This window comes from Marmota monax, unplaced genomic scaffold (genome assembly GCF_021218885.2).
Source record: "Marmota monax isolate L192 unplaced genomic scaffold, Marmota_monax_Labrador192_F-V1.1 WCK01_AAM20220418_F8-fsc00145, whole genome shotgun sequence".
NCBI classification, from domain to species: domain Eukaryota; kingdom Metazoa; phylum Chordata; class Mammalia; order Rodentia; family Sciuridae; genus Marmota; species Marmota monax.
In genome coordinates this window covers 3815328-3887416 of record NW_026695201.1, presented here as the reverse complement: position 1 = coordinate 3887416, position 72089 = coordinate 3815328, and the positions used below count along the sequence as shown (strand labels likewise).

General features: G+C 42.9%; 1 protein-coding gene across 1 annotated transcript; it reads left to right on the top strand.

Moving 5' to 3' along the window:
* The first annotated feature begins 30985 nt into the window (after positions 1-30985).
* Positions 30986-69959, top strand: Slamf1 (signaling lymphocytic activation molecule family member 1). Its single transcript, XM_046429057.2, has 7 exons — positions 30986-31337; positions 39258-39596; positions 41851-42138; positions 52774-52872; positions 57289-57362; positions 64750-64830; positions 66554-69959. Exons 1-7 carry the CDS (start codon positions 31262-31264, stop codon positions 66602-66604), a joined length of 1008 nt encoding a protein of 335 aa, XP_046285013.1. The 5' UTR covers positions 30986-31261; the 3' UTR covers positions 66605-69959.
* Positions 69960-72089: the final 2130 nt, after the last annotated feature.

Here is a 72089-nt window from a genome sequence, read left to right as displayed (position 1 = left end):
AATTTTAATGTGGAATCATTAAAATTAGTCAATTCATATTTTGAACATGTGCATGCATTTGTATCTTGTTCTTACCAGAGGAGTGCAAATGCTGCAAAAATCTAATTTAAGGCTGGACATGGTGGCCTATGAATCCCAGCAACTCGGCAAGAGTAGCACAAGTTCAAGGCCAACCTAGGCAACTTACGGAGATCCTGTTTCCAAAAGCAGGGGGGCGGAATAGGGAGGTAGCTTAGTAGTAGAGCACCCCTGGGCTCAATTCTTATTATGGCAAAATAAACAAGCAAACAAACCCTAACTTAACTGTAGTTTTCTACTTTTTGTTTTGTACCAGGGATTGAACACAGGGACACTTAACCACTTGTTGCGAGGTATCCAGCACCTCAGCAGTGTAATTTTTCCTGTTCAGGCGGGCATAAGCCACCTGAGAAAGTAAAATCTGAAATAATTAGTGAAGAAATAAAAGACAAAGTCAGAAATAGTTTTAAATGCAGAGCGCCTGATAGGTCCAGCTCACACAGGAACTGGAGCTGAACAACTAAAAAATGGCTCTTGTGGTTTATGTCAGGGGGGACATCCAAGGCAGGGGTAAGGTTCCAGGAGTGGAGTCTTGCTTCATGATGTCTTGCAGTCAACAGGTTGATTGGTTGATTGGCTTCTTGGCAGGGTACATCCATCTCTGAGAGGCTACAGCAGGTCACCCCATCTCTGAAGCTTGAGGGATCTTTTTGAGCAGAGCTATTAAGTTCAGGGCGATCTTAATAACAGGATTGCTGCTATAAGTTCCTAAATGCCAGATCTACCCTCCACCAATGGCTCCAATACTGAAAGATCCTCATGCATAGTCCCCAGATCGCTCTTGACAACCACTGAGTCACATCCCCAGCCCTTTTTGTTTTATTTTGAGACAGGGTCTTGCTGAGTTGTTTAAGTCTTCATTAAGTCGATGAGTCTGGCTTTGAACTTGAGATTCTCCTGTCATAGCCTCCCAAGTCACTTGGATTAACACACCCAGCTTTTAGTTTACTTCTTGATGGCAGACACATTCCCCCAACAATCAAGGGAAGCTGGTGACTTTTATTTCGAACTCTCTTTAAGTTTCGTTGACTATTGCAGGTCCACTAGGATGCTGTGCTCAGGGAAAAACATGAATGCTATACTATGAGTGGGACAACAGTTGGGGACATGCATATTTCATATATCTCCTCTTAATGGATTTCACTTAAAAACACAGTTGAAAGGCACAAATATTTAGAATCTCCAGATGGTGTCAGCAGAGCACCTGCTCAAGCACAGTACCCCTCTGAGCATGTGGCTGTGTGTGGCTGCATGGGTTGCACACCCACAAGCCTGGATTTGCCTCAAAGTCTAAAGGACACCAGTGCTTTAGGCCAAGACCACTCCCTTCTTTAGAAGTTTTGATGCAAGGATCAAGCCTGATTGTCTGCGTTCCCAGTTCCTCAGATGTTTCCATATATCAAAACGTAGTGGGTTAGAGTACAGGGGTCACTCAGTGGTACAGTACATGCCTGGCAAATGTGAGGTCTTGGGCTCTATCCTAAGCACTACAAACAAAAACAAGAAAACCTAAGTGGGTGAGCAGGTTCACTCTTAGTGAACTCGAGCCACTTGTCCTTATGCAAAGAGGATAATACTCCAGCATCTGCCCCCAATTCTTAACCATGAACTGCCTCACTGAAGGCTTAGGACAAACTGCTTCACGCTGTTCCTCTGCTTGTTCTGACAAGCTCCGCAGCACTGCCCTCTGCTGGCTCCCCTGGAGAACATTCGTGTCATTTTAAAACCTTGGATTAGATGGATGCTTCTCAAACTTTAACTTACCAAAAAAAATCACCTAATGATCTTGTTAAAATGCAAAATCTGCATCAGCAGGTCTGGGATGGAGCTTGAGATTCTGCGTTCTTACAAGAATCCAGGAGATACTGCTGTCTGTGGGTCACTTTTTGAACTGCAAAGCACAAGATGTCTCTAAGCATCCCTACTGTTCTGACCTTTAGCTTCATGGTTTAATCCTCTTCATGGATTGTGGTTCTTTCTTCCACTCTCTGCCCTGCTCTGCTCCTGGCCACCACAACATCCTTCTCAGGTTAAAATATTCAGTTGTCCCTCCCAGGTCCTAAGGTCCTGGATGCACCAGTTATGCCCCTTGGAACTATCTTGTCCCAACAGTTGGCATAGAGTGAGTTTCATATCTTTGCTTTTCACAAATGAATGGTTTGGATTGGGCCCTGGTGATGGGACCGGGTAGGGGCACACATTAATTAGACAGGACCCCTCAGATCAAGGAGTTGTTATTCATCTTCCACAGTGACCAAGTGCCCACCCATGTGAGTGGCTAAAGTCCTGGGCTGGGAACTGCTTAGTGAGAAGATTCATAGAGTCTCTTGATGTGATAGGCTCTATTCTGCTGGGTCAGGCTTTACCTGATGTGTCCTGTATGAAAGAGGGCTGGGTATGGGGAGTGGGGTGAAGTTTTCCAGACTTCTCCACTGAGGGATCTGGACTTCAAATGGCCTTGGTGAGATTCATTCTACACAACTGCGAGTGAGGCCATCAAAGTAGCCTTAGAAAGGTTCTACCACTCATCCTCACTTCTTGTCCAAGAACAAAAGGAACAACCTCCAACGGTGCTCTTGGGCTATGTTCAGTCCCCCTGGGAAATGAAACTGACCAAATTATATGGTTAGGCTGTACGCATGTGTGAATAAGTAACAATAAGTCATGCTATTATATAAGGCACCCATAAAAAGGGAACCAAAAAAGTGGTACCCCCTGCACCTGGAGGGGTGTGTTCTCCCCTTCCCCCATCTCCCTTCCATTCCCCCTCCTCCCTCCTCCTCCAATCCCCCTCCCCTTCTTCCCTCCACTTCCCCTCCCCCATCTCCCCTCCACTCCCCATCCCCCATCCCCCTCCCCCATCTCCCCTCTACTCCCCCTCCCCCATCTCCCCTCCACTCCCCCTCCCCCATCTCCCCTCCACTCCCCCTCCCCCATCTCTAACTTCAGAACACTGCCTGGCGGGGGAGGGGACAGATTCGCCCACCTGCACCAGCTGGCAAATGGTAACCCTGGGCCCTTATTCTCATCACCAGCTGCTCTTCCCTTCCCCCTGTGCTCCGATGGGGCAGGCTATAGTCCCTTCCCTCTAACCCCAGCCACTGGTCTTTTCTCCTCTCTCCTCCATTGTCTTTTCTCCCACCCGATTTCTGTCTCCTTCATCTTCTATCATCTTCCTAGCTCTCACTTTTCCATTCCCCTGTGGCACCCCATCCCGTTGATATGTGTCTTTAACCACTTCTGCTTTTCCCCAGGCCTCGGTTCTGCTTCTGCTGTCACATCTGCCCGTGGGGGTCTGCACAGACCCTGGTGAAGGGTGCCTCGGTTTGGTTTGGTTTTCCTCCCTTAGTGAAATAAGAAATATGCTTTCCTCTGCAAGTGCCTCCCGGTCCGGTGACCTTTGTGTCCCAGAGCCCGGCTTGGACAGAGGCTTCCTAAGCAGCCGACAACACAAGAAACACGTTGGTTGGTTCTTGCAGCAGGTGGTGGTAATAGGAGTCCGGGAGGGACTTTTCCTAATGCCTCATATTTAAAGCTAAGATGAAGCGACTTCACGTTCTAAAGAGAGCTGCAGATTCATTGGGGACAGCATCACCTCTAGGGCTTAGTGAGAGGTGACTGGACTGGTTCTACTGCCCCATTGCTTCCCTGCTCCATCTCATGCTTTATAAACAGAGGACTAGGGAGAGAGGAGAGGAAGGGAAATAGAATCAAAGTCAGTCACTGGAGTTGCAAAAGTTCTGGGACTTCTCCCTTCCCTCCCCATGGATGTGGTCCTTCTCCCATCAATGCCACAGGAAAGGGTCCTCCAAGAGCACCATTTGAGAGGTGCCAGGTATGCCAAGGAACAGGAGACTCAATACCTCTTTTCCTGGTTGGGTAGTGGATCTGTGAATCCATCAATCTTTCGTAAGGTAGAAATATGACACTGGACCAATATGGGAGACAGCCCGCACACCCGTAGTTTAGCAGGGCAAGGGCGTAGGAGTTTTCACAGTGGACACTGCATATGGTACTCAGGCTCCAGGTGTTTTGTCACTCTGGCTACTGGGCAGGGGGGCAAGTCCCAGTCTAAAGAGGCTGTATGATAAGTCACCTGTGGGAGGTGAGTGGGAGGAAGGTCAGAAGAGGCCAAGCCAGAGATCTCCCCGCAAAGCCCCACCCTTACGGAAGTCCCTAAAGTGCTCTGACCTGTGTACCACAAATTTGCTGAGACTTAGATGTCTGTCAGAGAAACCATCCACAGGGGACCACGATTAGCTAGAGAAACAGAGACAACCACCTGCAGAAGAGTTTGACCCTTGCCCCTCACCCTGTATCGTTTGAGAAGCTGTAACTAGATGAGGTAAGACAGAAGGAGAAAAATCAAACCACATGCTCTTCCCTATACAGATCTTTAGACTATGAGACAAGTGACAGGAAGAGGCACACGGGGAGTTTTACCTTGAACTGTACTGTTAAATTACTGGAAGTGGTAAAAAGGAAACCAAAGGATTTGTCTAAAACATCCTGAAGTGTTGGAGGGCAGCTTTGACGGGTCCTCACGTGAATGGGGGGAAAAAATTTTTTTCTTTGTCTTTAGTTCCCAATGAACCAAGTTCAGACTGTCCATAAAACTTATTTATTGAGCAACTGCTATGAGTCAAACACTTTTCTAGATTTAACACTGAGATAGCACACTTCTTGCCATCCCATGCTAAGATGACCATCAGATAACCATAAGGAAAGCTACGGATTTAATGTCCGTCATGACAAGAGCTCTGTGTGTCAATATGACAACCACCGCACAGAACTATTGAGCACCGAGAGAAAGTAAAGCAGAAGGATCTCGGACCTAGTTTTGAGGATTGGACAGAGCTTTGCCTTGGGAATCAGAGATTGAAAACTGAGAGGCAGTAGATGGTTCAGAGAACTGTGTGTGGAAAAACCTTCAAGGAAAAGGAAACAGGAAGATACGGGAGGTGCCCTGGAAATAGTAGTAAATATTTCTTAGCATAATAACTCTGAGATTGTGGTGAAACCGCCAGTTACTGTGGCCAGTCCTTGCTTCCCGAATGCTGAAGCATAGATAGAACCAAAGAAGCACCACAGGAGGCCAGTGGAGAGTGGAAAGTGAAAGGCTTCATTAAAGGATGGCAGAAAAGACTCCCCTGCCCCACAGGAAGAAGGGGACCTGAAAGCTGGAATCCATAGGAAGGTCTTCTTTTGTTCTTCTACATCCCTGTCCTTTATTTGGCTCTTGTCCCTCTATCCTGCCTGTGGTGGGCGATGCAGGTGGCAAGGTCAGAGTGTAAGGGTAAAAGAAATTGAAGTTAAAGGGTAAAAGACCGGGTGTTGTAAAAGTTTCTAAGCCACAAGGTCTGAGTTAAAATGTAAAGGATTAGGTATTGTTAGGTTTCTATGCTACCTGCAAAACCTGAAATCCCTGTAGCTGTTAGGACAATACTGGAATTGCCCAGTAAATATTCCCACTGACTCCCTGGTTGTCCAGTAACTAGGGACTCTGTGAAACTGATCACGTAGTCTTCTAGGCCCTAAAACCAATCAGTTTGAATGTGTACCCCGTTTAGAAATGACCTATCACTCCAGCCTGACCTGTTCCCGCCAATGAATGAACTAATCATGTTTAGGAGTTGTTGTTTGATTTTCCCGCGGTGTATAATGATTTGTTAAAGGAAACTGTGATGTATGTAAAATCCCCGCCCTCCCAAAAAAAGTGTACTTAAGCAGTGCTCAGCCCCTGCTCGGGGCTCTGGGCTGCTTTCCCTTCTTGAGTGGGCACTGAGCCCCAGCATGCTGGTTCAATAAATCCCCTTCTGCCAATTGCATGAGTGGTCACTTGGTGGTCTCTTTCTCCGACATTTCGCGGGACCCCTACAAGAGTGTGGAAGACACTGGGCAGATGGGGCAGGGAGGAGCAGTGTGGGTAGAAAGGACCTAGGGTGATTTGATGGGCATCTCCCTGTCTTTCTGGGAACTGTTTCATTAACAGTTCTTTGGGATGAGCCGAGGCCTTGGGAACATTAAATTTTCAGTCTCCCAGGTGCTGTTCTGGTTTCCCCAGGGTTAAACCAGACTCCATTTTTTATGGACTCCAATTTCTTTATTAGATTCCATATTAGACCTGATTTACCTAACTACACTAACTACCTATCTTTAAATCTAGCTTCAGTAGCTTCACAAGTCAGACTCATAGCAATGAGAGAAATCGCTCTTCCTAATGTGACTGAGGCCTGTTTATTTCTTAGGAGAACTAGTGAGAAGATTAGCTGCAAAATCTCACTAGCAGAGAAACACCTAGAATGGAGGAGACCTAAGATTCTCCCTAATCCTTTAGACTAGAGTTGACCATTCCCCACTCTAAAATCAGCTTTGAAGGAGCAAAGAATTTCAATTAGCCTCTGGCCAAAGCAGAGGCATTTGCATCTGAAAAGATGAGGCAGGATCCAAAGGAGCAGAAATTCTGTTTCCTGTGTCAACTGGTTGTATGCAAAATGCATAAAATTGAAGGCCCTCATTCAGAAAAAGGAGGAAGCCTGTCCAACCACTGACCAACTTTTAGCACATATACCTGCATATGTGCTATAAACTTATACCACATGCACATAAAATTTAAATACAAGTGTACATATCTGTGTCTTGGCTATACACATATGTGCACTTGTATTTAAATATATATATATATATATATATATATATATATATATATATATATATACACACACACACATACACATACATGGGAGAGAAAACAGGTTCAAAGTATTGTGGCTCAAATGGATTAAACCAAAGAAGGATTTGGGGAAAAAAAAAACAACTTAAGAGTCAACATTTCCTCAGAGCCTCTTTTATCATTGTCATTCTTAATTCAAATATGCATGATAACTTGATCATACCTTTGTAACTGATGCTCAGATCAAGAAACGGAATACTTAAAACTTTTAATAAATGTGAGGAGATTTTATTATGACACTTTTCTCAGACAAAAAGAGAAAGCATATAAGTTGCTAGATGTCTCCTCATTCCACCTGACTGCCAGGCACACGTGTTACATACATACACACATTTATCTTCTATATCTGAGTGCAAAGATGTCTCCTCTTGCTTGGTTGAATCATTCCCTGGGTGCCAGAAACACTTAGTCTGCAACCAAATAAATGTTCATCTTTCTTTTTTTTTTTCCCTCAAATTAATAAGCTCTGATATTTAGGTGGACACATTGCCACTCATCTAAAAGCTGTGTTTCCCTCATTCTTGCAACCCAGTTTTAGCCAATGCTATAAAAATGGAAACCACATGGGGCCTTCTGGAAAGGAAGGAGAAGTATTTTTCTCAAAATGGTCACACAACTACCATGGCTTGGAAGTCAAGGGCGGGAACCTAAGGATGGTAGAACCTAGAGCTATTCCAGACATGCTAGAGCCTGAGAGGTGCCTGAGGAATCCCCATGTAAACTTGAAATTACTCATCTTTTTGTCGTTGTTGTTGTTTTCTTTTGTTAAGGATCATTTAACCACTGAGCCACATCCCTGCCACCCCCAACCAGCACCGGCAGCTGACCCTAAGATGGCTCCTGTGAATTTGCAGGGACATAAAATAAAACACAGACAGAATTTGCCTTTACACAAGCTTCAGGATGGCTTCCCCAGCTCTTGGCCTCAGGTTCCCCAAAAGGGAGAGCAAGAGAAAGTCAGGAGAGGCTGATGGGAGGGTGGGGGCAGAGGGAGAGGGAGAGGGAAAGGAGAGGGAGAGATCAGAAGTGAGCTTTTATTGGGGGAAAACTGTTCTTAGAAAGTTCTATCCATAAAAGGGCAAAAGGGGTAGAACTACAAGGGAACAGGTGAGTGAAACTCAACCCTAGGATTACACCCACAAAGAAGACCTCCTTACTATAGGAGGGATCTCTGCTCAAGCTATAGGAATGCAGTGGTTGGTCAGAGCCCGCGGCATCAGGACTGGAAGGTGTGCTCATTCAGTGTGGCTCCCCACACATCCCCAGCCCTTTTTTAAATGTTTTATTTTGAGATGGGGTCTTGCTAAGTTTTTAGAGCCTCCTTAAATTGCTGAGGTTGGTTGAACTCCCAATCCTCCTGCCTCAGCCACCTGAGTCCCTGGGATTAAGACATATCTTCTTTTAATTGGGAGAATAATAAACATTTATCTTATTTAAACCATTCTTTTTCAGGTCTGCACAGTTCCCCCAGTCCTAATCCTAACTGATTCTCCATGTGTCTCCTCTATTAGTTTATTTCCTTATAGGAACCATTTCAAACTTTTAGCCAAATCCCTGTAGATTAAGGCAATGCCACGAATACAATCTTCTCTGAATTCAGGTCTCCAGAATATGGTTATTTTTCTTGGGATTCTACTATATATTGCAGATTAATCTCTCTTACAAACAGAAATAAATCCTAAATAAAATAGTGCTAAGTTGGATTCATTAACATTATAAAATATGCCATAAAATTTATCCCAAGAGTGTAAAGATGGTCTATCATAAGATATTATTTGTTCTTGTACTATCATAAGATATTCTTTAGGTAACTAACCACATTAACATTAAAAGGAAAGATCGCAATCACTTTAATAATTGAAGAAAATGTAAACAATTTATATCAGAGCAAAGTGTTAGAATACCATTGAAATTAAAATAACTGTCATCTCTTAACCAACGACTAAGAAAATACCTTTTAAAAATAGAGTAGTGTTGGGGTATAGCTCAGTGGTAAAGCACCTGCCTCACATATATGAGATCCTGGATTAGATCCCCAGCATTACAAAATAAGTAAAGAAATGACTAGGGAATTTAAACAGTACACTAGAAATTATTTAACATCGAAAGTGCAGTAATGGGGAAAGAGAAGAACACTATATATATATATATATATATATATATATATATATATATATATATATGTATATATATATATATATATATATATATATATATATATATATATGTATATATATATATATATATATATATATATATATATATATATAGAGAGAGAGAGAGAGAGAGAGAGAGAGAGAGAGAGAACAAATAGAAAAATGGCAAACACAGTCTACCTTGTCAGGAATTACATTAAATATAAATGGATTAAACATTTCAATTAAAAGGCAGAGATTGACAAAATGGATTCTTAAAAAATGATTCATCCATATGCTATTTACAAAAAAATAGTTTATATTCAAATACACCAATAGATTGATAGTAAAGGATGGAAAAAGATAAACTATGTAAGAAGTAATCAAAAGAAACCTGAGGTGTTGGCACTACGATTAGTTAAACTAGTATTAAAGATAAAAATTGTTCTAAAGACAAGGAAAGTCATTTTATAATGACAAAAGGATAAATTCATCAAGAACATATAGCAATCACTAAAGTTTATACCCAAGGATTTGTAACATACCTTAAAGATCCAGTATTTTCTCAGAGTTTGCCTTTTATCCTTATCCATTTTTTTATTCAAATGTCATTATCATCCAGGAACAAAACTCAAAAATACATGGAGCAAAAAAGAGAATTTAAGGAAGAAATAGACAATTCAATAATAATTAGAGAATATTAATTTGAATATTATTGAAATTAAATGCTCTGTACTCTAATTTTAATAATGGATTAAACAACTGACATAAGATCATGAAAAAAATTGAATAATACTATAATTCAACTAAATAGACATCTATAGAATACTCTACCCAACAACACAAAACATTATTCTCAAATATACATGAAACATTCACTCAGAAGAGACTAGATGTTTGGCTGTAAAACAAGTCTCAATAAAATGATTAAAATCACAAAATATTAAAAGTATGTTTCTGAAAACAATGGAGTAAAATTATTCATAAAACTCCCAGATTGGTGAATTTAGCAATATATTCCTAATTAATTAATGAGTTGAAAAATAAAACACAAAAGAAATTGGAAAATACTTGGAGATTAATGAAAAACATACAATATGTCAAAAAGCTCAACAGATGGAGTAAAAGCACTGCCTAGAGGAAAATTTATATCTGTGAGTGCCTATACTAAAAGAGAAGAGCTGGGTGTGGTGGTGCCTGCGTATCAACTATTTGGGAGGCTGAGGCAGGAAGATTGCAAGTTTGAGGCCAGTCTCAGCGACTTAGCAAGGCCCTAAGCAGCTTAGTGAAACCCTGACTCAAAATAAAAAGTACAAAGGGTTGGGGATGTAACTCAGTGGTAAAGCACCCTGAGTTCAATTCCCAGTACAAAAAAAAAGAAAAAGAAAGAAAAGAAATAAGTAGAGAGACTATATTCTTCAAGTATGTCCATGTCATAAAGGAGAAAAAATTGACTATGGAAATGTTCCACATTAAATTGTGGAGAGCCACCTGTGGGCTATGTGTGGACCACACCAGTGTTGTAACCCTTGAATAGGAAAATCTGGTATTTGGAAACTTCCTGTGGCAATCCCAGTGGGTAAGATCTCCCGGACACATGAATAGAAAACTATTCAGCTCTGCCCCGTCCCCCACAGCACGGGAGATGGTGACCTGCTGTAGCCACACAGCCTCTCAGAGATGGGTGTAACCTGCCAAGATGCCAATCATCCTGCAAGACATCATGAAGCAAGACCCACCCCTGAAACCTTATCCCTGCCTTTGATGTACCCCCTTAAATAAACCATGGGAGCTATTTTCTAGTTGTTCAACTCCAGTTCTTGTGTGGGCTGGACCTAGCAGGCACTCCAAGCTCCCTTGAAGCTATAATTCTGACTCTCCTTCTTATTTTTCACTAATTATTTCAGATTTTAATTTTGTCCACTGGCTTAGGACCCTCCAGGAGAGGGACTGAAGACCTATAAAGACCTATGACAAGTTGAAGTAATGCTTATTTACATGACAACTAAATGATACCAGACTGGTTTTTGTACTAGAGGAGAAAACATGGCTATAAAGGACATTATTGACTTGAGCATGGTGGCACATTCCTGTAATCCCAGCTCCTCAGGAGGCTGAGGCAGGAGGATGGTGAGTTCAAAGCCAGCTTCTGCTACATAGTGAGGCCCCAAGCAACTCAGCAAAAGCCTGTCTCTAAATAAGATATTAAAAAGGGCTGGGGATGTGACTCAGTGGTTAAGTGCCTCTTTCAAACTCTGTTACCAAGAAAAATTAAAAAATAACAGAGGACATTATTGGGTCAGCTGACAAAATTGGAGCATGAACAGTGAATTAGATAAAACTATCGTCATTAATGTAAAATAGTGTAAATAATGGTGGTTATGCTATAGTTGTGTAAGACTTCTCATTCCTCACACTGAAGTTAGTGATAAAGGGCCATGATATATGCAACTTACCCTCAAATAATTCTGGAAAAATCGTGTGTGTGTATGTGTGTGTGTGTGTGTGTGTGTGTCTGTATGTGCACACAGAGAGAAAGAGTTGATATTAAACCTATAAAATAGAGCTGGATGTGATTGTGCAAGCCTATAACCCCAGCAACTTGGGAAACAGAGACAGAAGGATCGCAAATTCAAGGCTAGCTTCAGCAATTCACTGAGACCCTGTCTTAAAATTAAAAGGACTGGGGGTGTAGCCCAATGGTACAGCATCCCTGGATTCAATCCCCAGGACCAACAAAAATAAAAATAAAAATGGGTCAAAGCCAGGCATGGTGGTGCGTGCCTGTGATCCCTGCAGGTCCGGAGGTTGAAGCAGGAACATCAGTCAGCCTCAGCATCTTGGTGAGGCCCTCAAGAAAGGTAGCAATACCCTGTCTTGAAATAAAGTGGCTCAGTGGTTAAGCACCCCTGAGTTCAATCCCTGGTACCAAAAAAGGGTGGGGGGGACATTAAAAAACAGCTATTCACAGCCACAGACAATTTGCAAATTTGTGGGATGGTTATTAGCTTTGTACTATTTCATGTAACTCCCTGAGTTTAACATTTATTTATGTATTTATTTTTTAGTTGTTGATGGACCTTTTATTTATTTTATTTTATATGCAGTGCTGAGAATCGAACCCAGTGCCTCACACATGCTAGGCTCTACCACTGAGCCACAACCCCAGCCCCTAATTTTGACATTTTAAAATAGAAAGTTAAAAGGACAAATTACCAGGGCATGGTAGCACATGCCTGTAATCCCAGTGACTCTGGAGGCTGAGACAGGAGGATTGAGAGTTCAAGGCCAGCCTTAGCAAATTTGTGAGACCCTGTCTCAAAATTAGAAGAGGGGAGCCCTGGGGATGTAGCGCAGTGGTAAAGATCCCCTTGGTAAGATCCCCAGTACCAAAAGGAAAAGAGAAAATTAATGAACCATATGCTGTGCTTGTTTCTCACTGGTGATCCTTAAAGTTGCTGAAGGCCTGTTTTGTATATACCCTACTACCCTCTTCCCCTATATAGGCTCCTCTTCTCTTAGATCTACAGCTCTTAGTATATAACTATTTTCAACCTTGAACACCCACTGAATCATCTACCAGGAGAAGACATAGTATTTTTTTTCTTGATCCAATCAATGGGAGGTGAAAGCATCCATGGACAACGTCGGGCAGTAAGTTGGCCGTTGCTCTGCCCCACCTCTCTTCCTTTCTGCATCAGCCTCACTATCTCTATGGACATATGTGAGATCAGGAAAAGGGGGGTGACCAAAAGAGGCAGATTTAAAAAGAGCGCCAAACGAGGCTTTATTTGAGACTCACTCCCAGGCGAAAATCAATCAGACCAACAGAGTGGACAGGCGAAGAGTCTGAAGAGAAACCACATGGGAGCTCGACCGGACTGGAATTTAATGGGGCTTAGGCAGGAAGGGAAGGGCTTGGGACAGGAAAAGGTGTTTTTAGAGTCCCTTGTCCCACTGGAGTTAGATGGGGGAGCTAAACTCCAGGATTGACCAGGGGGTCCTGCTGATTGACAGGTGTTAGTCAGGAGATCCTGCTGATTGACAGGCATTTCTGAAGGCACCTGATTGCATGGGCTGCTTTGTCCTAAGTCACCGCCACCACCGACCTGACATCCTGGTCTTTTTGATGGTATAGGGCAGCGAATTTCATCTGGCTACTTCCTGTTGGCTTAGGAGCACTCCGGGGAAGGGGGTGGCTCGGGTGTTGGGTTTGGTGAGGAGGTGCCTGTAGGGATGTAGGAGCATCTGGCTGTAGGTCACTCTGGTGATTTCACTCCTGCACTTTCAGGTGAACCTGGGGAGGCAGGGAGCAATGATTAATAGAAGTCCTATGACTAATATAGGAGTGAGAAGGGAGTCAGCCACGCAATGAGGGTTGAGTTTGGCTAGCCTGGCCAAGGGTCTTTTGATTGTTGCTGTTTAAGCCCTTCACCCAATCGATGGAGGGTGTCAACACTCTCTTCAACCAGTCCAGTTTCATTGATATAGTAGCATCATTCTTCTTTCAGGAATAGACAAGTTCCTCCTTTGTCTGCTGTCAGGAGATCTAGGGCACCATGGTTCTGTAATGAAACTTGGGCAAGAGATGTTATTTGCCTTTGTAGGGAAGCTAGAGAGGTGGCCGATGCCTCTACTGCTTCCTGAAATTGTTGTTCAAGCTTCTGAGTAGTGGTTACTGCATAACCAAGTCCTCCTGCCCCGAGTCCAGAGGCAGCAAGGGAGGAGGCCGGGGAGAGTCCAACTACTACTGGTAGAAAGATGGCCCTTCTTGTCCTGGAAAGGGAGGTAGTAACAAGCCATGTTAATTCAACCTCACTGCACAGAGTTAGTTGAGGGACCAAGGTGGAAGGAACAGAAAGCAAAGGGCATGTTGAGGCTTAGATTTTTGTTAGAGTACCATTGCACCAGAAAAAGGACCCCGGCAGAGCAAAGAATGGGGAAGAAGTTCAAACAATCGATCAGGGTGCTGAACCAGAGGAAGTGTAGCAGCAAGGAAATTCCCTGATGAGTTACAAAATAAAAAAAAAGAAAGAAAAGTACTTCCTCAATGGGAATCACAATTAACAGAGTACAATCCAAACCTGTGCAGAAGAAACAGTCTGAAATGTTATTCACTTTGGACAAATTGAGAAGCTGAAGGCCCTGATGTATTAGGGCCATCTATGAGAAAGGGTCAGCTCTAGGATGGGCAACTGCATCCAGCTGGTGTTGGAGTTCCTTCTCTTGCTCCTGGATGGTTTTGTGAATTTAAGGGAACAGATCTGTATATAAGTTCTCCATGTTCTTATAGAGGCTGAGGGGTGTTTGGCAAAACCCCACGAATAAAATTTACCATCAACACCAGAAGCCTATTTCGGGTCCCGTGGGTCCCAAATAGTTAATTTGGTGTATGCTTGATTCTCTTAGCCAGGCTTATCTAGGAAGAGTTTCTTGCATGAATTATAAGGGCTCCCACCATAAGTGTCAGGCCAGTGCTTACAGGATTCCTCAGTTTGGTCTGCTAGGAAGCATAGCATTGCTGCACATAAATGGGACGAGGTGGCCTGGTTGAATCCAGCAATATGAAGGGTGACCGCCAGATTGCAGCCAGGGGAAGGGCAATCGCCTTGACCCATAAACTGAGAACAGGTGGTGACATCCTGCTGCCGTGTTGCTTGGATGTAGAAGTGCCATCTATGGGTTGAGATAGAAACTTGAGAGAGATTAATGATTAGTAATAGAAGGAGAGTTTGGCGAGAAATCTTGAGTTTGGTGGGCCCCAGCATGGTGGAAGTCCAGGACTGGACATTTGGAACAGGTGTTTCCTAAGGTGGGAGACATGGTACCAGGAGGAGTGGCCCAAGAGCTTGGCTGCCGTTGGGGTAGTAAGTATGACTGTGTGGGGTCCTGTCCAGTGAGGTTCCAATGATTGAGGATGCAGCTGTTGAAGTAAGACTGCGTCACCTGGTTGAAGAGGGTCCGGTTCATTTCCTGGTTGTGCTGGGATAGAGGTAATGGATGGCGCAGGAAGACACCAGTCTGTGAGTTCCCTTAGGAGTTTGTGTAGAAGTATGAGATGGGCAGGTGGGACACAAGGGGAGGAGGAGTGATTGGAAAGCTTTGGTTGTTTAAGAAAGGACGCCCATAGCGTTGCTCAAAGGGGCTAAGGCCTGAAGGGGATTCTAGGGGTTGCCCAAATTTAGGTGAGGGCCAATGGCAGGAGATTGGGCCAGAACAGCCTGAGTTCAATAGCAAGTTTAGAAGATGATCCTTGAGAATGCTGTTAGCTCTGTCAACCTTGCCCGAGGATTGGGGTCAGTAGGGGATGTGGAGCCTCCAAGTGATGTTGAGGCCTTTGGAGACTAGTTGAACAACCTGAGAAGAGAAGGCTGGACCATTGTCTGAGTGGATAGAGGTGGGAAGTCCAAACCTGGGAATGATCTGCTCAATGAGGATGGAGGCAACGGTGTCAGCAGTAAGAGAGTGCTATCCCCCAAGTCACAAGCAGTTAGATCCTGTGCCAAGGCTTGCCAAAGAGGTAGGGACTGTCCCTGTAGCCTTGGGGTAGGACTATCTATGTCAGCTGTTGAGACCTAAAGAATGTAGGGTCTTCCCATGTGAAGGCAAAGAGGTAGTAAGAGTTATGATGGAGAAGCACTGTAAAGAAGGCATCTTTAAGATGCAGGACAGTAAAGTGAGTGGTCAAAGGGGAGATATGGGAAAAAAGAGTGTAAGGGCTGGGAACCACCAGGTGGATGGGAATAACTGCCTCCTTTATTAGGCGGAGGTCCTGGACTAAGTGATAGGCACCTGAGGGTTTGCGTACCAGTGATATGGGAGTGTTGCAGGGGAAGTCAGTAAGGATTAGGAGTCCCTGGGCAAGTAACCTGTCTATGATGGGTTTAAGTCCCTCCCTATGCGTTTTGGAGATGGAAAATTGGGAACAAGAAGGAAATTTAGTTTGGGGTTTCAGCTGGATACGGACTGGCTTGTGGTGGGAGGCTATGACCACTTTGGAGAAAGACCTGGTTTGTGGTTGTGCTGGGATAGAGGTAACTAGGTCAGGGGGCAATGGGACAGTGGTTACTGTAAGGTTATTAGAGAGAGTAAGGATTAGAGCAGAAGATGGGTGGTAGTATCTGCCATGCGACCAGTGCTGGCTTCATGAAAGAAGGTCGGTTCATAAGTAATTGCTAGGGAGTTTTAAATTAAAGAGACAAGACCTCATTACCTTTAATACCAGCTCCGAGATGGCTTCTCCTAGCTCCCACGTCCAGCCACCTAATGCGGTGGCGAGGATTACAGAAGAGACTAGCAAGAGAGAGAGAACATGCCAGGGAGTGGGCTTTTATTGGGGAACAAAAACTTCCTGGGAAAATCCCATCCAAGGGGGACAGCATCCCAAGGTCAGGGGCGATGATTGGGTCTTCAGGGCAGTGGCCAGGCACGCCTCTGCACGGACAAGCCCCGGACCTGGAGAAGGGTGGGGAAGGCTCTAACATAGCTGTGTCTAAGCGCCTCTCACTCAGCCAGGGAGGTAACTCAAATCACGTGCGAGGATGGCCTCCCACAGTAGTATTCTTGGGGTGTAGTTAAAGAACATTTCTGCCTAGGAGAGGAACCGGACAGGATGGAATGACCAGAAAAAGAGTGTGAATGGGAGTCCCTCCAGGGCACAGGCCAGCTTAGCAGTTCGGTTTGGGGAGGAAGGTTTGCCATCAATCCTCATAACTGAGGCCTGGGAAGGAAACAGAGGCCCAGAGTGGGCAGGCAAGACCGAACAGGTAGCTCCTGTGTCCACAAGGAAAGTTATGGACTTACCCGCTACCTGGAGCGTTACCCTGGGCTTGGCAAGGGTGATGGGGGTCCTGAGTTCGGGCTTCTTCAGTCTTATGTGAACCCCAATAGTTCAAGTGAAGGGACTAGCTGACCATACCCCTGCATGGAGGCACCAAAGAAGGGCCAGCCATGGGGAAGTCGCTCTTCCAATGTCCCGTCTGCTAACAGGTTGGGCACAGCCTGGAAGGAGGCCGTGGGTTTGGACATTGACGAGCCCCAGTGACCTTCACATCCACATTTGAAGCAAGCCCCTGGAGGAGAGGAATGGTGGATCCCTGGGAAGCTCTTGTTTGAGCTGTAGGCCTCAGGGCTGCTGCCAAGGCCTGGGTTTGCAGGGTTACCTTTGTCTGTAATTGAGCCTGCCTGGCTAGTTCAGCTGACTCCTCTTGGGCGTTATAAACTTTAAAGGCCATTTTCATCAGGTCTTGGATAGGGATCTGAGGGCCCTCCTTAGCTCATTTGAGCTTTTTCTAATATCATGGGTCGATTGAGTAATGAAATGGGTTGCTAACACTGTAGCCCTGGTGGGAGACTCAGGATCCAGCTTAGTGTATTTGGTGAGGGCCTCTTTAAGGTAGTTGAGAAATAAGGCTGGATTTTCATCTGGATCCTGGGTGATTTCTCTCAGCTTATTAAAGTTAACCCCCTTATTGGAAACTGCCTGCATGCCTGCTATAAGGTATTGGACCATGGGAGCACAATGATGGCGACCTTGTTGGCCATCTTGATAGTCCCAGTTGGGTTCGGTTAAGGGAACGGCTGCTTCACCTGTGGGGAGAGTCATATCTGTTAAACAAACTTGATCAGCATGATCTCATGTGGCCTGCTGGATGCAGCCTCGCTCATGGGGGGTAAGGGTGGAGGAGAGAACGACATAGACGTCATGCCAGGTAAAATCCTAAGTCTGGGAGAGATACCGGAATTCCTTAATATAAGTAGAAGAGTCAGCAGAGAAGGACCCAAGGTGCTTTTCAATCTGGGAAAGATCGTGAAGTGAAAATGGAACGTGTATTCGGACAATCCCTTTGGCACCAGCCACTTCCCTGAGAAGACAAAGGGACTTTGGGTTATCTGATAAGAGGAATGGATAAGGTCCAAGCAGAAGTTGAGGCATCCCAGCAACCCACTCAGGGGCCCAAACAGATGTGGGAGGGGGCTCACAGGAGGACTGGGATGTCCCCCCACAGTTCCTAGAGCCTTAAATGGAACAGTCAGGGTCTATGGCACATGTGTGACTTACTGATAGACCCCACGGATGGAAAGAGACTGGAAGGTCAGGGGAAACGAGAGAACTTACCCCACTCCTGTGGGCCCGGATGAAGGGAGAGGGAAAGAGCAGCTTAGGAATTGCCCGGTTCATTTGAAGCAGGAAGGGATGGACTTAATCCCCTGAGGGAGAAGCCCGAAAATCCCTCCCGGGTTTCGGCACCAGATGTGAGATCAGGCAACAGGTGGCAACCAAAGGAGGCAGATTTTAAAAGACCACCAAATGAGACTTATTTGAGACTCACTCCCAGGTGGAACTCGATCAGACCAACAGAGTGGACAGGAGGAGGGTCTGAGGAGAAACCGCATGGGAGCTCAACCCAACTGGAATTTTACGGGGCTTAGGCAGAAAGGGAAGGGCTTGGGACAGGAAAGGTGTTTTCAGAGTCCCTTGTCCCGCTGGAGTTGGTTGGGGGAGCTGGCTGAACTCCAGGATTGGCCAGGGGGTCCTGCTGATTGACAGGCATTTCCTTAGGGGCCTGATTGATGTTTCTTTCACATGCAGGCTGTTTTGTCCTAAGTCACTGCCACTGCCACCACCGACCTGACAATATATATATATATATATATATATATATATATATATATATATATACACCATAGTAACCATTTCTAAGTGTATCCTAATCCCCACAAAACAGCACAAGGCTCATTTTACAATATAGTTTGATGATCTTGTGCTCATGCTTAAAATTTTGAAGAACAGGTGCATACACACACACACACACACTATAACAATATATTTGTTGTTATATAAGATTGAACCCAGGGACACTTAACCACTAAACCACTTCCCCAACCTTTTTTATATTTTATTTGAGACAGGGTCTCACTAAATTGCTTAGGGCCTTGCTAAATTGCTGAGGCTGGCTTTGAACTCGAAATCCTGCTGCTCAGTCTCCTGAGCCACTGGGATTAGAAGCCTGCACCATGGCATCCAGCAGGACAGGACTTTTAGAGAGACTAAGGCTACTAGTTACCCTTACATGACTTGATTTCTGTACATTTTTCCTGTCTCATTTCTAGTTTGGCTCCTCCCTTTCCCAAATGCTGTAACTTTCCTGTATTTGCAATTCCCCCAGAACTCACCCAGTGCCTTTGTTCACATTTTGCACTTCCTGGAATCCCCTGCTCCTTCCTAATTGACCCAACAAACTCTTACTCATTTGTTAAGACTCACAACAAACATTGCTCTTCCAAAGCTCTAGAAACCCTTCTTAGGAGTAGGATACTCTCCTTTCCCCCTACATGTGATAAAAATGATACATAGACGACTTAGAAACCAGCAGGAGGGAAAGTCCACAAATTTTGCATTTCCCTATATTTTCTTAAATCTTGAAAGACCAAGAGAGGGAAGTGGCTTGCCCAAGGCCATTTGACTAGTCACCAGCACAGCTGAGCCTGGAGATCAAAGACAATTTCTCCTTCCTTTGCTGAGGTCTACTGGTTACGCCCCTGGGCCTTAGCCCACTGTGGATCTGATGTTTTTGAGAGGTCTCTTGGTGTCTCTCAAACCCCAGATCATTGAATTCTGCAGGATGTTCTAGGATGGCAATATTGGAGGGCTTTGGGCTCTTAGAGTACACTCGAATGAGCATTTTGGTCTCCAGGTATAAACCTATTACTTGGAACTGCATGGGAAAACTCTGGAAGCTGTGTTTATCATAAGGGGAAAAGTATAACCTTTGGAGTCAGTCTTAAGTCTGAGTTCCAAACCTACCATTTATCAGTGTTAGATTCAAGGAAAAGTAAACTTTCTAATCTTTAGTTTCCTTATGTAAAAAAAACAATAGATAAGGGCTGGGGTTGTGACTCAGAGGTAGAGTGCTCGCCTAGCATGCATGAGGCATTGGTTTCGATCCTCAGCACCACATTAAAATAAAGATATTGTGTCCACCTATAACTAAAAAATAAATATTAAAAACACAGTAGATAATCCTTTTTATGGAGATTAAGCAAGGTAGGTGCCACGGCACATGTGTGTGATCCCAGTGACTTGGGAGGCTGAGGCAAGAGGATCACAAGTTTGAGGCCAATCTCAGCAACTTAGCAAGACCCTGCCTCAAAATTTTAAAAGGGCTGGAGATAGAACACCTCTGGGCTCAATCCCTAGTACTGGATTTTAATTTGACTGGCTCAACACAGGGTCACTTAAAATTTCCTCCAATTGTAAAATAAGATGCAATTGATTACATGATTTCTGTGTCCCAGATCATACCCTTTTTTAATTTTCCCAGTCATATCTGTAGACTCAACATAAAGCCTGCCCTTGGGTTTGACTTAAATGACAGAAACTTTTCTTTCAGAGGAAGTGGAGAGGGCAGGCAGGTACCTGGGGAAATGCAAATTTGGTGGCTGAACAGGACTTCCCTGAGTCTGATGACTTCCAAGATGCGATGTAATTCCAGTGATGATGTAGAGAGAAAAGACCAGCCCAGGCTCAAAGAGTGGCTGCAATCTGTATATTCATTCCAAAAACACTTTAGAGTTTACTGTACATCAGGCATTGTTAGACTGGGGAAACATGAAGATAAATAGAACATAATGAAACTTAATCAGAAGATAGGTACACTGACTTAAGCCCAAGAGATCCGGTTTCTGGTTTTGGCTTTGCAAAAACTGGTCCTGTGGCAAGTCCCTCAGAGGTGTTAGCCTCTAAGCCCTACATGTTCTCAGGGTGAGATAAGAAAGTTGAAAACGTGTTGGAAAAGTAAATCAGTGGACAATAAAAAAGAAAGAAAGTTGAAAAAGTGGAATTTTTTTGCGGGGGGTGGGGTGGGGTTGCTGGTCATGGAGCCCTGGGGTGCTTTACCATAGAACTACATCCCCGGCCCTTTTTATTTTTTATTTTGAGACAGGTTCTCACTAAGTTGCTCAGGCTGGCCTTGCATTTGTGATCCTCCTGCGTCAGCTTCCAAAGTCACTGGGATCACAGGTGTGTGTGCCCCTGTGCCCAAATGTATCCCTAAATTTCTATCTCAAAGCCAATCAATGCCCGTGTAGAGGGAAGGAATTAAGACTGAGCAAAGGAGAGTTAAACTTTGGATGTAGTTGCAGCAAAGTCCTCAGCTGACTTCATGAGGTGCTCTGGGGCTGGGGTGACCCTTCAGAGCTGTTGCAAATGGAGACAAGGGGACTGGACTTCTCATAGCCTTACTACTTTATAGATAAAATAATTGAATTTCACCAACACTGTTGACTTACTTACCTGAGATCACGACAGTGGTACATGCAATCCCTGTGATACAAATTGATATGTTTTCATACTCGTTTGGCTATATTTACCTCTGCAACTAAAACTCCATTGGTATAAAAATTTCATAAGCATAAGGCCAAACTTGAACCCTCAGATGCTTCGACAGGCAGTATGAGTTGCTACACACATTAATCATCCAAGAAAGAATTAGAGCCTGGCGAGGTGGCTCACACCTGTAATCCCAGCAGTTTAGGAGGTTGAGACAGGAAGATTATGAATTCAAAGCCAGCCCCAGCAATTTAGCAAGCCCTAAGTGATTCAGTGAAACCCTGTTTCTAAATAAAATACAAAGCCGGGGGGCAGGGAGGCTTTGGGGATGTGGTTCAGTGATTAAGTGTCCCTGGGTTCAATCCCTTGTATGAAAGAAAGGAAGACGAAAGAAAGAAAAGAAAAGAAAGAAAGAAAGAAGGAAGGAAGGAAGGAAGGAAGGAAGGAAGGAAGGAAGGAAGGAAGGAAAGAAAGAAAGAAGAGAAAGAAAAGAATTAAGCTGTATCTAAGTTCCCAATTACAGATTTATGAAAATAGACAGTGGAAGTATCATGCCCTGTGGGACCTCAGTGTATAACTCAGGATCAGAAGAGCAGGGGTATACTTAGGGCAAGCCCAGGATGAGTCTTTATAGAAGATTGGCAACAAAGCAGCAATTACAGATCTGGGTCAGTGTCCAGTAATGACCTAAAGGGATCCAAGTGCTGACAGGGAAGAAAGAGAAGGAGGGAGTGAAAGAGGAAGCCTAAGGTCAAGGCCAGGAAAGTTCCTAAGAAGACAGGAAAGACCAAAAGAAGGCAGGAGTCAAAAGATGGGCTGTGGAGGTAGCAGGACACTTTCCTAGTATGTGCAAAGCCCTGGGTTCAATCCCCAGTACCACACACACAGACTCACATACACAGAGTCGAAAAAAAATCCCTAATAGATAAATAGATTAGGATATGAGGCATAGATTCCAGGAGGGATGTGATAGAATAAATGCACAGAGCTATAGCTGTTCTCTTTCCTGTTCTTTTCTTATCTGTCCTTCCTGCTCCTAGATACTAAAGACTCTGATAAGAGCTTAATAAGTGGTGTGTATCACGGGCCAGAATGGCAGGAAGTGGCAGAGTGTTTAACCAAGTTCTACCTCTGTTATTTATTTTCCATATGACGTTAGGCAAATTATTTAACTTTTTAAGCCTCAATTTTCCTCTGTGTAAATTGGGGGAAATAATAATATGGTCATAGCTGATGCAGAGTTCTGAGAAAGATAAGCTGTGTGACTGTAAAGTCATCGTACCCTTCTCCCATGACCTAGCACAGCTATGTGAGCAGACTATAAACTATGGACCCCCACTTTTACAGTGCATTCTTATATTTCCAGTTCATTAAACAATGTAGGAAGCATCACAATTGCTTCTCTTTTTCCTAGCCCTGGGTCCCATAGTACAGCTTTATTCTGGGAGTCTCCCTCAGGAACAAAAGTAGATCTTCTTGGATGCGAGAGGAATGACTCTACAGAAATCCCTACTGGAGGTTTTGGCTGGAGGAAAAGTCAAGAGTGTGGGTCTCATGACACCATTTAAGTATGCATGTATGTAGGTGTGTATGTATGCGTGCACGTGTTTTGGCACTGGGGACGGAACCCAGGGCACTCTGCCACTGAACCACCTCCCCAACACTTTTTATTTTTTATTTTGAAACAAGGTCTCACTAAATTGCTGAGGCTGGCCTTGAACTTGCAATACTCCTGTCTCAGCCTCCCTGATTGTTGAGATTACAAGCATGCAGAGCATGCAGCAATTAATACCCCAGAGGTATTTATTATTAATATCCTGGGGCCCAAAGAAGACCAGGGCTTAACATTTTAGTGGCAAAGTCCACTAGGTTCTGTCATCATAACTGGTAGCAGCGAGTCATCCTTCTGAAAGACAATATAACAGAAATAGAGGCCCATTTAGTTAGTTAGTTTGCTACTGGGGTGCAGGGGTGCTTCACCTCTGAGTTAATCTCCAGCTCTTTTTATTTCTGCTTTTTTTTTTTGACACAGTGTCCCAAGTTGCTAAGGCTGGCCTCCAACTTGTGATCCTCCTGCCTTAACCTCCCAAGTCCCTGGAATTCCAGACGTGTGCCATCATGCCCCACTTTTTTATACTATGTTAAATTTTTTTTTAAAGCACAAATGTGTGTGCATACCATTGATTTTAGTTACAAATGTGTTTCTAGACTGCCATAGCCCATTGGTAAAAAATACTTCACTTAAACACACCTTGGTAATGGGTACTGTTTCCACAGTCTTTAACCCCCCTTTAACCATCCCCGGCACTAGCATCTTGACGATAATTATTATTTGGGATTAGCTATCAGATGTTTACTTATCATGATACCCAGAGACATTTATTGATGATGAAATTTCATAATACAGCAAAAATATAAATTGAAACAGTCACTCCCAACCCCAAAGAATGAGAATCCTGTAGATGTTTTATACAGTTTAAATAAGCAATCTGTGCAATTGTTACACAGTGGTATTGACTTTAAATCTCTCCACTCGTGGATTTCTGTGAAAATGAATCAGGTGAAGCTAAGGGTTCAATGCATATTTTCATTTTGCTTTACATTTTCAGTTATAATTCATAATTTATTTTGCTGTTCTGATTATATACTGATTTTTTAAAGAAAATGATAGTCAATGCTAAAATTTTTCGATTTGTTTATAACAGGAATTTTAAATACTCTTGCATAAAATCCATCTCCCCGTCTCCTATTCTTAACAACCCTTAACGTGCTTCTGACTTTAATTTATGTTGCAAAATTACTGTTGTGCCTCTTATAGAGAAGCCCAGGAATGATGTTCATTTGTGGGTGCCTGGAACATTCTATTCCATGTCTCAGAGGATGGCTCCTGACCTTTCCTTTTTTAAAATATTTTTTTAGTTGTGTCTGGGCACAATGCCTTTACTTTATTTTTATGGGGTGCTGAGGATCGAACCCAGTGCCTCACAAGTGCTAGGCAAGTGCTCTACCACTGAGCTACAACTCCAGCCCCTGCTCTTGATCTTGACCACAGGTAATGTTTCCTGTGCATACCCAGCTGCACTTGCATGGGATTCATTATTCAATCACTCATGCCCACTTCCAAGAATCGATGAGATTAATAGACAAGTGTAAAATAGCTACCAAGTGCCAGGCACTGCACCAAACATCTTGTATTGATGTTATTTAGATATGAGATATCTAGATAGATAGATAGATAGATAGATAGATAGATAGATAGATAGATAGATAAGATAGATATATGTATAGATAGATATACATGTCTATGTATCTATATATGGAGAGAGAGAGAGAGAGAGAGAGAGAGAGATTTATTATGAGAAACTGGCTCATGTGATTATGGCAACCAATCTAGGAAAGCAGTGGTATGATTCCAGTTTAGATCTGAAGGCCTGAGAACCACACTAGCTGGTGTTGGAAATCTATCTAAGTACAAGAGAAGGTGAGTTGAGATTTCCCAATTCCAACAAGCACCCAGGAAGGAAAGGCAATTTCCTTCCTCCTCTACCTTTTGTTCTATTCAGGTTCTTGACAGATTGGATTACTCCCTACCCATCTTGGGAAAGACCGTCCACGCTTCCGAGTCCACTAATTCCAATGCTAATCTCATCTAGAAACACTGTCACAGATGCATTCAGAAGTAATGTTTAATCTGGGCAGCCCCTGGTGCCATCAAGTTGATATAAAATTAAACATCAGTTGGTAATTAGACGTGATACTCCCATGGAGTATAGCATTAAAGGATTTTTAGAGTCATTGTGTTTTAAGCCAAGTATTTTATACATAAACCATTACATTTAAGCAGTGTCTTTTCATGGTTAGTGTTGGGGCAGGCCAGTGGAGTGGGTTCCCACTACTGGGCTTCATCTGCAGTTATTCCCAACAATTCCTCTCTCCCCAGTGTTTCCAGTTGGAATTTGTCACTGAAGCTTTGTAGCCTATATCTAGATTCCCCAAATTTTGCTGGAGTATTCAAACTCTTCCCTTTTTGCCTGGACTCACTTCAGGTCAGAGAACAGTGTGGGAGGCCCTGTTGTGGACTGCATCAATGATCAGTGAACATCTCAGAGTGGAACTGATTGACTTCATTAAGCATGCAGCCCCCACGTGCCTATTTTCCTTCCCTGAGAGAAGGAACTGGATGATTTGGAATCAATATTTTTTCAGACAGAAAAGAACAAGTTCTATTCCTTGCTAGCATTTTCCAGAAGAGTGCTCAGTGTTCTTGTTAGACCCATCTGGGGCTGCCAAGGAAAAGGAGTGAACCTCATGTGGAGGGAAGAACAAGATTGACAGTGGCTGTCCATGTTTTTTCTAGGGTACTTTGAAAATTATTGTCATATCTCCCACTTTAAGAAGGTGGATGGGGGGGGGGGGAAGGGGTCCAGTTTTAGGTTCATACTAAAGGCCTGGGGCTGATGACTCAAAAGCCACTGTCCCTGGTTCCTAAAATCTGTTCCTTCCTAGAAGGAGTAAAATGATGTGGGAATTTCCCCTCTCTCTAGCAACTTATGCCAGTAAAAACAGGCCAGCAAATTTCATGGCTGAGGGATATGAGAAAGCACACTAATCCTAGCAAGAATACTTCTAAAAATGCCAGGGAGTCTGTGAAGTGGTGACTCTCTTTCAGTCATTTCCCCCTTAAGGGACCTGAAGTGTTCAGAGTTAAGTCCAGGCAGGACCTAGGAGCGGAGAATCCCCACATAGAGCCTCTGGGGTCTGGAAGGAGGGCAGAAGCATCAGTGAAAATGAAAGGAGCCTGGACAGGAAGTGTTCAGATGACCGATGTCCACGGATCCCTCAGTCCCCAGAATTCAATGCTCTGAACTGAATCTGAGCCCTGGAGGAGCTCCTGCCGTAAGAAACCTGGTTGGGCCTTGCAGTGTGCAAACTCAGCTCCACGGATGGATAAGGGCTAGTGTTTCCGGCCCTCCTCCTTGGCCCTGGGCCTTTCAGTACGTCCCTCTGCCCAGGAAGGTGTCTGGTGAGCATAATCACAAGGGTAAGAGAACTGGGTTAGAACAACCACCCGGTCTAGTTTCATCCCCCACTTTCCCTTCAACTCCCACAGACCCAGCCCCACAACAGGGCTGTTTGGTCCACTGATCAGCTCAGCGCCCATGTCAGACATCTGCCCTCGTGGGCTTCCTCATCTCGCCCAGCAGGACAGACCCCAGGGTGTTTTTCCCAGTGCTTTCCCCAGGCCAGTTTTAGACTCTACAAGTAGATCACCTAGGAGATGTTTAGAGTTTGGGGAAATTTTGTATTTTCATTTTGTTTTTATGGGTTTTTTTTTCTTTACTTATCCAGATAAATGTGCTCATCATGAGACCCATGTGGCCAGGTGGTCCGTCCTGCCCCTCAGTGACTACCCTGTAGGTCTGTCTGGCTTTTATCACAGGGACCCCTGGTCAGAGGCGATGACAAAGACAAGGCTTTGGCTGGAAAACCCATATGTTTGGGATCAGTCTGGCCCCAAACACCATCAGGAAGGTCACTCTGCCACTCCTAGCCAAAAGTGTCGGGAAAGAGAGAGTGGCAGCAAGTCTTAGGGAGACATTAAGCCCTTGCATTTAAGAGCAGGGTATGACCTCATTGCAAAGCCCAACTGAGGACGTTTGGGGAAGGCAGTTTTCCATGGAAATATGACTGTCCTCAATCTTGGGTGGGCTCTGCGTCACCAAAGGGAAGGAGGTGGTGCTGTGTCACGAATGATGGAGGCCAGGGAGGGAGGGCACATGGTGCTCAGCCAGGAGTCTCCTGCTGCCCATGCCTTGGTTGTGCCCGAAGAAATGTTCTAATGATAATGGCCGTTGACCAGTATGAGTTTTAAGGTTGGCTGAGGTTTTTGCTCATATAATGGAAATGCTATAGTGAATAGATAGGGCACAGACTGGAGTCACACAATCCAGGTTTTGGACCCAGTCCTTCTTCCTCCTCCTCCTCCTCCTCCTCCTCCTCCTCCTCCTCCTCCTCCTCCTCTTCCTCCTCTTCCTCTTCCTCTTCCTCCTTTTTTCTTTTTCTTTCTTTCTTGTCTCTGAGCATTGGACAACTTCTATAACAGCCTCAATCTGTAAAAAGGTGAAAATTATGACTACTCATTACTACTAGGAAGATTAACAAACTAATAGATGTGGAAACTCCAGATAATTAACTGGGGAGCTCAATCAGTGGGAAATCCTTCCTCCGTACCCTCTTGAGTGTTCATGGGGGAAAAAAAAAAACGAGTTCATTTTAGTCAAAGAAAAGGAGTCCTTGACCTAGAGTCAGGATTCCCGACTTTGGTACCACACCTTACAACACCACGAGCTCTGCCTGCTTCCTGGGGCTGCTGTGAGGACCAAATGGGGCCCACAATGTGAGGGTTTCTGAAAAGTGCCTTTCTTAAGATACGAGGCCTTTTCACCAGTGACTCTTCTGTTGTTGATTTGTCTAGCTGAAGGAAACAAGTATTTGGTATAGTAAGTGCACTAACTGCCCACCTGGGGTTAGTCACCTTACCTTAGTCCTATATTAGCTTCCTGTAGCTGCTATAAAAATAAAATTACTGCAGTCTTGGTAACTTAACAGCAGCAGTTCATGCTCTCACGGTTCTGTAGGCCAGAAGTACAAAGCAAGGCATCGGGAGGGCCAGGATGCCTCCAAAGACTCTAGGGGAGTATCCTTCTCTGCTTCTTCCAGTCTCTGGTGTTCTGAGGTGTTCCTTGGAGTGTAGCTACAGACCCAGCCTCTGCCTCTGCCTCCACATGTGGTCTTCTTGTGTCTCTGTCCCTTTTCTCTCTCTTCTAAAAACACTCTCACTGAATTTTGGCCCCACCCTAACCAACTGACAGGATCTCATCTCCATCCTTACCTTAATTACATCTGAAAGACCCTCATTCCAAATAAGCTCCCAGTCAAAGGTTCCAGGTGGACAAGAATTTGAGAGGGGAGACCGTTTAACTCACTACAGGGCCTCAGTCCCTATAGTAAAAACTTCTCTGGCCTCCCTCAGTGTACCAACTTCCTTAGCTTTAGGTCACACTGAACGGTAAATCCCTCAGACTAAGGCCTAGAACTAGCCCGATGTGGGTCTGCAAAGAGGATCCTGGGGAATGGGGTGGAGTGGCCACATCGTAAGGCTACAGAAGGGTTAATTCTAGAAATGAGAAGAAGGGCAAAATACTCATGAATGTAAGTGCCCGTTTTGGAAAGAAAGGGGCTTGACCCTTTCTTACACTAGCGCCTGCATTCTAGTAGTTGTGTGATTCAAGGAGACAACATCAGTCTTTGAGTTAGACCCTGATCACTGTTTATAAAATGGAATTAATAATAAGATCTCCACCCAAAGTGTTTCAAGGATTAGATGATTTGTGGGTGTGTATGTGTGCGTGTTGAGGGAGGCAAGGTTTCTGGGACTGAATCCAGAGGTGCTTTATCACTGAGCTCCATTCCCAGTACTTTTTATTTTTTATTTTGAGACAGGATCTCACTAAGTTGCCGAGGCTGACCTCAAACTTGTGATCCTCCTGCCTCAACCTCCCGAGCCGCTGGGATTACAGGTGTGCACCACCATGCCTAGCTAGATCATATTATCTTGAAAGACCACAGCATGGTCTTGTCTCATTGAATGGTCTTTTAAAAAGCCAAAATATATGTGTCTTTTTTTAAGAGAGAGAGAGAGAGAGAGAGAGAGAGTTTTTTATTTTTTAGTTTTCGGTGGATACAACATCTTTATTTTTGTTATTTTTATGTGGTGCTGAGGATCGAACCCAGGGCCCTGCGCATGCCAGGCGAGCGCACTACCGCTTGGGCCACATCCCCAGCCCATATATGTGTCTTTTAAAAAGCCAAAATATATGTGTATTAACATCATAGGGGGTCACTCTGTCTCAATTGAGTGGTTGTATGTTTTTTATCAAAGTTTTATGAGATAATATGTAGGAGAATGAGATCCCATATTATTTAGTTGTATTCCAGCTGATATTTTATAAATATACGGAGAGTATGCCACTCACTCCATCACTTGTATTCTCAGTTGTGATAGTAGTGTGCTGGTAAAGAGTTAATAACCAGCTCTCTGAAAAATAATGTCTGCACATATATACACACACATTTACGTATATGAAGGATACATAATCCACAATTTACAAAATACGATTTGTTATATTTTATTAAAATGTACAACATCCTCTATTGTAAATTCCATATAGCCAACTGATCCTCACAGAGTTCCTGTATTTCTATGGGCTAAACTAGTATCCATGACCAACCTGTGGTTACAACTGATGAATGCAGTTTCAACGTGAATGTTGGCCAATGTCCTATAAATTAAAGAAACGTGAAGCAACAAAGACATAGGTGGGGGCATCACTTCCTCATCAGTGATGCTAGTGACTTTTTGCTGCATCAGATGGAAGTTTTTGAACACTGGAAAAATATTTCCTTCATTTTTAAAATGCCGTTCACTTCACAATGTAATGGGCCACACTTATAAGGTTAATCGGCATCATGATGTTTTCCCTTTTGCTTTCGTATCTCGAGACAACCAACAAAACACTAAATTAAAGCCCCGATTTACAGTGCTTGTCAATTTCCATGATATTAATTTCCTTCATGGCTGATTATGATGTCATTTAATGCGGAGTTGGTAAGAGAGGTGCAATAGCGACCACGATCTAGTGCTTTATTTCCATCATACAGAGTTCAAGGGGCATCAATGATATCAAGAGCATAGAGAACAATGATTAGGAAGTAATGAATTTTTGAGGTTTGATTCTCTGTTTTAAGTATATTTAAATAAATATAATTTAATTGTACATTTATGAAATTCGTGTGTGTGTATATATATATGTGTGTGTGTGTGTGTGTGTGTGTGTGTGTAAGATACTGGGTATCAAAACCTGTGCATGCTAGACAAGCCCTCTTACCACTGAATCACATCCCTGGCCTGAAGTTTGTTTTCATAAGTGTGTATAATTTAATAATGGCCATGTTTGTCAACCAGCTCACAAGATTCTTGAATATTTAACAACTGTCTCTCATGAGTTGGTTTGTACCAGGTCCAACACATTATAGTTGGGTACTAGGGAAGGAGGAGTGGCAGAAATGAAAGAAAAAGAGCCAATTCACCTCCTTCCACAGCTCCGACTACCCTGCTACCCTGGGCAAGCCAATAGAAATATGCCTGTGGCCTGTTAATATGGACTCTGCTTTCAGAGTCTCTTTGTGAACACCCACAATAGTACTTTTCAGTGTTCCATTCTGATGGCTGGTCTTTCTTCTGCCGATTCCATCCCTTTCTCCTCAAAAGGGAAAAACCTCCTCAAAGCCCACCAGCATGAGGCTTGCTCAGTTCCACCACGCTGTGCCCACAGGGAAATCTGCTTTCTGCCAGTGATCCACCCTCGCTCTCTGTGACTGAGGTCCCAGGACCCCACTGCAAGTTTAGGTATTCCCCCAAATCACGGAGGAAAACATCACCTCGTCAAAGTTCAGTCACGTAAGTTCAGGTTTGAACTATCAAATCTGTGGGGTATTCTGGCAAAATTACTCAGGGCTAGGGTACTCTAAGAAGAGTTTACCAGAGCTGCTCAGAGAGGCTGTGACACTCATTTCCTGGAAACAGCGAAGGGAAAAAAAAAAGAGAGGGGAGCACATTTCAACCCCAAACCAGGGTTTGGCCAAAGTGACTTCACAATCTCTTTCCCGGCTCCAGTAATCAAAGTGCCTGACTTGTACGTGCTTCTTACGAACGGCACAGTGATATAAAGCCTGCACAGAGATGAGCAATCCTCGAGAAACAGGCAGAAAAAAGTCCCAGTGAGACAGGAAGTTGCCTGGTTCCTGATGCGTAAACTAGAGAGCAGAGCAGCACTGTCGGACGCGGAGCCTGTTTCTGCCCTGGCATCTTGAGCAACTGCCGGGCTCCCGGCCAGGCCCCCTTCCTTTGTCCCCCCCTAGCTGATGGATACCAAGGGGCTCCTGTCCTTGAGCCTCCTGCTAATTCTGTCCCTGGCTTTTGAGCTGAGCTATGCAACAGGTGAGTGCTGGTCTGTCTGGGGGTTTGGGTCCTGTGATTATCTGCCGGGGACTAGCATAACCTTATGGATGGAGAGAAGATACAGGGGCTCAGTGAGGACTGTGGTTTAGCTGCCTTTTCCTTAGGGATTGGCTCTGGGTTTCAACTGCCTCTTTTTAAGAGGAAGGAACATTATGAGTTCCTTGGCTCTTGGGTCCCAAGGCTCAGTTGCCACCAATCCTCGTTTCCTCCGAAGCTCTAAGTCAAAGGCACCTGTTGGATTCCTAATCACCCTCTGGGGGTAGGAGGCTCAGGTCAAAGTTCTGGTGGAATGATTGATTTTGTCTGGGTGTCTTTCTGGAAACAACCCAGGCTAGCAGGACTGAGTTAGACAGATGAAGTTCTGGGAGAAGATCTGTCCTACATCCCCATCCTGCAAAGGGACCCTCACAGGCATGAGCAGACAAATCAAAATAGGGTCCAATGAAAAATAAGGTGTATAGCGGGAAAAGAGAGGAGAAGTGAAAATCCCAAGCCTTTGGCTGGGAACAGATAGTGACCACAGTGTGGTCATACTGGTGGCTACTTCTTGGAAGAGAAGGCTCCAAGGTGGCAAGAGGGGAAGAAGTCAGGATTTCTAGAGCTCAAAGCTGTTTACGGAATGTGGGAAATACAAACCAGGAACCTCAGGGTTGACATCAAAGGAGTCTCTGCAGTAGGGTAGGGCTGGGCAGCAGAATTTTTGAAGCTGGGCTCTTCTCCAGCCTTTCTGGTTCTCTTACTGCCAAGACAAGCTATTGTTTTCTGTTTAGTAGAACCAGGGCTATGCAAAAAGATATTTGAGAAAGAGAAAGGCCAGGAGTGGATGTCGATCTGTGTAAATGGGGTGAGAGGCTCCCTCTGCCTACGTGCCTTGGGACTTTGGTTACACTGTGGGAGGCAGCCTGGAGTGGAGTTGGCATTCGGGAAGGGGGGAAATCCTGAGGCCGAGGGTGTTTCAGCTTGGGGTTTTCAAGACCGCAAATCCATTATGGACTTTTCCAGGAAAAGCCCCAAGATATGCCAGGGATGTGGGGGTGCCATGCATGGGATCTATCACTTGTCAGGCTCTCAGATAAAAAAGCCCTTTCTCAGCTGTTTTCCCACCATCCCTAAGAATCAGCAGGCTCATGGCTCTTCTTTCCTGATGAGAGGAGAGGAAAGTGGTCCGCAAGAGAGACAAGCCTTTCTTCTTGCACCCCATTTGGAACCCCACCAATTTTTAGCATACTTTTTGGTGACTGTAGGGAGTAATGGAGCTAAATTGTGGGATGGATTTTGATGTCTTTGTTTTGCTTGATTCCTGATCAGTCTTGCTCAGGTCAGCTGCTCCACTTAAGGCTTTGGAGGTCACGGGGGAGTCATTCCCCAAGGGGTGGGTGTTCCGTCCTTGCATTCCATTTTCAGAAATCTGTTCAAAAAATTTTGGGGTGTTTTTATTTTTAAATTCACACCCTTTTGTGAAGCCCCAATAAAACCCAGAAGGAAATGGTGTGCAAATGGGACAGGTCAGTCATGAACAGATTTACTCAACCAAGAAGCTTGATTCTTCTAAAATCAGTACCCACTCCCCTCCCCACTTCTATTCAGCTCCATTTCCAATTCCCAGTCAGAATCATAAAAATTGAAAAAGTCCACATGTTCCCTTCCCTCAACAAAGTGAATTTTCCATTTCCCCCATAAGATTCTTTTAAAAATAAAAAAAAAAAGTTGAAGTTCTGGTGAAATGGTTGATTTGTTTTTTAGAGAAGTTTTAGCAAAGTTGAGTGGAAGTTATAGGGTTCTCATGTCCCCCTGCCCCCATGTATGCATAGCCAACATCCCTCACTAGGGTGGTACATTTGTTATGATTGATGAACCTACCCCAATGAGATTTTTTTATTTCTCCATTCAGGGCCTCCCTACTCTCTTCATATACATGAGGTGAGAGGTGAGGGACAAGAGCCTGTCTAGAATTTATCCCCACTTGATTGTTCATTGGCCCAATCTACCTCAGGATGTTGATAGAGGCACTTCTAGTTCTCAAAAACTTCAATACTGCATGATTTCTTCCCCTTCGCTGTCTCTTGGACTAGAAATCAGAACATTGGGGCTATTTGGTTTTATCTGTAAATTGATTTTGGATGATTCCATTCAGCAACAATCTATTAAGAACACAAGATATTATAGGCACAGTTCAAGGTGTAGGGAGGCAAAAGGAACAGCCATAGCCTCTTCTTAGCCCCTGCCACAGTGTCTGGTATGTCAGAGCCTGTCTGTAGACGTGTGTTGAATGAATCACAGTTTTATTGTATATTTGCTAAATACTGGGCACATTCTAAGTGCTTTGTGTATCAGTCATTTATTTAATTCTTACATCAACCTATGAGGTTTCTATTACTATTGTCATCATTACAACTTCATAAATGAGGAAAGAGAGTCACAGGGTAGTTGAACAATTTCTCTGTGTTAATATAGCCTAACTCAAGGTCTCAATGAGTGAAATTGGGTCATAAGCCTATGTTTGGGGAGTGGGAAGAAAGCTAAAATTTGTATCCAGGGTCCCATGATAAAATTAGGCAGCATGGAGAAAGTATTGGATCTGAAATTTGGACAGTGGATAGAAATTTTTTTTTATTGTGCAAATTTTCATTAAACGTTTTTTGTGCCCTAATTTTTTGGAAGGGTGTTGCATATGCATCTATAAAATTTCAACAATACAAAAGGGAAAAGAGTGGACTAACCTCCCTTCCATTCCTCTGGCTGGGGACAACCATTGTTACCAGTTTCTTGTGTGTGATTTTGTTGTTGTTGTTGTTGTTGTTGTTTTTCAAATATCTGGGTCTGGTAGGTTGGATTTTTATGGAACTTGAAAAAGATAATTCTAGATGGAGGTGCAAATGTGAAATTAAAGGATTTGGTTGCTTGGGGAAATGGCAAGTCACCTGCTCTACCTGAAACCTAGGATTCACAGCTAAGACACGTGCCACCTCTTCACCTGGCAAGTGGGGACAAGGGTCTCCATCATTTCCCCTATACAATATCTGTTAAGGGTGTTACAGAGATAAAGCACCCTGATTGTGAAGAGAGGAGAACTTGGAGTCCATCTTCCCATTTGTTCAATCATTCATTCTGTTCCATTTTATTGATTTACCTGGGCAGTAAGGATTCCCTGAGCTTCTGATGTGTCCAAGGTGGGGGTTAAACAGACACAGCCCCTACTCTTAGAAGCTTATCATTGAGTAAGAATGACATCCCAACTCAGGAGCCTGAGGCAGGAGGATTCTAAATTCAAGCTCTACCTGGACAATTTAGTGAGAGCCTGTCTCAGAATAAAAAATAAAAAGGTCTGGGAATATGACTCAGTAGTAAAGTACCCCTGGGATCAATGCTCTGTACCAAAAACAAACAAACAAAAAACCTCTTTCATCAGGGATCAGGAATAGAATTCTACTAATACTTGTTTAAAGAGCAACCTTAGATAATTCATCTTTTCTTTCTAGGCCTAAACTTGACATAAGAACTGGGAGGGCCAGTGGGTCCTGTTTCTTCTCTACCCAACCCCCACTACCACCAAATGCTATAGAAAGGTGTTCAAAGAACATGTGAGGTATCAGGGCCAGCCCTCCCTCCTCCCCCCCCCCCCCCGAGTTATCATCAGGTAGAATCCCATCTTGTGAAAGGGTTGCTGAATCCTACAGATTCCATTCAGGCCAGTCTTCATGGGTCCATGTGAATCACCGTACTTCTGCAGTAGAATTACCCATGAAGGAAAGTGAGTTGGTGTAAACAACTGCAAATGTTTCCTCCCGACCCTTGCAGTAAACAGGGGCTGACTGAATCACAGACCCACTGGAAAACACTCACTCATCAGGCAAGAGGATGTTCCAGGAGCAGGGACGCCACTTGAAGGGCTTTAGGAACCACTTTAAAGCTCCACTCATTTTTCCACTTGTGCTTGGGTGGGGATGATCTCAAGCACCCCCTCCGGACCTGGCCACTCACAGGTGCAGGAGTTATGTCATCGCTCTTTACGTGGGTGGTGAGGTGTTGAGGTCTCTTCCTGGCCAAGTTTTGATTCCATTCCCATGTATGTAAGCCACCCAGCCTGTCCTGTCATCTGCACCTGCCCTTTTCTTTCTCCCTTCCCTCATCCAGAGTCCACGGGGTTAGATGGGAGGAAGGGGTGCATTGGAGACATTTGGGGGGATGAAGGGTGATGGTTTTAGACTAACAATAACTCTTATTCCCTTTTGCTCCATATCGCAATTGATCTAAAGAGATAAACAGTATGAAATCGACCAAAACATATTATGTATGGACAAATATGTGACAATAAATTCCACTATATACTATACATTATTCTTTTATATACTAGAATTATACATTATTCTACTAGGTGTACTTATAAGGCACTCACAGAAGTTATTAAAAATCAACAGGGATTTTAATTTTTTAAAATCTCAGATACCTTTGAGACACAGCATATATATAGAAGTACTCTTGGAAAAATGTACATATATTTATCTGTGCAACTTTTTGTACACAAATTCAGGGGGTCCGTACTTGCATGGATTACTCTCAAGTATCAGAACTCAAGAGAGGACTCTCTCTCTCTGGTACTATTCTACAAGTGAGGTGTGTGACCACCAGAAAGGACACATTTTCTGGACAGTCAGACATTCCTAAGTGTAGCCGCATGCTTCCCAATGTATCCATAAAAACAAGAACCTAACAATAACCTTCTTCATCTAATCCAGCAAAGGGGTGAGCACTGTTTCAAGGATGAATATATTAGCAATATGTAAAAGAACAAATGTCTAATTGCCTCTCATTAACAATTATGCATCTAAACCACGCTAATTCTGGTTTTAGCCCAGGTGGCCCGCCATTTCTTTTTTTCACAATCACTGATCTCTAGTGATATTAGGTGGGCCCTTTGCTAGACAGTGTGACAATTTCAGAGCATTTTGGTACCAAGAATATTTTGATCAGTTTGCCCAATTTTCCAACAGCTCATCTTAACCACAGCCGGTTATGGAGGGGTCTCTTCTAGGTAGACACATTACTGAAGCAGACAGTTTAATTTTATCAAATACAGCAATCTGTGCTCTCTCTGAGTCACGGGCTTCTTTTATGAACACTAGCCTCTAGTTAAATTCAGTTACATACATGTTAGGTGAAGCTAATTAAGAGATTAGTCAGGCAGTGTGGTTTTAAACATTCATAAATCAAACAGATATTTATTAAAAACCTACTGTGTGCCTGGCACTGTGTAGATCATAGGGCCAAAATAGTGGCCCTAAGTTCTTCCTCTGGAGGGAACTACATTTAAGTGGGGGAGACAAAATAAACATATAACATCAAGTAGTGATAAGAGCAATGAGAGGGCTGTTTTTTGATACATAGTCACAGGAGATAATTTTTTTAGTAAGAACTTAAGAGAGCCAAGTGTGTTGTGGTGTATTCTTATCATCCCATTAATTCAGGAGGCTGAGACAGGAAGATTCCAAGCTTGAAGTTAACCTGAGAACTTAGTGACCATATCTCAAAAAATAAAATAAATTGGGCTGGGGATATAGCTCAGTGGTAAAATGACCCTGAGTACCAAAACAAATAAACATTCTAAAATAAAGTGAGGAAATGAACTATCCAGGCGCACATGGGAGAGATTTTCAGAGAGAAACAACAAAAGACATATTCTTGGCAAGTTTAAGGAACATATGAGCCATAGTGTCGTGAGAATGAGACAGGGGGCAGGAAATGGAAATAGAGCAGTACCAGGGACCAGGTATGCAGAGTCTTTGAAGCTGTGTCAGTCAAGGACTGTGAACTTCATTCTATGAGTGCTAGAAAGCTCTGAAGTTTGAAAAAAGGAGAAAGAGATGAAATGGACCTGTTGTCCATTATGGAGAGGAGTTGGAAGATAATAGCAGTACCTAGTCTGTGATGATGGCGGTAGGGATGGAGAAGGTATGAAGTCCTCAGATGTCAGACTTCTTCTGAAGTTAGAGCCAATAGGATTTTCTATTCAACTGAATGTGGAGTGGGAGAGAAAAAAAGGAATCAAAGATCATTCCATTGTTTTGTCTGAGAAATTGAGTGAATAACAGTGTTTGCAGAAGCAGCTTTGGAATCAGGAGGATGTGTGCTGTGTTTTAGTTGCCTTCCGACTCCACGTGCTGATCTGTGTAGGTAGTGAAGAGCACAGAGAGGGTCTGGGCTGGAAAGGGCAACTCTGCAAGCCTTGCAGAAATATGCCAGACTAGGGAGCTGAATGAGAAACTGGATGAGTGTAGATAGAGAAGTCTGAGGTCTGAGTCCTGGGACACTTCAATACTTAGAAGTCTGGATGAGCAGAAGATTCCCACCAAGGAAATTGAGAATGGTAAACCAATGAAATACAAGAGAAGTCATAGAAAGTGGTGGTTCAGGGACCAAAAGAAGATAGTATTTTCAAGGAAGGAGCCATGAACTCTTTCAAGTGCTCCTGAGAACCAAGGGAAGATAAAGGAGAATTGACTTGGTTTCCTGCCGTTGACAGTGACCTCGACAAAGGTGGTTCCAGTGAGTAGTAGGAACAGGTAGAAGGAAAAAAAAATGGGTCAGGAAAATGGGAAGGGAAGGTGTAAACACACAAAAAGGACCTTTTTATAAAGGAAAAGAGAGAAATGAGGAAATAGTTGGGTCTGGACTTGGGATTAGAGAAGGAAGTTTTAAGATGAGGGAAATTACATGTTTGCCTGTTGTCCACGGGAGGAAATAACTCAGGAGACAAATGATAATGCAGTCAGTGCAGCACTTCCAGGAGAGAAAGCCTTCACATAAGTGAGAGCTCTGGGGGGTAAGTCTCACCAGGAACGCAGATCATCCATCCAGGTGGGAAGGTTGATTTGGGGATGCTAATAAATGGAAGTTCTTTTTTTTTTTTTTTTTGGTCATCTTTTTGCCCAGTAAAGTAGAAAACAAGGTCATCAGGTGAGAGAGGAGGGAGAAAGACAGTTTGTGGGTTTGAGCAGAGAGGAGGTGTTAAATAATCAGCAGTAGAATCCCTCCCTTACCGTGGTTTGAAAGGTTTTTGGTTTTGTGTGTGTTTTCTTTTGTTGTTGGCTCAGCTTTTTTTGAAAAAGAGAATAAAATAATATCTCCCTCCTCAGCTTTATTAATTATCTCAGGGATTTTTGGAGAGCTAGGATTCCAGTTTGGACTCTGGACTCACCATCTCCCTAATTCTGAGTCTCTCCGATTTTTTCGGTCTTCCTTGTCACTTGTCCTGATGCCTCTGTACTCTGGTTTCTTGGGTTCATGAGCTCAGAACCACTTTCAGTGCTGCCACTGTTCATCCTACCTACCCAATGGCATTGAGAATTCTGGTAGAGAAACGAGCAGACCTGGATTCTAGTTCCTTACTAATGTGACTTCAGGGAAGTCATTTGCCTTATTTCTGGTTTAAGTACCTTAACTGTAAAATCTAAATTGATACTGTTAGTTAATACAATTCTATTGTAAGTCATTTTAAGATTTCCATTGAGCCAGGCACAGTGGTGCACATCTGTAATCCCAGCAACTGGGGAGACTGAGGCAGGAGAATCACCCAACTGAGGCCATTCTCAGCAACTTAGTGAGACCCTCTCTCAAAATAAAAATTGTAAAAAAAAATTAAAAGGGATGAGGATGTAGGTCAGTGGTAGAGTGCCACAGGGTTCAATTCTCATTACAAAAAAAAATTTCCACTGAGATTTTTGAAATATTAATATGATAGTGGGGTTCCTCGTGGCAGTCTTTGTAGACCACTAAAGTCCTTGCAACCCCAGGGATAGCTCGAGAGGAGTGGGGAGAACCTCAGCCTGTCATTCCTGATCCACAATATGATGCAGTTCTCAAAAGCCCTCATCTTAAGGGACTCTCTTCTCCCTTCCACAGGTGGGGGCGTGATGAACTGCCCAAAGATTCTCTGGCGGTTGGGAAGTGACGTGGTGCTGCCCCTGACAAGTGAACGGATAAATAAAAGCATGAACAAAAGCATTCATATTCTTGTCACCAAGGCCGAGTCACCAGAAAGCAGCATCAAGAAGAAAATAGTATCTCTTGATCCATCTGAAAAGGGCTCTCCAAGTTACCTGGAGGATGGCTATCAGTTCCACCTGGAAAACCTGAGCCTGGTGATCTTGGGCAGCAAGAATGACAGCGAGGGATGGTACTTTATGAGCCTGGAGGAAAACATCTCAGTCCGGCAATTTTGTGTGCAGCTGGAGCTTTATGGTAATGATGGGAAGATGGTCCCCGGCCCAAGAATTTGAGGAAGGGTATTCAGAATTGGGAGCAACTGGAAAGATCATCCAGTCCGAGGGGTATTTAAACTGTGCTTCATGGAAGTGCTTTTAGAAGTGACAACTTTTTTTCTCCAAATTGTATGTTGGTGTTGCTGGTTGGCCTTAGCCACTTTGACCCATTTCCAATGGAAAGGGGCCCCACTGCCTGTGGACTGGAGGGGTTGCACCCCCAAGACTCTGGGTTTGCAAATAAGATTTTATTTAAAGAAAGAATTTTTCCTGATTTTTCAAAAGTTTGAATGCCACTGGTCCAACCTGACCAGAGAAGTGGTTTGCACATGCTTACACACGTCTGTGTAGGTGGCTCACTGCAGCGTGGGTTCTTGATAGAGCTGAAATGCCGACCACATTCTGCTCTCTAAGCCCTGTGCCCTGGATCACACCTACATAATGGAAGAAGCACTTTTTTTTTTTTTTTTTTTTTTTTTTGCTTTTAAAACGAAAGCTTTGGTTCTAATGTCACTTAGTTGCAGAATTTAAACTAGAACTTAGGTTCACCTAAAGCCAAGGTCGGGGATTATTTTAGCCTCTTTAACTACCAACCCTCTTGAATGCACCCAAAGTTTGTATTGCTTAGAACCAGAGGCTCACCTGAATTCCCAAAAATCCCAACAGTCATCTGGGGCTTTCCTGCTTCTTCAAAGTAACTTCCTTATCTATGAAGATGGAACAGGGAGCTCCACTTACCCAGCATTCAAAGAAATGCTGGGTATCTAGGTACCCTCTTCACCACTGACCCCAACCAAACCCGGACCTCCTCTTTCCCTTTTCTGAAAACAGGGCATACAGAATTCCCAGAGCCCTCTACCAGGTACCCAGGAGTCCTGGCCACTCCAAGAGTGACTCTGGAGCAAGGTTCCTGTGAGCATGGAGGCCACGCATAATGCGTCAAAACAATGTACATGTCACCTATACTGTCTTTTTGTTCCTCTATGTTTACTGCCTTTGGCCCATTTTGTGATCAAATTCTTACGTAGGAAAATGTGGTCTCTGTACCCCTGGTCTTCTTCTCAAGTCAAAGAAAGAGGCTGGACTTTGGAGATAAGACCTTAGCTTAGCTTGGTCTCCCGGAAGCTGTGCAATATTATGTAAGACATCTCATTTCTCTGGGGCTCAGTCTTCTCATCTATAAAATTGAAATAATTGTAACTCAGGTTATATATGTGTATATATGCACATATACTTATTTATATATTTTTTTTTCTTTCACCATCCTGGAGATTAAACCTTGGGGTTGTTCCACTGAGCTACATCCTCAGTCTTTTTTGAGACAAGGTTTTGTTAAGTTGCTAAGACTGGCCTCAAACTTTCAATCCATCTGCCTCAGCCTCCCAAGTTACTGGAATTAAGGGTATGTACTACCATGCCTGGCCATTGAGTTAGAATTGTTGAGAAGATTAAAGAGGATGATGGATGTGAAACCATAGAACTATCCTTGTCTTATAGTAGTTACAAATAAATAAGACTTTCCCTTTGGCCTTGCCTGTTTCTTCATGGCAATAGTGTGGGATAGATTGATGGAGACTACAGCTGTGATTGAGAACCTATCCCTACCTTAAGACACACAGAAACACTTGTCCTCCCACCTCTGGCCACCTCAGAAGATGAAATCCTACCACTAAACACTAGTGCTTTTATGTCTAGGAGGTCATACTTAAATTAAAACCCATGAGTGATTAGTTGATGGTAAACTCCCTGATACAGGAGAACATTCTAGACCAAGAACATCAGGAAGAGCTGGGCATGGTGACTCAGGAGGCTGAGGCAGGAGGATTGCAATTTCAAGGCCAGCATCAGCAACTAAGCAAGACTCTGTCTCAAAAAAATAAATGAATAAAAAGGACTGGGGATGTAGCTCAGTGGTAAACCTCTGGGTTCAATCCCCAAGAAAAGAGAGAGAGAGAGAGAGAGAGAGAGAGAGAGAGAGAGAGAGAGAGAGAACACCAGCCAGGAAGGGCAAGTGAAGGCCTAACAGTATTGCCCACACACATTCTTCTCCACTCTATCTCAAGAGAGATAATACAAAATAATCATTGCCACGAGAGATAAATCATACTGAAGTCCCATCAGAGAGGGTGAGAAACATGTCATTTAGCTATACTTTGTTTTAACAAAAATGTCAAGAGAGAATTCCAAGGATTTCATTTCAGTGATGGCTCCCTTCTTCCTCCTCCACCTGACAGAGCAGGTCTCCACTCCAGAAATTAAAGTGTTAAACTCAACTCAAGAGAAAGACAATGGGACATGCAGCTTGATACTCTCCTGCACAGTGGAGAAGGGGGACCACGTGACTTACACCTGGAGTGAGGAGGGCACCCACCTGCTGAGCTCAGCCAACAGCTCCCACCTCCTGTACCTTACCCTTGGTCCGCAGCATGCTGACAATGTCTACCTCTGCACTGCAAGCAACCCCGTCAGCAACAGCTCCCAGGCCTTCAGTCCAGGGCATAGGTGCGGTTTCAAGTCCTCGGGTGAGTATGCTGGTGGCAGCCAGGGTGCCACATTAATGAATGTGGGCTCAGTCCCTAACTGGGCCAGTTACAACAGGACTTTATATTTTCTTTATAGCTTGCAAATTCTCCGCTGTGCATTCAGTGAACATGCTGCCATGTTAACCAGGGTGACATTATTACCACAGTTGAGGAAACCAATGAGAAAAGATGAAGCCAGACACAGAACCCCGGTCTCCCATGTGAAATCCTTTCTCTCTGCCTCCTGTCCTGGGTTCAACCTACAAGGATGGTTTAGGGAATGTAAGGGGGCAGGTCCAAATCCCAAGCCCATGTCCTACTAATGATGGGACAGTTCTACACCATCAATAAGTGTTTATTGATCACCTATGCTATAGAAAAGTGGGAATAGATACATGATCTCTATTCTTTAGCAATGCATTGTCAAGATCAGATATGAAACATTTGCTCAAATAATGAAACACAGTATACATTAGAAGGCCTCATTTTATGGAAAGAATGAAGACTCTCACAGCAGGTTAGAAGGCCATGGGAATCAGAAAAAAAGTGGGACTAACTAAGGTCTGGAATGTGAAATTTGGGAACTATCAGTAAATTGCATAGCATTATATTATTGGCAAAACACTTTCATCTGATTAATCTTCTTAGGCCCTTACAATAACCTGGGCAGATGGGTGCTTGAAGATCATAGCATTTAAGTACCCACCTCAAGTTTCTTCAACCTGTAGATAGTGGAGTTAGCACCTAAACCTAGATCTTTTGATGGATCTTTTTGTAGAGAAAAAGAATTACCATCGTTCTGTTGGAAGAAAGAACTGATTAAGTGTACCTAACCCCTTAGGAGCAGGATAGAACTCTTGTCACTTTCCACTAAAGATTCTGCATCCCTGCCTCAGGCAGATTCAGGGACAGAAGGAACAGAGTACTGCTCTGTGAGGCATAGCTTACCCCTGACATTCTCTCCTCTGCATTCACTGGGGGGAAACAAGAGTCATTCTAAGGAGACACCTGCCCACAATAGACTTGCTGTCTATGCAGAGGTCTTTCCCAGATGACCAGTGATGGGGAAAAGGGAAATCTAGTTACTTATGCCCTCAACATAGCACTTCCTACAACAGAGACTCCCCTCGAGCATTCTTAGATGAATTACTGGGGAAAGAATTGCTGCTGTCTGGTATGCACCTGAGAGTTCTTTGGTGAACCCAGTACAGTGAACGTTGCCTCTCCCAGCCATTTCATGACAGGTGTCAATCATCTGTCCACCTGTTAGATGTGTCTGACTGTTTGCATACAAATCATATTCAGAGGCTATTCTCCCAGCCCAGATCTCTCTCCCTTATTACGGTCATTCAGAACACACTTGCAGGACTAAGCACAGAGTTGCATAGTGGGAACTTTGTAGGGCATGTTTCCAGAGGGCCCCCATCTGATGCTGTCCTTCCTGCTTACAAGGGTAAATCATTCAACCTCCCTTAGACTTCTTCATCTATAAATAATAACTACTAACCGGTCTTAACTGCTTACTATTTTTACAGCAATCAGATAATATAGGTAGTATAACTATGTTCACTTCACAGACCAAAACTTAAAAGGTTAAGTGAGATCACACACAAAAATGAAGGACCGGGGTGGTCTGATCCTGGAGTCCTCACAGTTATTAGTGGAAGAGAGAATGCACTTAAAATGCCATATATGCCATAATTAAAAGGTATTTTTGGTTGTGAGGGAGAAGTAGCCATTACCCCAGCATAGGCCTCTCTGGTTATAATAGTCTAATGAAAGACAAAACACCCCACCCTCCCCAAAATGGGGGAGAACTCTTTTCATGCTTCTCACTGTGGTTTAACAATGATTTAACCAAGTTGGCCAGACATGGTAGCACCACCTGTAATCCAAGCTACTGGGGGTCTCAAGTTAAAGTCTAGCCTGGACAACTTTGCAAGACCCTGTCTCAGAATAAAAAAAAAAAAAAAGAAAAGAAAAGGCTGAGGATGTAGCTCAGTGTTAGAGAGCCCCTGGGTTCAATCCCTAATATTGAAAAAACAAACAAACAAAATGGTGAACTGGTGAGGTTCCATCCAGAGGTGATAGTCTATGATTCAGTGTGTCCACAAGAACTATTAATAAAGGGTTATTAATAAAGGGTTGCCAAAGTGTCTTGGTTTGCTGGGGCTGCCAAAGCAAAGGGCCACAAATTGGATGGTTGAAAATATTGAAATTTATTGTCTCATGGTTCTGGAGGCTAGAAGTTCAAGATCATGGTGTAGGCAGGTGTGATTCTTCTGAGGCCTCTGGTCTTGGCTTGCAGAAGGTCGCCTTCTCACCCTGTTCACACATGGTCTTTCCTTTGTGCCTGTGCATCCTGGTGTCTCTGCGTATTCAGATTTCCTCTCAAAAGGACTCTAGTCAAATTAGACCAGAGCCCACACTAATGACCTCATTGAAACCTAATCACCTCTGTAAAAACCTTATCCTCAAATACAGTCACATTCTGAATTACTGTTCAGAATTACTGCTTCCACATATGAGATGGGTGGGGTGAGAAGCACAATCGAACCCACAACATCACCTTAATGGACTTATCTTTTTAACTTGATTATCTCTGTAAAGACCTTGTCTCCAAAGAAAGTCACATTCTAAGGATTACAACATATGAATGTGAGGGTAACACAATTCAACCCATAAAACAAGTAGTTATCCTCCCCACCCCCCATCCCCCAGAGACAGGGCATCGCAGCACACCACATCCAAACCAGGTCACACAGCTGGTTTGCCATATGCTCTTCCCATCACACCAAGTTGCCTACATTACTGAAAACGGTTTTATTGGTACACTAAATTGTGTCTGCAAAGGAATAGTACTCATTTTTAAAACACTGTGTTTAGTTTAACAAAACTTTTCTTGAGGTTTTAGTATGTCCCAACATTGTGCAAGGTGCTGAGCACACAAAGATTAAAAGACACGATCCTTATCTTTAAGGAAGGAGGTAGTTCTCTAAACAAATAATTATCCTAGGTTATATTGTATGATAATTGCAAAATAGAAACACGTTCCAGGCAACAAAGAGGAGGGAAGGGAAAACATCATCTCAAGGGATCAGAGAACACAAAAGAGACAAAAATGGGTATTGAAGAATAAAAAAATTAACCATGCTGTCAAAAGAGACTCCAGGCAGGGGGAAAGCAGATACATCAAGGACTTGCTGTATATTACCCTGTAGGTGATAGGTTCTAATAGCGTTTTAGATGGAGGAGTAGCCATCAGTTTTGAATTTCAAAGATAAAACTCAGTGGAATAGACTGGGGTAAAAAAAGAGGCAGAAGAAAAAGGAACTAGTTATGGGTGGGGGAGGGAGACATTATCGCAGTCATCCATCACAAGAGAATCAGGCCCCGGCCAAAACAGTGACTGTCGGTTTAACAAATACTTTTTCATAGTGTATTCAAGGGGAAAATCTAGCTTTGGGATTAAATGGTTGTGGGGTTTGTGGGTTTATTAGAGGTTGCCATCTAATAATTAAGATCCTGACTCTAAGACATTTTCTACTTTCATTAATGAAAAACTCAAAAGTTGTTCATGGTGCCATGAGACCGAATGGGACTTGATGTCAGCACTGTCTTTTGACAGGATTCAGTTAAACTAAACCATGCAAGAACATGTTTGTGTCTTGAAAAAATATTAAAGTGACATTTATCCATGATCTTAGTTATACATTCAACCACCCTGTTCCAATTCACTGCTTTAGTGAGTGACTTTAATGTCTATTATAATGAGGCATCTTTATTGCAAAAATCCAAATCCTTGGGTGCTACAAGATCCTTTGTCAAGGTCATGTGAAGCACATTGAGGTGGCTCAACAGTAGACAGTGTGTGACTTGCTGCTGTCCTTAATTTCCATGTTTTGAAATAGTTCTATCTGTGCTAGGATGGTTGATATAAAACCCTAAACAAATCAACTAAAAGGGAATGTCCCCAGATGTTCATCTTGAAAGGGAGAACTTTTTTAGGAGATTAGCAAAATTGCTGGCTTAGCAAATCTGATTAACTCAGTGGAAGAAAAGAGAGACACTTGCCAGTGAGCTTTACAGGGTCCCCCTTTAAGCCATTTCTTCAAACATGGAGCTCCTTTTTGTATGTGTGTGTGTGTGTGTGTACTGAGGATTGAACCCAGGGGTGCTTAACCACTGAGCCACATCCCCAGCCCTTTTTAAAATATTTTATTAGAGATAGTGTCTGGCTGAGTTGCTAAGTGCCTCCTCCCTAAATTGCTGAGACTGACTTTGGGAGAAATGTCCCTGTGGGCACCACTACCCTGTACACAATCTGGGTAAGATAGGCAGGTGTGAAGGATTTTTCCAGAAGGCGTGGATTCTGCAAAAATGTTTACTTGGATGGTCCTGGACCTTAAATTTGCTTATAGTTCATGAGGACCCTTTCTCCACCCCCGATTCTAAGTGGAAACAGACACCAACAAGAAGGCACCTCTTGAAGATAGTTGACTTCTTCAAGGAGATGGGTTCCATGTTGGCAGCCCTGTTGACAGAACCACATGAAAGGCAGGAAAGAGATCCGGTACTCTCAGACCGTTACGTGAGCATCTCGGCATCTCTGAGGTGAACTAGATTTGTTTCTCAGATTCTTTTTTTTGTTTTCTTATCTTCCTTTAAAAATACGGTTTGGGTACTTGAGAAGAAAGAAAAGCTTTTGTGTTTCTGTGGCAACAGACTTTGAGAGATTTTTTTTTAAAAAAAAGGGGGGCCTCTGGCCTTCTCCTTGGAGGTGTGGCTGTCGACCAGCTCATCTCATGGAAACCACAGCCCAGGGAGAAAGGATCACAGGATGGAGACCCACACAAAGTACCCTTCATAAATAGCACAAGAGTTCTCAGCCAGCCTGCTCAGCTGCTTCTAAAAGGTTCCAGAGGAAAAGCCCCAAACTTCTGGTTCAAGAATGTTCATGTACTCAGATGAGGTGGTGCACACCTGGAATCCCAGCTACTTGGAGGTTGAAGCAAGAGGATTGCAAGTTCAAGATCAGTCTGGGCAACTCAGCAAGTCCCTACACAACTTAGCAAGACACTGTCTCAAAACAAAAAAGTGTAGCTCAGTGGTAGAGCATGCTGGGGTTCAACCCCCATTACCAAAAAAAAAAAAAGAATGTCCATGTAGTATTTCCTTCTGAAAGATGGTAGGATTGTGGACCCAAAGACAACTTTTATCTGATTTCTGAGAATCACCATTCTGAGTGTCCTTATTATATTACTGAACACAAAGAGAGAAAGCCGGGGCTTTGGGGACCATGAGTGGCATATTGAGAACACAGACATACACTTTCCTCCTGGCTCCATTATTTTTAAATTATAAAGCATATGCCACAGTAGGCCATGGCTCCTTCCCTTCAACTCTAGCCTTGGGAAATTTAGAAGGTGTCTCTGCATTCCTTCTAATACCTTCTCACTTACTCATTAATTGGAACTGGGGATTGAACCCAGGGGCACTTTACCACTGAGCTACATCCCTAGCCCCACTCCCTTTTTAATTTTGAGACAAGTTTGCCCTAAATTGCTAACATTGACCTTGAATTTGGAATCTGCATCAGCCATCCTTGTTACTGGAATTGCAGGTGTGTGCTGCTGTACCTGGCAACCTTCTTATATTTAGCACTCTGATAATTCTTAACAAAAGGTTACATTAGTCTTTTTCCAGATTCATTCATATGACCTTTAATATAAATTAAGTCCATCTAGTGCACATAGAACGGTCCCTGTCCTATATTGTATCAGATGGAATTAGAAATGCAAATAAAGAACGAAGTACTGAGTCCACCTTTATGAAATTTCAATCTCAGTGGGATTTCTATACTTCATCTGATTGATTTTTTTTTTTTTTTTGGTGGTGGGGGGGGTACTTGGGATTGAACCCATGGTGTTGTTTTTTTGTTTTTTGTTTTTTTTTCCCCACTGAGCTACATCCCCAGCCCTGTTTATGTTTTTTATTTTTAAGACAGGGTCTCATTAAATTTCTTAGGGCCTCATTAAGTTACTGAGGCAGACCTCGAACTTTTGATCCTCCTGCCTTAGCCTCCTGAATTACTGGGATTACAGGCACGTACCACTGTTCAGGCCCAGACTGAAAAATATTATCCTAAAGAAACCACTACTAGAGTTGCTCTTTGGAAGGTAACATTATTCGTTTAGGATACTACTCTAATAAATACTAGGAAGTAGAATATGAGAACACCAAGAAATCCAGGTGAATGTTGGAGGCTCTGTAGGAAAAAAAGGGGAGGATATTGCTCATTCAGAAATAGGAACAGAAAGCAAAGCTCTGAGCTCATCAGATGGTAAAAGCATTCTGGTTCACATTAGAATCTGCTCCCTGTGATACTTCAACTCTTCAGTAGAGAATTTAAACCCACAAAATTTCTGAGGTAGGGTTTTTTGGTTTTGCTTTTGTTTGGTGTGGAAACTGATGTAGGGACTGAACATTGCACCCAAGCCTGCACAGAGCAGAATAAGTGGAGCTATAGGAGCAAAGACTTAGAGGATCATGAAGAAATGGCTCTCAGAAACTGTGGGCAGCTGATCTCAACAAGCTAGAAAAGCAGCATTTTGCCACACTTGTGGCTTTTTCTAGGAGCATAGAGTCCCTGACATTTAGCTTCCGTATCAATATCATAATTAGAGAATAGCACCAAGTGGATGGGCACCAAGTGCAGAAACACTTTGGCCTGTTATTCAGGTAGGGAAACTAAGTCATAAGCAATGGATGAGATGGAACTGAGGTATTTGTACATCAGTGAGGAGACTCCTTTGGACTTGAGATCAAACCTATCTCTCCACCCTTCCAATCAACCAACAGGAATTTACTGAGGACTTGTTATGATTTTGTTTTGTTTGTAATATGTGTATATTTGTTTTGTTGGCAGAACCCAGGGGTACTGTACCCCTGAGATACATCTCCCAGCCCTTTTAATTGTTTGTTTTGAGACAGGGTCTCACTAAATTGCCCAGGCCTGTCTCATACTCCCAAGTATCTCTATCCATCTCTCCCTCCCCCACCCTCTCTTTCTCTTTTTGGTACTAGGGATTGAACCCAGGGGCACTTAGCCACTGGGCCACAACCCCAGCCCTTTTTGTATTTTATTTTGAGACAATCACACTAAATTGGTGAAACTAGCTTTGAACTTGGGATCCTCCTGCCTCAGCCTCTTGAGCTGCTGGGATTACAGGTATGAGCCACTGCACCTTGCCTGAGTCTCTTGATTACAGGTACATATATACCACTGTGCCTGGTTTTGAGGACTTATTTTGTACCAGTACTGAGAAAATTGCAAAAGACATACTGTATAAGAGTTGGTCTCTGGCCTCTAAGAACCGAACAGCTAGTTAGGGAATTGATGATTACAGAAGTAGTTGATATTTAATTAACCAGGTGATGGATTCCAGGTATCACTCGGCATATTCCACGCATCACTGTCCTGATTCATCAGAACAATTCTGCAAACTGAATATCATTATTATCATTTTACACATGAGAAAACTAAGGCCCCAGAGGCTAGAACGGCTTACGTGAGGCACAGAGCTATGAAGTGGTACACAAAGAATTTGAGTCCATCTGTCCGGCTCCAAATGCCATCACGGAAAGGGGTCTCCATGGCAAAGATAATGTTGCCAAAGCACAGATGCTGAAGGAGCCCAGTGCAGAGGGAAGAATGAAGAGGACAGGGTGGCCAGGGAAGGAGATACAGAGGACGTACGCGTGATCTGAGCTTTGAGGCTGGGCAGGCATGGTGGACAAGCAAGGTGCTTCAGGAAGGAGAACTATGGAGTGCAGTATGGGATCAGGAGTGGGTGCCTGTTAGATGGAGGATGGTGAAGGGATAGATTGACTTTAGGCTCAAGAGTTCTCCCAAGCATCAGAGCCTACCACCGCTTTTCTAGTGGGGATCCCATCCCCAGAGACTAACTCAAAATCTACAAAATCTGTAGCTCTCATCTCACCCCGTTTGGCCACCAACTTTTTCTGGGGCTCTAGGTACACTAGTCTGAGTCGGTTTCCCTGACATAAAATGGGCGAAACACACACAGTATGTACTTCTTTCAGTTTTGTTTTTAAAAACCTCTGGTTCTGTAACTTAAATGCCCAAATATATTCATATTTATATCCAAAGACTGGAGGAAAAACTAGTTGATGAACTATCTTTCAAGAACATGGTCAGATCATCTTTCAGACATGGCTTTGCTGCCAGAGGCTGATCTTTTTTTTTTTTTTTTTTTTTTGGTCATAGGACAAAAGTAGCAGATTGATTTTGGATCAATGAGATCCTGGAAAAGACAGAGAGGGCTAGAGGGCTGGTATTTTCATGTCTTCAGAGCCTGGCAATGTGTCTATTACTGTCGGTCTGTGTGTGGAGGAGGGTGGGGGGCAGAACTGAGAGCAGGAGACCCCGGGGGACAGCAGAAAGGCTGACCTGGCAGGCAATCCTTAGAAGCATCACCTTGTAGGTTGTTCTTGGGTTTTGATCTCAAGTGAAATTTAGGAGAAATATTAACTTTTAAAACATTGTAAGTGATTCAGAGGTTGGTTTTCAAATTAACTGCTATTTTGGAAGTTCCCAAAATACATACAATAGAAAAAGAAAGAGGAAATAGTCTCAGAATAGTAAGTGCTACTATAACAATTTGCTAGGTCAGTTCTATGGGCTGATGAAAGAAGCTTGGGCCGCTGGCTCTGCTTCTTATCTTAGTACTGGGGAGGTTTCTCCGTGGGTCCCTGGTGTGGACAGCGTAAGCCCTGAACCAAGGATACCCTCTCTCTGACACATACACACCTCCCAGCACTGAGGGTTCTCAGTCACCATAAACCAGTCAGAGTGGCTTTTCAGAGTGGAACAGCTCACAGGATACCTATGGCCTCAGCAGTGATTCCAAATTTCATGCTTTATACAAAAATCAGAAGACTTCTTAGAATTTTCTGTTTACCCCTAAACTTTTTGATCAAATCATATGACTGCTGAAGTTGGTATTTGGCAGGGTTCAAATATGTTTAATTTGGGGAAGAGAATCTGTAACTAAGTTTTTCACCAGCCAGTTCAATGAGATACCTTGAGATGACTTGAGATATGAAAAGCCCAGGAAGAAAAGAATCTTTTCAAACCCAGAAGGAAAGTTCTTGGTAGCTATTGGCTGGAGGCCCTATTAGATCTTGGTGCGATGCCTGTTTATCAATTCAATGAGATCTCCATCTATATTTGGCCAGTCCTGTAAACATCTGAATTGTGTATGTAATGACTCAGTTCCTTTGTAACCTACCTCTTCCTTCCTTTCTGTGTCTTCCCAACAAATCCCTCACAGGTTCAACAAAAAGCAGGCTTGTTCCACAATCATCCTTAAAAGTCACCCTTATCCATTCACATTAACACCTCGTGTTTGTGCTATTCAGAAGTTTAGTGCTATTACATGGAAGCATATTGCTTTAGGTGGACCCCACTGTTCATCACCCTGGTGTAACTCTCTGTCTTTAGCATGCAGCTGTACTTCTACTCCTAGACCAAGTTCTAATTCTTGAGGTTCTCCATGCCTGCTTCCCTATCCATAAAATGGGAATAATGAGAGTATCCACGTCCTAATATTATTGTGATATTTAAATACATCAGTACACAAATGCACACCAGCACAAACATCTAACCAATTGTATGCACTTAATAATTGCCTGATATTACTGAACTGTATGTCTTATCTACTGGGGCAGGAGGTCTCATCCACTAGTTTCCAAAGTGTTGCTCCTTTGGTAAAGTGGCTAATGGAGAGAAAGTTATAAAGCTGACTCTCTGATTTGGGGCCTGGCTGAGCCTGGCTAATTTTAAACATGATAGTAAGTGAGAGGAAAAACGACATGCTTTTCTTCTAGTTCAGGTCTGGTGAGTTCAACATAGTTATTTGCATTAAAGGATAATAATAGTACTATTGTGTTTATTTTTTAAAAAGAAGAGCAGATTTTTTTTTTCTCCCAGTGTCTCATGAGAATGGTGTGAGGGCATGCGGATAGCATGCAGAACGAGCAAGTTCTTTTTGACCCAAAATGGATATGGGACCCATTAGAAATTTAAAAATAGAAATGGGGCAGAGATAAAGATACGTTTCATTTTAGACATGTGGTAGTTGAAGAGGAAATAAAGCATTTTAATAGAAAAATAATCTATGGAAATTAGGAATATGAAAGTCAAGTATAGTGAATGAAGTTAGGGTAAGAAAACAAGGAAATGTTCAGTGATCTAAAGCTGACCTTTAAAATCTAGTAAACAAAGCAGGGTATGTAGCAACCCCTGTAATCCCAGCGAGGCTGCAGAATCACACGTTTGAGGCCAATCTCAGCAACCTAGCAAGGCCAAAAGAGCAACTTAGTGAGACTCTGTCTCAAAATAATAAATAGTAGTTCAGTGACAAAATGCCCATGAGTTCAATATCAGGAAAAACAAACCACCACCACCACCAACAACAAAAAACGCATAAATGAATAACTCCTCTTGGAGAGGAGGTAGGAACAGAACAGGAAGCCCAGTCTTCCCACTTGGTAGTAGGATGTTTTTAAGCTTGCAATGCTTTTGAGATGGCCCTTTTGAATTTTTTTCAGAATCAAGACAATGGGGACTGTATGCTGGACTGTTGCTAGGGGGCATCGTGGGTGTCATCATGACTATTGAAGTGGTAATCCTACTGTGGAGAAGAAGAGGTAGGTGTCTGGACAATAGAGAGATTCTTACTAGACCCTTAGGTAAGCAGAGGACCTCTCCCCACAAGCCTAGACTTGCTCTCACCACTGCAGCGTTCTATGTGGAGCCACTTTTGAAAAATACTAAATAAACATCTCCTGGGACCTTGCTCAATTCAATTGAATTCAACATGTCTTGATCCTCCATACCAACCTCTGGGAATAATAGAGAAAAGAGCCAGAGGTGTGTAATGTGGGAAACATTATGCAATTTCAATTTAGTGGAGATATGCCCAGCATGCTGAAGGGGTCCAGAAGAGAGGCTTAACAGAATTCATTAGGGAGGAGAATTCAGAGAATTCTTGGATCTCCTACAAAATTTTTCCCAGGATAAACCATGTGCAGTGGCTCACACCTGTAATTCCAGTGACTTGGGAGGCTGAGGCAGGAAGATCGCCAGTCTGGGCCAATTATCCAGGTCCTGTCTCAAAAAATAAAATTTTAAAAATTGAAATTAAAAAAAAAAACTATAAAAGACTGGAGATGTAGCTCAGTGGTACAGTGCCTTTGAGTTCAATCCCCAGTACCAAAAAAAAATTTCCCAGGATAGACTGAAACCAGTAAGGCTCGATTATTTTTCTGTAGTTTAAGTGTTAACAGGTATTCTCTCCTGGCCACTCCTGCAAATTATCTTATGACTTAATATCTCAGAGCAGTGTGCTTCCCTAGGCCACACTGTCACTGACCCACACTAGAACCAGAATATCCTGCCCTGAGACCAGGACAAATGTCCTGACTGGCCCTCCCGGGCTCATATCACCAATGCAGCCAGGGATGGATCCCATTCTCAAGCAGATCAATGTTATCCACATCACAATCTTCTTAGAAAAGCCCTTACCTCAGCAATCTGATGTTGGTTTTGCTTATATAAAAAAAAATCTAGATCACAGCACATCTGCCTACTTTTTCTCATTTCCTCCATCTAAGACTTGGCTGGGGAGGCAATGGGGGAGGAGGAGTGGGTGATTCAGATAGAAATTCTGTTGAGAACCTAAGGTATGGGGGTGGGGCAACCACATGTGGCTTCTATTATAAGGAAACAGTGAGATACTAGGGATGAGAAAACCGAGATGAATTCACCCACATTAACCTAATTAGCAAAGGTGCTGGGATTCAGACCCCTGCTTTACCCAACTACATTCTACTCATCACATGCTTGAGCTCCGAAGAAAACAGTGCTTCCCAGCCCACCACATCTCTGCCAACCAACACACCCATCCTCATCTCCAGTCACTATTTACTCCTTGTAAACACAAAAGTCAGCTTCAAACTGGTGTCCAAACCTACATTTAGTTGCTATACCCTCCACAAAACTGCAGCTTCTCATAGTATCATCTAATGGCAGCTTCTAATGGTATCGTCTCCAGAATGCAGCCTAATTCTGAAGAGGGTCAAACGGACTCTCTGGTAATTTCAGCTCCAGGAAAATACACTGGCTACCAACATAGGCTTTGGCTTTAGACAAACTTACATTCAAATGTGGACTTTGCTACCGATGAGCCTGTAGCCAAGCCAATGACTCATTGCTTATCTGCAAAATGGGGTTAATGTTATGTACTTCATGGTATTGTGGTGTTGATTGTTAAGTTAATATGCAGGAAATAAACAAACACCGTGGCCTCCAAGAGTGATACATACATATATACATACACACACACACACACACACACACACAAATCTCTTGATGTAGGTGAGTTAAAACATTAGTGTTTAAGTTCCATTGCCATCTGAGGGCTGCATCCGAAGAATCTAAAAGTAGTACTTAGAGGGCTGGGGATGTAGCTCAGTGGTAGAGCACTTGCCTAGCATATATGAGGCCCTGGGTTCTATTCCCAGCAATGCACACACACACACACACACACACAATTGATACTTATAGCAAGTTTAAAATACTTGAAGTCATGGTAACATAGGACACTTTTCTGCTTCAGGTAGAGCTGAAAAGGACATTTCACTGTTTGGGTAAGGGAAGACACCCATTGAGATGACATCAGTTTGTGCAATGTGTCACATAGCTAATGACTAGAATAAGATGCCCTAATTCTAAGATCAAGACCTCTTTCATTAGACCCTAAGACCTTGCTGGCTTTGAGCCCAAGTTGAACTGGCTCCTGAAAACCTGCTCTTGCACTGGGATGCGGGGGGGGGGGGGGGGGGGGGGGGGGGGAATCAGAGACTAAATTATACTGAGCCCATGGTGGGTTTGTTTTTTGTTGTTGTTGTTGTTTTTTTTTTTTTTTGGTTTTTTGGGTTTTTTTTGAGTCAGCTGCTCTTTTTTTCACCTGTTTGACCATTTAGGACTGAATTCTCCAATTCAAAATTTCATCCCGAGCTGACCTAAAGATTGGAAGTCCGTGAGGACTGGAATCTTCTCTACTCGTATCCCCTAGGAGACAGCACTTAGGACAGTGCTAGGCAGCCGTACCTAACTTTTCAAACACTCATGTATTCGAACCAAAAGGATACATTTCACAGATCTGCCTTGCATCCATCCCTCTACTACCTCCAACTGCTTCTGGTCACCCCCCAGCATTACCCTCTATTTCACTCTCTTGTTCTCTGACAACAGTGAAGTTGGAGCCATGCCATGCCCATACACACACAGGAAAATCATGCACTGACTTCTTTTGAATTCCTTGAAATTTCTCTGGGGCTGCCCACCATTTCCTTCCCCAAATTCACACCATCATGTAGCACATTCCACCACATTCACAACATACACACTGGGACTTCCCCTCTCAGATAAAAGTGGACCTCTTCTCTGAGCCAATCTCTCAGAAACATGCTTAAGAGGATAAATTCATCAGTGTTAAAAATATGTTTACCCGAAAGAGTAACCTCCGGGCCAAGCCCCTTTATTCCTCTGCCTGGATTTTATAATACTACCCTAAAAGTCCTCTGTGCTTCAGTCTGTTAGTTTCCCACCATTCTCAGTTCTGCCTGATATATGCAAAAGATAAGCAACGTTCAAACGAATAAGGACAGGCACAGTGGCACACGCCTATGATCCCAGTAACTCAGGAGGCTGAGGCCGGAGGATCACAGATTCAAAGCCAGCCTGGGAAACTTAGCAAGACTCAGTCTCAAAAGAAAAAAAATTTAAAGGTCTGAGATGTAGTTCAGTAGCACAACATTCCAGGATACTGAAAACATTTTTAAGAGGTTAAGTTATAGAGAAAATATGTGTAACACCATTTGTGTAAATCGAACAAACAAAAACCTATATAAATATAGCAAATGTCCAGAACTACACTGTTCAATAGTCACATGTAGCTAGTAATATTTATTTATTATTTATTTTTGAGACAGGGGCTCCCTATGTTGCCCAGACTGGTCTGGACCAAACTCAGGCTCAAGCAATCAGCCTGCCACCTCACGACGAGTTAATCTAATTTGACTTAAATAAGATATAAAATAGAGTTTTCCAGTTGCATTAGTCACATTTCAAGTGCTCAGTTGCCACTTAGGGCTACTACCTGTATTAGACTGTGCAATTCTGGAACATTTCCATCATCACAGAAAGTACTATATTGCACAGAGCTCGTCTAAAAGGGCATACATCAAACTTTTAAAAGTGGTTACTTCTGGGAATGAAACTGGGTTGATTAGGGAGAGGGACTTTACTTTTTACATTATACAATTTCTGTGTAATTTAATGTTTTGTAATGAGAGTGGATTACTCATAATTTTAAAAGAAAACTTCCTAAATGGGTTAAAAAGTAACATTTAAAAGTGATTAATTTACAGAGAATCTAGGTCCTGAGCAAACTTTCCAGATGGAGAGAGTAGAATGACTGTACAATTAGATTTTCCAAATAGTCCCAGGTAGACCATCCTTCTATAGTGTCACCCTTCACATCCACGCATGCACCCTCCACATACACACATCCTCCAGAAATACGTCAGCAAGCTGTGAGTGAAGCAGCATCTACCAGCTGGAGGAAACTAAAGAGGTATAAATAAACCTGCCCTGACATCAAAGAACTTAGAATCCTATTAGAAGAGCAGATAGGCCCATAAATGATAGACATTATAATAATTGAATGACACACCAATGAGAACTCTACTGCACACTTATTGGGCATTTACTGTGTGCTGGGCCCTGTTCTAAGAACTTTACAAGAATATTTCATAATTACCACAATAGGCCCCATGAGGCAGATATTTCAAATTTCATTTTTCAGGTAGGGAAAGAGGCCTAGAGAGATCAAGTAACGACCCCAGCATCCTATGACACATGTTCAGGGGCTTGGGACTCGGTACCTTGTTCTCATGGTAGCCCAGGGAAAGGTGAGTTTCATTGGGAAGTAAAGACCAGACAGTTCTGAGCAGGGCTGGGGACTGGGGAAATAACCACTCTGGTTTCTTTTCCCCCAGGTAACAAAAACCAATACCAACCAGCTGCGGAAGAAAAAAGCCTTACTATCTACGCCCAAGTCCAGAAAGCAGGTGTAAGTTCTCTACTTTCCTTGGGAGGGGCCTGCCCCATGTTTCCCACAGGATTCCTGGCCAGTCCACCTTGCATGTCTGACATTCATGGCTCTGCGTGGGTTAAACAGCAGATGAGATTAGGGAACGATAAGTCAAGAACCAGAGCTCTCCTGGAGGTCACTAAACCAGTGTCACATGGGGCTGTTTATTATTTGAAATAGTGGGAAACACTGGGTGATCTTCTGGTCATCTACTTCTTCCTAAGAAAAAAATGAGCAAGCTGTGAACATATGACATATGACTCCTTCCAACTCGGGCCTTCTAGGAGTGCAGAGTTAGTTCTATGGTACCAAACTCTCCTTCTCTGGGGAAAAGGGTGCAGGTTTGAGAGGAGGAGAGGGGATGGTTTGGAAAGGCTATGGCGTGACATGTTGAACTGACCCAAGTTTAGGAAGACAGCAAAAGGGATAGGGAAGGGAGGATCTCGAGGATTCTGGTTAAGAGGGTGGTTGAAGTAGAAGATGCTGTGAAGATTGGAGATGGAAGAAAGCAAAACTGGCAGTGTGATCACAGGTCTAAGAAGAAAATGATGGGGAAATTGAGACATGATGGAATTTGGGGAGCAGATACCACTGGATATAAGAGGCAGGGAGGCTGCAAGGACTGTGGTCAAATGTGGAGCCATTGTCGTTTTTCAGACATGAAATCAATTCTAGGTGATTTATAAGCCAAAAGCAGGACATTTGGGGGTGTGGGGGGTGGTCAAATTCTGGAGTAAAGTATGTGAAGATAAAGACAATTTTGATTAGTACTTTGGAAAACTGCATCAGATGACAGTAAATTCCTTTTTGAAGATCAGGAGACAGATTCTTGGACAGAGCTCTTATTTCTGCTATGTCCTAGTGCTCTGGAGGCTTTATTACACTTGCTGAAAACAAATCTTTAAACATAAGCAAGTCCCAAGAGTAACCACCTTATCTCTTGCATTTGCACGTGTGGGTCACCAGGTCCATCCTCACCGTGGTGTTTTCCTAGCTACTACTTCCTATGCGATAGCTAGCATCCTTTTTGACTGTGAAGCATGCCATGCATACCAAAAAAAGGGTACAACACGTAAATGTCAGCTTTAGTGAGTGCCCTTAAATGTCCTCTTGACAGCTGGGAAAATAGGTCACCCCCATCTTGGTTTTCTTCATGAGGTTTTGGTTATTCTTTTCCTTTTATACTTTTATGTGTATTTTAGAATCAGAGACAGTTTCTTAAGTACTACAAAAAAAAAATCCTACTAGGATTGCATCGAATCCACCCACCTATTTGACCAGAAGTGGCATTTTTTTGCATTGGTCTGTTGTAAAACCACAACCCACATACCCAAAACAAGAAATAGAAAGAACATTGCCAGTACCTCTAGAAGACCTCCCTCTCTCTTGCCCCAAGATAACCACCATCCTGACTTCTAGAGATATGGTTTATTTTTTTTCTTTTTTAACTTTTACAAATAATCCTCGATTCTTTTTTCTTTCTTTCATTTGTTTTTGTTGTTGTTGTTGTTGTTTGTTTTTATTTGCTGGATATTCCCTTTAAACTAAGATATAATGCATTCATTTTCTTTGCTGTATAGACTATCAATGTCTAAATGTAGTAAAGTTTTTTATCCAGTTGACTATTGATGAACAGTGTTTGGCTTATCTAGAGTTGGAGGTCATTATGAAAACTGCAACTATGGACATTCATACACTTGTGTTCTGGTGGATATATGCTCATATTTTTGTCAAGCATATATCTAAAATCAGAATTTCTGAATGATGGGCTATGCATTCCTCAAAATGACTAGAAAGACCCAATTAATCTTCAAAATAGGTGTATCAATTTACTTATCTATAAATGGATTTCAATTGCTGCACATGCTAAGAAAAATTAGAATCAGTTTCAAATTTTAGACATACTGTTGGATGTGTCTTCTTTGGTCTTATTTTGCATTTCTTTGATTAGTAAAGAAGTTAAACAACTTTTTATTGGCCATATGAAAAACTTTTTTTCTTAAAGTGGCTATTAAATCTCTTGCCCATTTACCTTTGTTTGTTTTAGGCTTTTTAAATGAATTAATATAGCTTGATTTTAATATTTTGGATATGAGCTCTTTGGAAGCTATACCAGTAGCATCTGTGACTTGCTTTTAAAATTTCTCAGAGGTACTATTGATAAAGAGAAGTTCTTAATTTCAGCATAGAACAATTTAGTAATCTCTTCCTTTAGAGTTAACACTTTCTGTGTCCAGAGAAATCTCTCTTGATTCTCAGGTAATGAAAAGATTCTTCTATCATCTCCCAAAATCTGTATGGCTTCTCTTTCACCTTTATATTTTTTATATACCTGAAAATGACTTTTGGAGTTTGGTATAAAAGGGGTCAAGTTTTATTCTTTTTCCATGTGAATATCTTACTAACTGTTTACTGAAAAGATTGTCCTTGCCCCTCTGCTGAGTCATCTTTATCATAACTCAGGGTGATTCTACTTTATTTTTGGTACTGAGGATTGAACTCGGGGGCACTTGACCACTGAGCCACATCCCCAGCCCTATTTTGTATTTTATTTAGAGACAGGGTCTCACTGAATTGCTTAGTGCCTTGCATTTGCTGAGCTGGCTTTGAACTCTCAATCCTCCTGCCTCAGCCTCCCGCTGGGATTAGAGGCATGAGCTGCCGCGTCCAGCTATGTGTAATTCTATTTTAAAGTGCTATCATCCTATTGATGTATTTGTATATACTTCTACCAGTGCTCTACCGTCTTCATTTTAGATGTATTATAAATTTTGACATCTGGTCAAAAGAATCTTCCCACTTGTTCTTTTTCTTGAAGAGTTCTTAGCCATTATTATATTTATTTCAAAAGCAGTTGTTAAACTCACCCTCTCCAGACCTTACTAGAATTTTAATTAGAATTGCATGGCGGGGAGGGGGGTTGTGGCTCAGCGGTGGAGCGCTCACCTAGCACAGGTGAGGCCCTGGGTTCGATCCTCAGCACCACATAAAAATAAATAAATAAAATAAAGATATTGTGTCCAACTACAACTAAAAAATAAATATTTTTAAAAAAGAATTGCATAGACCCATTTGAGGATGAACTACATCTTTATTGTAATGAGTCTTTTAATTCACAAAAATTGACAGTTCCTTCCTTTCTTTAATTTTCTTAAATGATGTTTTATAGTTTTCTGAGTAAGGGAACTTTACGTCCTTAATAATTTATTACTTGGCATTTGATGTTTTGGGATACTTTCATCCATGCTCTCTCTTTTTCAAAAGGCTTAGTTTCTAGTAATTTATTATCGACATATAAAAGTACAATCGTTCTTTTTTTTTTTGAGTTTCATATCACTTCTTTTTTTTTAATTTTTATTGTTGGTTGTTCAAAACATTACATAGTTCTTGATATATCCTATTTCACGCTTTGATTCAAGTGGGTTATGAACTCCCATTTTTACCCCGTATACAAATTACAATCGTTCTTTTCACATTTACCTTATATCTCACATTGCTAAACCCATTGGTAAGTTCTAGTCATTTGTCTATAGATGTTTCGGTTTTCTCTGTAAAATACTGCATCATCTGTAAAGTTAGTCTGATTTGTTCATTTACAAATCAGAGAACTTCTCTTCCTTTCTCTTGTCTTATTTTACTTGCTGAGATGTGCCACATGGTGGTGAATGGAAGTGGTAAGAGTGACATCCTTGTGTGGTTCCAAATTCAAAAAGAAAGTTTTGTTGGGTGCAGTGGTGCACACCTATAATCCTAGTGGCTTGGGAGGCTGAGGCAGGAGGATTGCAAGTTTAAAGCCAACCTCCGTAACTTAGCTTAGTCCCTAAGCAATTTAGCAAGACCCTGTCTCAAAACAAAAAATAAAAAGGACTGGGCATGTGGCTTAGTGGTTAAGCACCCCTGGGTTCAATCCCTGGTACTGGGGGGGGGGGACTTTCAATATCTCTCAATTAAGATTTTTTCTGAGGTTTTCAGTAGTGGTTCTTTTACCACATTAGGAAGAGTGTGAGGGGCTGGGGCTATAGCTCAGTGGTAGAGTGCCTGTCTTGCACGTGTCAGGCGCTGAGCTCAATCCTCAGCACCACATAAAAACAAATAATAACATTTTTTTAAAAATTGAATAGTGGGGGCTGGGGGTAAAGGTCCAGTGATACAGAGCATCTGCCTAGCAAGTGGGGGGCCCTGGGCTCAGCCCATCACTGAAAAACAAAATACAATAACAAACAAACAAAAAAGGACTATTCTATTCTTGTTTCACTAAGACACTTGATGGCGAATTGATGTTGAATTTTATCAACACTCTCTGTGTCTGTTGAGATAATCTTACGGTTATTGTTGTTGATTTTCACTTATCTGATGTGACAGCGTACTAATCTGCAAAAGTCAAACCCACTTTGAATTCCTGGAATAGAAGCAATTTAGTCTGGTTCTTTTAAAATATTGCTGGATATTATAGGTTAGTACTCTGTTAACTTTTTTTTTTTTCTGCTTACGTTTCTGAGTGAAATGGGCCTGTAAGTCTCCTTTCTTGTAATGCATTTATGAAGTGTCTGATATCAAGATAGTGCTAACCATGCAAAATGAGTTGGGGTGTATGTTAGTTTCCTGGGGGTGCCATACAAATCACCACAAACCTGATGGCTTAAAACAACAGAATATTCCCTAACAGCTCTGCAAGCCAGAAGTCTAAAATCAAGAGGACAAACTGGCGGGACCAAATGTGCGCTGAATGCTCTCTGGGACAAACCTCTTTACCTCTGTTGGCATCTGGCAGCCCCAGGCAGTGTCTGGAGTCTGATGGGTTGGGGCTTCATTGCTACAATTTCTACCCCCTTCTTCACATGACTTTTCCCTCTCTGTGCCTCTGGGTTTTCTCCTTTACCACCTTCAAAAGACCCACATCAGTAGATTTAGGACACATCCTAATCCAGTGTGACCTCATTTTGAAGTTCTTACCTTAATTACATTTGCTAGGACTTCTATTCCAAACAGAGTCACATTCCAAGACTCTGGGTGAACATGACTTTTTTCTTTCAATTTTTTTTTTGTAATCGTAGGTGGACAGGATGGCTTTATTATATTTGTTTATTTTTATGTGGTGCTAAGGATTGAATTCAGTGCCTCACACAGGCTAGGCAAGCGCTCCACCACTGAGCCACAGCCCCAGCCCTGAACATATCTTTTCAGGGTCACAATTCAACTCACTACAGGGTATTTTTCATTTTAGTGATTCTCTGGAAATGTTTGGGTAGGACTGATCTTCTTTTTCTCCTTAAGTATTTAGTCGGATTTACTGGTGAAGGTCTCTGAGCCTGGCATTTCTTTAGTGGAGGACTTTAAAAGTTATACTTTTATTATTCCATTCTCTCCTCTATTACATTAGCAATAACTTACCAGAACCGCAGAGTCTCAGGCCTCTAAGCCAGATCCTCTGAAATAGAACCAACCTTCTAACAAGATCCCAAGGTAATCCATATGCACAGAGCAAGTGTGGGAAGCCCTGATCTAGCCCCTGCCCAAGCACTTGCAGCAGTAGGAATGCACTGCCTTCCAAGGCTCACCATCCCACATCTGAGCATCTTTTACTATTAGAAAATATTCTTTATATTGGACCAAAATATTTCCTCCAAACCTGAGGGACTCTACTGACAAACCTAATTCCTCCACATGGTGATCCATCAAATATGTGTAGGAAAGATCGTGTCCCCCTTGAGTCTCCTTTCCTCCAGTAAACCCTTCCAGTTTCTTCACTCTCCCCCTAGATGGCAAGATTCCAAGTTCTCTCCCATTCAACACATGCTATGGCTTCAAGTCTTGCTCTATATTCAAAGAAAGTTGGAGCAGCATTGGACCATCACCAGGGTCCCCAAAATGTGCTGAGTAATGACTTCCCTACCAAAAGTTATGCCATTCCCATCTCACAGGGGTAGGATCTCAATTTATCCCTACACTGACTTGTCCTGGCATTGTGGATTTTATTTTATTGATTGATTTATCTGTTGCTACATTATAGCCATACCAGTAGTGGGATTCATTGTCACATATTTGCATATGCCCATAACATAATTTGGTCAATTTCATTCCACTCAGGTATTATGGATTTTAATTCATTCAACATAATATCAGTGCAGTATAGTGGTGCATGCATCCTAGCAACTGGGGGGGAGGCTGAAGGAAGAGGCTTGCAAGTTTGAAGCCAGTCTCAGGAACTTATCAAGACATGTCTCAATATAAAAACCAAAAGGGGGTGGGATGTAGCTCTGTGGCAAAGTACCCCTGGGTTCAATCTTCACTACTGAAAAAAAAAATAATACCAACAAAGGCCAACTGAAGTTTTTGTTATTAGTTTGTTGTTATTGTTGTTGTTGTTGTTGTTGTTGTGTGTGTGTGTGTGTGTGTGATGTTCCCAGCACTGTTTTGTGGAGAATGCAAATAAACATAGGCTACTTCTCAAAGAACTTACAATCTGTTTGGGGAAATGACATATAAGTACATCAGTGTCTTAAATATAACATTCAGTTGCCAGAATGTGTGAATGAAACTTTTGAATACCTGAGGAATTTAAGTAAAGGATAGGTCGTTATAAGTTGAGGAAACCAAAGGAGAGTAGTGATAGAAAGCGAATGCTCTTAAAGACCTTGGTAGGCCTGGTGTGGTGGTCTTGGCCTGTTAATCTCAGCTACTTGGGAGGCTGAGGCAGGAGGATTGCAAGTTAGAGGCCAGCTTCAGCAACTTAGTGAGACTCGTTTTCAAAATAAAAAAAGAAATGGACTGAGGGTATAACTCAGCACCCCTGGGTTCAATTCCTAGTACCAAAAAAAAAAAAAAAAAAAGACCTTGGTAGGACTCCTGGTTTTGATACTACATGCATGTATTTATTAGGAAAGTACTTGATCTTTTTGCACTTTAGCTTCTTTATCAATATTTGGCATAGAAAGTGGTTGTGAGGCAAATGAGAAGACGTACGTTAGGCTGAGGAATAAGGGGGACAGCAGTGTGGGGTAGAACAAGCTCTGCATGTGATGGCCTAATTCCTATTAAGAACTCATCCTCTTTGGCTGCCCCGTAAGAGCCACACCAATTTCAGTTCACTATGGGGAAGACTTTAAAAGACCATGGGTAGTGCTAAGGGAATGAGGATACCTTGGGAGGTTGTGAGCTCCATTATGTCACTTGGGGAGTTCAAGCAAAGCCTAGAGAACTGGGTTCCAAGGAAGTTGGGGAGAGAATTCCCACCTAGAAAGGAGGTTGGACCAAGTGACTCTAAGTTTTCAACTTGAAGTACTTGAATGTGGGCTTCTCTGTGGGGGGAGTGGCATGGGAACTGACTCTGCACCCAACTAATCTGCTTTCTTGGCTTCTTCTGCAGACTCTTCAGAAGAAACCTGACCCCCTGCCAGCTGAGGACCCCTGCACCACCATTTATGTGGCTGCCACAGAGCCAGTCCAGGTAAGAGAAGGCATCTCTCGGTGCCTTTCCGCTGCAGAGAGGGAACAGGTAGAGAGGGGAAGGGGAGGGAGCTGGTTTGGGTTTTGTTTTTCTGTGGTGATGAAATGGAACAGATCGGTGAGTCCTGAAATTGGAAGGTAGCCCACGGCAAGCAGTCAGCCAAGGGAGAGCTGTGACCTCCATTCTAGGGCTTCCATGAAACTCCTTGTGACATGAACTGTGACTTACTCCTTGCACTAGTGTTTCTCTGAGAGTTGTGTAAAGACCCCATCAGAGCTAGCACACTTGTTAAAAATAAAGATTCCTGGGGCCTCCCACCTAGAATTCTGTTAAATCAGAACATCTATGGAGATGACCCAGGAACTTACACATTAAAAAAAATAATAATAACCCCTAGGTGATTGTTGTGCGTACTTAAGTTTAGGGGTTGGAGTTTGGGTCCAAGAGTTCTCAACTCCGCCTGTAAAACAGAATCACCAGGGGAGCCTTGTAAAACTGCTCCTGCCTTCTGTTGAACTCTGATGTGGTAGCCCATGAATAGGCACATGTTAATCAAGAATGAAATTTCATTAAAAAAACTATCATCGTGGAAATGCTCATGCCTAGACACTGACTGCCCCCATTTAATCAGAGTATTTAGGGCTGGCGTTCTGCATAGGCTTTAGTAAAGCCTAGAATAGAACAGGACACGAAACTAACACGAGACTCACCTCCTCCACCCCCTTGCAAGGTGGGCATGGTTTGTGCTTGCTTCTGACAGGAGTCTCTCCTTCACTAGATGAACAGAAAGAAATTTGGAGCCGAAATCTTGGCTCCAGTTGGGCTCTACTAAAGTATTACAGGAGACAGAATGACAGAGGCACAAAGACACAAATATTTCTACATTTCTCTCTCTTCTTCAAAGCTCTTCCTGCACATGCACCCAAACGTGCCCAGAGAGGTGCCCTGTTCCAAATAGATATTCCTCTTAAGATCTATTCTCAGTACACTGTCAAATCCAAGAGGGAAGTAAAAATATAAATTTGATTTAAAAGGCTTTGAAAAAAAGAACGTAGTTTTTTTAATGAAAAATAAAGTATGTATATTTTATAGCAAAACCTCCTACATTGTCCCTTCCTTTCTCTTTCTTTCTGTGACTCTCCTTACCCTCTTGGGGGTTCTTTGCCCATAATCCTTTTCTCCCCTCCACCCTTCTCTCTTGCTGATACCATTTCTCCTATCACACTTTAGGTCTTGCTAGCCTTTAAAAAAATAAAAAACTATATTTTTTAGTTGTTTCTGGACATTTATTTATTTATTTATTTATGCTGAGAATTGAACCCAGTGCCTCACACATGGTAGGCAGGAGCTCTATCACTGAGCCACAACTGCTAGCCCTTTTTAAAGCTCACTAATTTAGAACTCTCTGGGCTTCTCCAAACTGTGCCCCATGCCTGCAAATGGTGTTCCTAATAAAGGAAGAGAAGAGAGCAGACGGAAAGGCAGGGCACTGAGCGCCTGTCCTCCGTTGACTGAGGAAAGGTCCCCCGGCTCTCTGATGACATGCTCATGCTTGGAAAGTGGGGCAGTGGTTCGGGGACCCAAGTGCTGCCTTCAGCAATGCCCTGTGGTAGACTCTGAGCAAATTGCTGTGCCCTGTGATCTCCTCCTCCCTTTTCTTTTTTCTAAGCAATGCTTCCAATCACCCCATCCCTCCACTCACAGCCTCCTACTTTGCCCACAGGAACCAAATCCCATCACAGTCTATGCCAGTGTGACCCTTCCAGAGAGCTGACACCACAGACCCAGGGAAGAGACTTTCCGAAGGAAAACGGAAGTACCAAAGACAAAAACACTGAACTTGGCCCCGGGCCCTGAGACATTGTGCACATCTGCACAATGTTCACATCAATGGTGTGGTGGTGTTTCTTCACCCATGCCTGTGAGTCAGGGATGGAGGTGGGACTTCCCAGGTGGTCAGCCTGCTCTGCAGCCAACTCGGACACAGAACTGAGAGCTACTTGATACAGTTTTCCAACTTTAGTGGAGAACGTGAGTCCAGACTTCCAGACTTCTCACTCTTCCACAGGATGGACACTAAAATCCAAAAACAGAAAGCCAGGACATCTAGTGCCTGTCTCAGATGGCCGACCAACAGCCCCAAAGTCTGGAAAAGTTTACATTTTGCTTGTTTGTCCTTTGTCCTGGGAACCGATCCAGATCACCTTCCAACCGGATCAAGGCTCTGCACCTCAGTTTCTCTCTCTGAAGAGTGAATTATCTTATACATAAAACACTCTAAGACTGCTCTATAAAAGAAGCTAAGAGATTTGATATTTTAGATGCAAAACCCAGGAGCTAAAAAAAAAAAAAAAGTCAATAAACTGAAAGAAAGACTTTAAGGTCTTGGAGCTTTGAACGGTAGAATGGAAACCTTCTAAGGTTTTTAAAAGTATAGTTTTGCACAAACAACATTCCGTTGTTGTTGTTGTTGTTGTTGTTGTCGTTGTCACTGTTTTTAAGTGTTGAGTGTTTAGTGATTCTAATATAAAGTAACTTGAGATACTCAGAGGAACTTGTTTGTCCCAAGGAGATTTTTCACTTCCTAAAATGATTTTTTGTTTGTTTATTGCTACTAGGGATGGAACCCAGGAGCGATTTAACTGAGCTAACTGAGCTACATTCCCACCCCTTATTTATGTTTTGTTTTGAGATAGGGTCTTCCTACATTGCTTAGGACCTCACTAAGTTGCTGAGGCTAGCCTCAACCTTGCAATCCTCTTGCCTCAGCCTCTCAAGCTGCTGGGATCACAGGCATGCACCACCCTACCTGGCTCTACAATGATTTTTTTAATTGCTTTTATTTTTTAAATACATGCATGATAGCAGAATGCAACACAATTCTCATTACACATATGGAACACAATTTTTCATATCTCTGTATATAAAGTATGTTCACACCAATTCATGTCTTCATACATGTACTTTGGATAAGGATGTCCATCACATTCCACCACCATTGTCTAAAATGATTTTTAAATACATGGATTCCTTAGTTTCTGTTTACTCCCTTGAGTGACAAATTGGGAGCCTCAGCTAAGACTCTCTGCTGGTTCTGAACCCATTTACATCCCAGGCCTCATATGAAATTGGAGGTCAGAGTTACTACAGGGCACTTCTACTTCCTGAATACCTCTTTTCTTACTAAATTTACCTTCAAGTGGAGAATTAAATTATTTTGACCCAACAGTTTCAAATAACTGGATGCTCAATCACTTCGATTCCGGGCTGCAAACACAAAGAGCCTCTTTCAGTAAACTCCTGGTTTCTTCCTATTCTCTCCTTTTAGACAGGCCATCTTTCAAATTAAGGGCTTCTTTTTCTTATGGGTTCTTGTATGACCTTGTTGAATAATTTGAGAAATAAATAAATAAATAAATAACCAATAATTGTTTCATTTTCTAACAAGGAGCACCAACTCCCCAGTGCAAAATTCTTTATGAAGTCTTTGTCTCTTACCTTCTCTGTTCAGCCAATTTACATTTGAGGTTCCGGTGCTCAGGGCCTCCCCTTTCCTGGAACCAACTTCTGTGATAGTTTCTTAGTTGTGATCAACACAAACTGACTTTGTCTATTTTATGTAGAAAAGGAACCTATTGAAAAGATATCAGTTAGTTCCAGTAACTGCTGGGAGACTCTGCAAAACTATGCTTTGAAAGTGAGCAGGAAAAAGGGTCAGGACCATAGCCAAAATTATAAAGCCCCGGTCAGCTGTGGTGATGCACATCTGAAATCCCAACAACTCAGGAGGCTGAGGCAGGAGAGTCTCAAGTTCAAAGCCAGCCTGAGCAACCTAGAGACCCTGTCTCAAAGTAAAAAGGCTGGGATGTAGTTCAGTGGTAAAGCACCCCTGGGTTCAATCCCCCGTTCCAAACCAAGCCACACCAAATTAGTTCAGGGATGATGACCATCCTGAGCACCACAGTTTCATGGCCCCAGCACTAGACATTGGACTCTCAGGACTTAGAAACTCAGTATTGTTGTTACTGGTCATCAAAATGAATGCTCCATAGTCCCTTCTTCGTCTTTTTTATTTCTAGCTTCTAATTCAAAGTTTGAGAATTGAGAGTGGACAGTCCTAGACTTACACAGATTCCTGTCTCCAGGGGAGGCCAAGAATTGGATAGTTGACACCTTCCACTTTTGTAGTGATTGATGGGGTCTGTCTTTTACGAGTTAGGGAATTCCCAAGTAGAAGAAATAACAATCAGGTGCTGAGCAGGCAAAAAAAAAACTTCACTGCATTATCCTTACTTAACTTTAGGCTCAGCGGGGCACAGTGGTGCACACCTGTAACCCCACCTACTCAGGAGGCTGAGGCAGGAAGTTTGCAAGTTGGAGGCCAGCAGCAACAATTTAGCAGGAGCCTCAAAAATTTAGTGAAACCCTCAGCAACTTGGTGGGACCCTGTATCAAAATTTTAAAAGAAGGGCTGGGAATATAGCTCACCAACACCTGATACAGCCCAAATAAAACAAACTCTAAAAACTTCTCAACTTCTAAAACTTAGAAGCTCCATTCCCAACAACTGGGTTTCTCCTGGGACTGACTTCTACTTGGTGGGAGGGCAGAAACAAAGTGGGAGGAGAGGCAATTTCCCACTTTTCTGAATCCCTAGGCTCCAGACTTCATGGAGGAGGGAGGTTGTCTTGGAGGGACTCTTTGGGGCCATCTCTTATGCCTTGCAGCGCCAGGCCTGGGTTGTGGGAGGAAAAGCAGATATCTCTCCCTGGCTTCCCCCACACATACTGTGAGTGAGCTGGAACTAACATTTTCCTCAGACTTAAAAGAACAAAGCAGAGACTCCCAAGTCAGGTTTCCCCGTGTTCCTCCTCTAAGGTGGTTTTCTTTTGACCAAGCTTCTCTGAATTCTGGAGAAGTCAGGAGGAACAGGCTGACTCTTGGTTTGAAGGGACTGATGTTCTGCAATACAACTGGGTGGAGCCCCAGGCTTCCTCCCGAGTGACAGAGCAAAGATGTGATGACTACAGGATGCCTGCGTGTGCTGGCCGGGAAGCCACCACGCGTTTATTCTCCTCCTGATGTTTACGTGTCTACTTTGGGGAAATGAATAAAATACAGCAAATGGACCAAGGAGTTTTCACTTTTGTCTTGGGTTTCCTGGAGGATGGACCTATGGCTGGACAGGTTGCACAATCCAGGTCTCCACAGCTTTGGTTATGAAACCCTGAAGATGGTATCTTTGCCTCAGTTGAACGAGCTGTGAGCTATTCCCTTTCCTAATGGGAATGAGGGCCATTCACCGGAGCTCAGGAACCACCCTTCCCACACGGTAGAGAACTGCGTTCAAGGAGTGATTAATTTTGGTCCCTGCCAGAGTAATCCCCTTTCTCTGGAACTGCCTCAAATTCCCCTTGAGTAGAAATCTAGAGCAGATTTCTCAATTAGAGCAACAGTTGACATTTTGTCATGAGGATTACTCTGTGGATTTCGGAATGTTAAGCCGCATCCTTGACCTCTACCCACTCGGTGCCAGTAATACGTTCCCTGTCCTTGATCATGACCATCAGAATTGCCTCCGTGGGCTAAGATTGTAGCTCAGGGGTAGGAATCTTGTCTAGATTGTGTGACATCCTGGGTTCAATCCCCAGCACTGAAAAATAATTGTCTCCAGACATGTCCAAATGTTCCCTTGGTGGGCAAAATCTTTTCAATCTGAGAACTACTAACACAGAGATATGCTGGTCCCCTCGTAAGCTCTGAGTGGCCTGAGTACACTTGTATATACCAAGAAGTAGATCTGTCAACAATCATACCTTGAAAGTGAACACCTGGCCACTTAAGCATGGCCTAAATCTGCCAATTTTTTCAAGGTTACCTAAATACCAGAATTACACAGGCAGCTTTTTAAAAATATGGGCGTAACTGGAGAACAACATGCTACGTGAAATAACCTGCACTCGGAAAAGCAAGGCTCATTTTCTTTCAAACGTGGAAGCTAGAGATGAGGGAATAATAATAATAATAATAATAATAATAATAATATAATGGGATCTCACAAAAATAAAAGGGAGACCAATAGGTAGAGGAAGGGGACCAAGAAGGAGGGAGGAGGGGTGGGTATGAGGAAGTACTAGAGAAAGATATCTACCAAATTATGCAATGTCCATGTATGAATATACCACAATGAATCCCATGTGTATATGGGAATATATAGGTAATTATAATGCATTAATTTAAATAATAATAATTACAGTGTAGAAGGGAGATCAGTAGAGAAAGTAGATCAGGGATCAGGGCAAGGGAGGAAGGAAGTTTCTGGGAAATGCGAATTGATCAAATTATGTTGTGTGCAGGTATCAATGGGGCATCATGAATCATACCATTGTGTATAATTACAATGCACCAATTAAAAAAAAAAACATACTCCTACTATGAAATCAATCTGTCATCTCAATGCCCAAGATGAGTTCCACCCAACAGCCACAAGGGGGTAGTATGGCAATACACTCTGCCCTACCCAGAGTCCCCACCAGCTCCTCCTTTGCATCCGACTGGCTGAAACTGTGACTAGAGTCTCAACAGCTCATGACACTCAGGCTGGAGAGAGAGTGGTCCCCTCCCCTCAGAGATAAGGTGGCCCAACGTGAATTGATGACAGGTTTTAACCACAGTCAACTGCAATATTTCAAAAATAGTTAAGTTCCTACTAAGCATCAGAGCTTGACACCCAGTGGGAGCTGAGAACATACACAATTAAAACAAACCCATATGTCACTTAAGAGTGAGGATGCTTTCCAAGAAATGTGCAATTACGCAATTTCATTATTGTGCAAATCATAGAATGGACTTGTGCAAACCTAGATGGTGTAGTTTACTACATGTCGAGGCTATATATACGATATATATTATAAATATATGCAAATGTCATGTATCTATGATTAAGATATATATATATAAACATGAGATGTATGAGGCTGCTGGTGTAACATGCATACTGCTTTATGCTGAACTTTTTTTTCAATAAGCAGAAGGTGTACACTAAAACAATAATAAAATGCATAGTATAGTAAATACATAGGCCAGCAACATAGTTGTTCATTATTATCATTGAGTATTATGTGCTGAACCTGGTACATGTCTGTAGGCCCAGCCACTCAAGAGGCTGAGGCAGGTGGATCACATGTTAGAGGCCAGCCTCAGCAACTCAGTGAGACCCTGTCTCAAAACAAAAAGATAAAAAGGGTTGAGGATGCAGA

Bases quoted from the DNA above. Each gene is read 5' to 3' on its own strand.
- Slamf1 (XM_046429057.2), top strand. From the start codon at position 31,262: ATGGATACCAAGGGGCTCCTGTCCTTGAGCCTCCTGCTAATTCTGTCC. The intron at 57,363-64,749 runs GTAAGTTCTCTA...CTTCTTCTGCAG, and splicing joins CCCAAGTCCAGAAAGCAGGT to ACTCTTCAGAAGAAACCTGA. The intron at 64,831-66,553 runs GTAAGAGAAGGC...CTTTGCCCACAG, and splicing joins CTGCCACAGAGCCAGTCCAG to GAACCAAATCCCATCACAGT.